Here is a 72,089-nt window from a genome sequence, read left to right on the forward strand (position 1 = left end):
CAGGCGTGGGACATGCTCACCCTAAAGGAACATTGCCTCACCAACGAGGAGAAGGTATCCAACTCTACCTCCCTCCTCGCCGGGAACTCTTCATTGTCATCATCCACCTCCGGCTGTACGGGTGGGTGTCGCCCGACCGGCAGCGGCGGTGGCACCAGCGGCGGCCGCACCGGTGGCAGCAATGGCAAGAAGAAGTGGCAGCAAAAGAAGGGTGGCACCAACTTCCAGGCACCCTTTGAGGGTGGCGGTTCCCACAGCGGCGGGCCCCTACGGCCCACCAGCTTGTAATTCTGCTTCAGTCCGAGGTCTGGCTCCTATGGCGCCCCGAGTTTTCAGTAGGCCGGCGGTCGGGGCAGTGGGGGCTGGCGCGCCGGTGCCCCTGGCCTCCTCGGCCCTCCTCCGCAGGCCCACGCCACCTATGCCCTCATTCAGGCACCCCCTCAGGTGCCGATTTGGGACCAGGTGGGCCTGGTTGCCGCCTTGAACCTGATGGCACTGCAGAACGGCGGCTGGGATGTTGACTCGGGTGCATCCGGTCACATGTCATCCTTAGATGGTATTCTTCTTTCGTGCCTTCCTCCCTCTCCCTCCTCCATTACTATCGGTAACGGTCACACCCTTCCCATCATGTGCCGTGGCAACTCCACCCTCACCACCCCCACCTCCCACTTTTGCTTTAACAATGTCCTTGTTGTCCCTTCTTTAATTCGTAATCTGATTTCTGTTCGTCAGTTTACTAAGGACAATAACTACACCATAGAGTTTGATGCCTTTTATTTTTCTATCAAGGATTTTTCTGACCAGACGTGTGATTCTTCGCTGCAATAGCACCGGTGATCTTTACACCATGCCTCTAGCATCTAGCTTTGTAGCGCCCCACGCCGGCCTCGCCATCTCCTCTAGTTTATGGCATCTTCGTCTTGGTCATCCTGGTGCTGCCGCCATCGCCACACTTAGATAGAATTCCTCCATTGCTTGTTATAAAGCCAGTCACACTCTATGTCATTCATGTCAGTTAGGGAAACATGTGCGGTTACCTTTCTCTCATTCTAGCTCTCGCAGTTCTGCTCCCTTTGAGTTAGTTCACTGTGATGTTTGGACTTCTCCGGTAGCTAGCATTTTTGGTTATCGCTACTACCTAGTTATTTTGGATGACTTCTTGCATTTTTGTTGGACGTTTCCTCTAGTTCACAAGTCTGAAGTCGCCTCATACATCACCGACTTCTGCGCCTATATTCATACACAGTTTAGTCTTCCCGTTCACAGCATCCAGGCTGACAACGGGACCGAGTTTGTCAATAGGACTCTCACATCTTTCTTAACTTCTCAGGGTATCCACCTGCGCCTCTCGTGTCCCTACACTTCTCCCCAGAATGGGAAAGCCGAGCATGTCCTCCGCACACTTAATAATGTCACTCGCACCTTGCTCATTCGTGCCTCCATGGCCGCCCCATACTGGGCCGAGGTGCTCGCCACCGCCACCTATCTTCTGAACTAGCGCCCCTATTCTTCCATTCAGAATGACATCCCCTACCACCTCCTCTACTCCCAGCATCCCGAGTACTCTCACTTGTGTGTCTTTGGTTGTCTTTGCTACCCTAACCTCTCAGCCACGGCACACCACAAGCTTGCTCCTCGCTCTGCAGCCTGTGTCTTCCTCGGTTATCCCTCATCTCACAAGGGGTACCGCTTCCTTGACTTGTCCACTCGTCGAGTCTGTTGGGATACGAGGTAGGCTACGATAGCGCAAAACAAAATTTTTCTACCGCGTAGACGAGGAAAACTATCGTATATGGATAACGGGATTACCAGTTGACGCACTAGTGTGGAAGATGTAGAATTGTGTCGGGGCAGCGAAGTTGATCAGCGTAGTCGATCACGTCGACATCGAGCAGCTCCTCAGCAGCTCGTCCACGTACAGCGAGGTCCTCCTTTGTCGCGGCTTGTCGTTGGCTCGTCGGCGGCTCGTCCAAGCTTTGTAGGCGCAACACCTCCAAAGTATCCACACGTGCAGGGAGGAAGCGTCGCAAGCCGGATTGCTAGGTCTGCGAGTTGCAACAGGGCGAGAGCGTGGGAGGCGCGGCGGCTGTTGGTTTGGCCAAAAGGGATGAAACCCTAGGGCACCCCCACCCCTCTATTTATAGAGGTTCCTAACAGGCCTCTGGGTCCGAGACCCATTAGTACTCCTAAACCTGATTCAATTCGGATCACATCCGAATTGGGCTTCCAACCCTTAAGTGTGTGACCCTATAGGTTTGGATATGTATAGACATGGCCCGAGTACTCCTACTTAGCCCAATAGTCGGTAGCGGCCTCTAGCAAGATGTGCCAACTCCTATACGCACACGAAGATCATATCAGATGAACCATCACAACATCACGTACATGCTATTCCCTTTGCCTCACAATATTTGGTCTAGCTCCAAGCTGACCACTCTCTCTCGATAATGTGATTCGGAATCCCTTTGTAGGTTAACTCTTAACCTTACGTAGCATGGCCATGCATTTCCGGATCCGATCACTCGAGGGGCCCAGAGATATCTCTCTCAATCAGAGAGGGGCAAATCCCATCTTGATTGACCATGCCTCACAACTGCTTCTTGACAAACCCAAAAGCTACCTTTTTAACTACCCTGTTACGGTGTAGCGTTTGATAGTTCCTAAGTAAGTCAATCCACATCTTGAGTACATGCGACAATCTCAGGTCTAAGGACAAAGCGTACATGTTGTGTAAAGAAAGAACTACTTCTCATGTTGGGTCAGTCCTAGCACATGTCTCTACATGCGCCCACATTATTAGTTTGACATCTCCATGTCCATGACTTGTGAAACATAGTCATCAACTAATACATGTGCTAGTCTAATATTCCTGTGTGTCCTCACATGAACTCCAACTAGGGACAACTTTAGAATAACCATACAAGTAAAGAGTTTCACATACAATTCACATAATTGCAAATCAATTCAAGTAGCCTTTAATGGATATTCAAGGAACACAACATAAATCATAGATACAAAATGGAATATCATCATCTCTATGATTGCCTCTAGGGCATACCTCCAACAGTCTCCCACTTGCACTAGAGTCAATCTGGAAGGTATCTAATGCCCATAGCTCTTACATGCGCATCATGCTTAGCCTGCGGGAGTGGTTTTGTCAACGGATCAGAAATATTCAGATCCGTATGTATTTTGCATATCTTGATCTCACCCCGGTTAACGAAGTCTCGAATGAGATGAAATCGCCGCATAACGTGTTTGTTCTTCTGGTGAGTCCTTGGCTCCTTTGCTTGCGCAATTGCCCCATTGTTATCACAATAGAGATTCAATGGGCTGGACGTATTCGGGAACACACCGAGCTCAATAAGGAAATTCCTTATCCAAACACCCTCCTTCGCGGCTTCTGAAGCCGCGATGTACTCGGCTTCTATTGTAGAATCAACCACTGTTTCCTACTTGGAACTCTTCCAACTAATAGCACCACCGTTTAGTGTGAACACAAATCCTGATTGTGACTTTGAATCGTCTCTGTCGGTTTGGAAACTAGCATCGATGTAACCTGTTACAACGAGCTCCTCCTCACCTTCATAGACGAGGAACATATCTTTAGTCCTTCTTAAGTACTTAAGAATATTTTTCACCGTTGTCCAGTGACTCTCACCTGGATCAGACTGGTGTCTGCTTGTCATACTTAGCACATATGAAACACCTGGGCGAGTACTTATCATTGCATACATGATAGATCCAATAGCCGAGGTATATGGCACTCTACTCATACGATCTCACTCATCAAGAGTCGAAGGACACTGAGTCTTGCTAAGGTGTATGCCACGTGACATAGGCAAGAACCCTTTCTTCACCTCTTTCATGTTGAACTGTTTCAACACTTTATCAATATAAGTATCTTGGCTTAATCCTATAAGCCATCTTGATCTATCTCTATAGATTTTGATGCCCAGAATATATGCTGCTTCCCCTAAGTCCTTCATCGAAAAACTATTTTTCAATGAAGTCTTTACAGACTCAAGCATAGGAATGTTGTTTCCAATCAGTAATATGTCATCCACATATAAGATTAGAAATACTAAAGAGCTCCCACTAACCTTCTTGTAAACACAAGCCTCTTCTTCGTTCTTAATGTAGCCAAACCCTTTGACCACTTCATCAAAATGAATGTTCCAACTCCTAGATGCTTGCTTCAACCCATAAATGGATTTATGAAGTTTGCATACCTTTCCAGCATTGTTCGGATCGACAAAACCCTCGGGCTGTATCATATACACGTCCTCAGTTAGGTTTCCATTCAGGAAAGCTGTCTTGACATCCATCTGCCATATCTCATAATCGAAATATGCAGCTATAGCTAGAATAATCCGAATGGACTTAAGCATCACTACGGGCGAGAATGTCTCATCGTAGTCAACTCCTTGAACTTATCGAAAACCTTTTGCGACAAGTCGTGCTTTATAGATGTGAACATTTTCATCCATGTCCCTTTTCTTCTTATAGATCTACTTGCACTCTATGGCTTTAACATCATCAGGTGGGTCAACCAAGTTCCAAACTTGATTGTCTCCCATGGACTCTATTTCGGATTGCATGGCTCTCTGCCATTTTTCAGAGTCTGGGTCCATCATTTCTTCTGCATATGTCACAGGCTCATCATTGTCCAACAATAATATTTCCCGCATTTCGCGGAGCCTTGCCGACCTTCGTGGTTGTGGTGGTGCTTCTCTTACCGCGAGTATCTCAACTTGTTCTGCTACGTTAGCATCACTTGTTGATTCTTGCTCGATTGGCTCATCTCGAACTTCTTCAAGACGCACTGTCTTTCCACTCTGTTCTCCTTTGAGAAACTCTTTTTCTAAGAAAACCCTGTTCCGAGCGACAAACACTTTGCCCTTTGACCTGTTGTAGAAATAATATCCTAAAGTTTCCCTTGGATATCCCACAAAAATGCACTTATCTGACTTGGGTGTAATCTTGTCCGACTGAAGTCGCTTGACAAATACTTCACATCCCCAAATCTTAAGAAAAGACAAACTAGGAGTCTTTCTAGTCCACATCTCATATAGTGTCTTAACTACGGAATTAGACGGTACCCTATTAAGTGTGAAAGCTGCTGTTTCTAGAGCGTATCCCCAAAATGGTAACGGTAGGTCCGACTGGCTCATCATGGATCGAACCATGTCCAACAAAGTTTGATTACATCACTCGGATACACCGTTTCAGGTGTTCCAGGCGACGTAAGCTATGAAACAATTCCACAACTCTTTAGATAATTGCTAAACTCATGGCTCAAATACTCGCCTCCGCGATCAGATCGTAAGGCCTTAATTTTCTTGCCACGCTGATTTTCAACTTCATTCTAAAATTCCTTAAACTTTTCAAAGGTTTCAGACTTGGGCCTCATTAAGTAGACATATCCATATCTACTAAAATCATCAGTAAAAGTTATAAAGTATTGGTACCCTCCTCTGGCTATCATGCTCATTGGTCCGCATACATCGGTATGTACGAGTTCCAACAAGTCTAATGCTCTCTCAGGAAAACCTGTGAAAGGTGCTTTGGTCATCTTGCCTAGTAAGGAAGCCTCACATGTCTCGTATGATTCAAAATCAAACGAAGTTAAAAGTCCATCAGTATGGAGCTTCTTCATGCGTTTCTCACTTATATGACCCAAACGACAATGCCACATATAGGTAGTACTCAAATCATTAGGCCGAGGCCTTTTAGCACTTATGTTACAGACATGTGATCCATCAAGATTTAAAACAAACAATCCATTCATAATGGATGCAAAAGCCATAAACATATCATTCTTAGAGATCACACAACCATTGTTTTCACTCGCAAAAGAATAACCATCCTTCATCAAGCATGAAGGAGACAAAATGTTTTGACTTAAACTAGGAACGAAATAATAATTATTCAATTCCATAATAACTCCTGATGGGAGGTGGAGTTGCATCGTCCCGACGGTCAACACAGCAACTCTTGCATTATTGCCCACGCAGAAATCAACTTGTCTTCTTTCAATGCTTCTACTTCTTATCATTCCCTGCATCAAATTGCAAATATGAGCAACCAATCCGATATCAAATACCCAAGAATTAATAACTGTATCAGCGAGAAATATGTTGTCTATAACTTTAATTACAAGCGTACCTGAGGTGGAAGTACTCTTACTTCCGCCATTCTTCAATGAAGCTAGGTACGGCTTGCAATTTCTCTTCCAGTGACCAGGTTCATGACAATAAAAGCACTATTTATCTGGAGCAGGTCCAGCTTTAACCTTGGGCGCTAGGCTTGGCTTGGACATTCCAGCCTTACCCTTCTTCTTCCAAGAATTGCCCTTCTTCTTAAAGCTAGGCTTGTTCTGTATAGCCATCACATGGCTGCTACTAGTGCTTTTCTTAATGTCAACCTTTGTTGTTTTAAGCATGCCACACAGTTAATTCAGATCCTTCTCCGTCCCATGCATATGGTAGTTCAAGATGAAGTTCGCATAGCTAGGTAGAAGAGACGAAAGAATGAAGTCAGTGGCCAACTCGTTACCACTGGGAAGCCTAGCTTCTTCAATCGCTGAGTGTAACCAACCATCTTGATTACGTGTGGTCCTACTGCTGTGCCTTCTGCTAGCTTGCACTCCAGAAAAGCCTTGGACACATTGAACCTTTCAGTCCTGGCTTATGTCTGGAACATATCCTTGAGCACCACCATCATATCATGCGCCTCATGATTTGTTTCGAATTGCATTTGCAGCTCAGGTTCCATGCAAGCAAGCATAAGGCAGCTTACCTCAAGATTGACATCAAATGCTTTCTTGTAACCAACCTTAATGGCAGAAGATGCATCATTAGCAGGTACTTGTGGTAATGGGGTGTCTAGAACATCTTCCTTTTTATCAATCTTGAGAACAATTCTCAGGTTACGGATCCAATCCAAGTTGTTTGTTCCATTCAACTTGTCCTTCAAGGACTGAATGCAAAGCAAACGGTGTGGTGTTGCTAGGTGTCATTTAATCTACAACAAAAGTAATGTAAAATACACTAAGACAAACGCATCAATGATAGAGTAAATCACATTCAACTATTTAACAGAATCTACTCCCACTAAAATCAATATCCCTCTATTGATACTTAGTGATTCAGGATCCACAACTAACAAGTCTACTAGTGAGCTTTAGCATCACCGCTAGCAAACAAGGTAGATCGGTAAGCAACTCCTTGCTAATCATATCACATATGACTCTTGTTGTTGGGTGGTATCTCCATGTCTTGGCGCCCAACCTTTATGCCCCAAGGTCCTTAACCGTTAAGATGACCTTGTTAAGCAAACCAACCCTTATGCATGTAAGTGTCTGACACAAACCCGTCTAGTCAAGGAAAACTAGTGGCACCCTAATTTCATAGACCTACCACCAATTGTACAAGACATGGGACGGTACAAGTTTTAGTTGGGAGGACATACAAACTTAAACTTTGTGAGGGATCATTCTACTTCTAACATCACATTATGCAGGAAGTAAAATATGAAGAATAGCTGATGAGGACATCACATGCTCGGATACAACCATATTGGCATGTTTTGACTCCGAGGTGAAACAATTCTTTATCATAATTATATGTGATACATTTGATGAATTGATGCTGCACCATGATGTGTATTCGTTGTCAATTTCAGAAATACATACATGGATCAAAAATAGTGTTAAACACACAGGAAGGCATGAAGAACCAAAGAAGTAGATTGGGGGCCAAGTCTAAGTATTCCTAACATCCTCCACCAGGCTACCACATCACTTTTGGCCCAAGGAAAGAAAGAGATCCAATCTAACACGTTTTGGTGCTGGATTCGGACTGCAGCTCTGATACCAAGTGATATGAACCCGCTAGGGTTGATTCCTGATCTTTCGATGAGAGGCGTGGGATAACTCAATTGGTCGATGAAGACGACGTTCACGGCCCTACTACAACCTTCCAAGCTGCGCCTTAGCAACCGATACACCACCTCCAATGGCTGCCGCGATCTTGTGGAGCATGTCACCCGGCCAATAGGGCACTCGTCCTGCAAGCAATCGAAGAACTAGCAAGAACAAGTATAACAAGTACTGAATTTACTAGATGAAGATAAAGGTTTCCAACTCAATCTCAATAAGGTGGGGTTCCGAAGATAGGAAGACGGGCGGCTGATCCAGCACGCGCGCTTACAAGTAAGTAGCGAGAGCTAAACTTGATCTAAACAAAATCCAATCTATTTGTGGTGACTCTAATCCTTATTAATACCTAGGAAGATTACTAGGAGGGTGTTGGGGTCGTTGTCCAACCCTAGGACATGTCCCTAATGGACCCAACATGATACACGGCCCATTGGGCCAAAATAAGGCGACGCAGCACCTCTGAACAGAAAACCTCTCAGTAGTATTTCGGTGATTGTGGCCGACTCAGAACAGATATGGATATGATTCCAGATCTATATGAAAGTAGATTTCATAAGGATTCCAAGGAGTACTTGAACGTCTAAAACGGAGTCCGGATGAGGTCGTGGCGGTCGTTGCAAGTTGGGCCAGAGCTGCAGTCCGAATCCAGCACCAAAATGTGTTGGATTGGATCTCATTCTTTCCTTGGGCCAAAAGTGATGTGGTGGCCTGGTGGAGGACGTTACGAATACTTGAACTTGGCCTCCAATCTACTTCTTTGGTCCTCCATACCTTCCATGTGTGTTTAACACTATTTTTGATCCATGTATGTATTTCTAAAATTGACAACGAATACACATCATGGTACAGCATCAATTCATCAAATGTATCACATATAATTATGATAAAGAATTATTTCACCTCGGAGTCAAAAGATGCCAATATGGTTGTATCCGAGCATGTGATGTCCTCATCATTTTCCCCTGCTTGGCTGCAAGTCGTCCTCGACTTGCTCCAATGACATTCTAAGGTGCATGCTTTGATGTTGGAGCACCGAGCGACGGCCATGCTGCATGGCCACAACCAGTAATACTTCCCTTCTTTGGTCTTACCTTGTTGCATATGGGAAAAACTAGAAAAACTTTGCAAGACATTATTAGTGTTAGTGCAGCCCTCTATTTGATCATGGTATTGTTGCCCAAAAGGAAATTTCAGATTAGAGCAAATATAAACTTTATGCACCAAATATTCTTCTTTGCTGTCGTATTTGCCTATTGGATGAAGCGAACAATGATTAAAGCTTGGCAAACCAAAATCAAATTTAAGTTTCTCTTTTAGACAACTTAGATTACACAGAACATCAAATTCAATATAACCCAAAGTATTTAAAGAGGATAGCAAATTCAGTTCATCTTGTGCACAAGTAATAGGATGAAAAAGCTTATCTTCAGCACATTTGTATAGTTCCAAACTAAAAGTATCACACTTATTCACTACTTGTGGCATAGGATTTAAAGAAGCAACAGCACACAAGTCCACTTTATCGCAAGGAATAGCAAGTAAATCATTTTGTGACAAAGGAAAATCAGCAATGGGTTCCAATTTTTGTTGCTCTTCATTGGCATGCCGAGTGGACAAATTTTGGTTATTATGGGTCACATCATCATTGCAAGTACTCATAGATAATAGAATCTCCTTTTCAACATGGAGAGCAAGACAATACAATTGAGCAATATGTATGCATGATTTGCTAATTAACAAAGTTTGAATTTCAGAATTGAACCTTCTCATGAACCTGCTCATAACATCTTCCATGCATTCATCTAATCCACCATACATGATACAAATTTTAAAATCATGGAAGTATTCTTTTATAGTCCTACTACCTTGTCTCAAGTTGTCTAATTTTGCAAGCAAATAATTAGCATAATATTCAGGTATGAATGCATCTCTAAAAAGAAATTTGAAGTCTTCCCAAGATTCTAGAACTTTCTTGTGCCTACAAATGTGTTTCCATTCTAGCAAAGCAAATCCAGTCAAAACATTAGAGGCAATATAAATCTTTTTTTTCTCGGACAGGTCATGCTCATCAAATTCATAATCTACTTTTAGCTCCCAATCAATGTAAGCTTTAGGATCAAACTTACCATCATATAACGGCAAGTGTTGAATGACATCTTGAATATGAGAGTCTAGTTTTAACAGCTCAAACATCTCCGTATCACCTGCCATGATTAGTAGAAAATAAGAAACACAAAAAATAATATGTATCCTCCTATCAACTACTAGGATGTGTCGGTTGTAATTCTCTCAAACTCAACTTGTAAAAACAAGCCCTTACAAGTTCTTACCAAGCCAAACAGGAGGTGACGGCAACCAACAAGTCTACAACCGTGGAGCGAAGTGTATCGGTGCCGCAGCAACAAATACCTACCAAGCTATAGTCGAATATGTGGAGCTATAGGTGGGCTTAAGCAAGGAAATATACTAGCACCACGTTAGTCATAAAATCAAGTTGAATAATCGTTCAACGGTGGTACTGTGCTGGTCCTAGCCTTGATCATGCTAGAGACGCGAGCCTGGACACAAAGAAAGTCACAACACACCACCGGAAAACAATAGAGAAGCACAACAAATTGCCCTTTTTCTTCTTTTTTTTGTCTTTCTTTCCTTCTATTTTTTTTTCTGTTTTTTCTTCTTTTTTTTCGGGGGGTCCTCAAATCTGATTATATGAACAAAAGGACTTCACAAAAGTCACACACCACACAAATTTTTTCCGAAAGGATAGGGGTATTCCGAAAGGATAGAAATCAGATTCGGACTCAAGATAGCACCAAGGCAGCTATCAATTTGGACCCCGAACCGATTCCAACTCAAACTCAGCACTACGTGGGATTCGATCTTAAACAAAATCGGAGTCCTACTCGGACTTAGAACACAAATATGTATTCGGATTCAGCCAACAGAAGGTTTTATATGGTAGCACACGGCTGTGACTAGAACGTAACAAGAACTCAAAACTCTAAAGGACTAAAACTAAGACCAGCAACTCGACACAACCGATGCAACTAAAACTAAGACAAAGGCTCAAAGGGTTTATAGGATTGCGGGTAAACTAATCTACTAATTTTTTTTGGCTTTTTTTGGACTATGGGAAAGTAAAACAGCGAAGGATTGGAAGTCTCTCACCGATAAACCTTGCTCTGATTACCAACTGATATCAACCCTAGCGGGTTCATATCAATAGCATTCACACAGTTGTGACACAGTATGGCCCGTTTTCTTATGGTGATCTCCATCTCCATAGAACCTGTTCACCATGGTGATCTCCATCTCCATATTCGATGTGCGCCATCCTCCTGGTGATGAGTCCTCCAAGAACTAGAACATACTATTACACCTAATAGCTAGTAATGTAGATTACATAGTTGCTTGGATCATCACAGATTGGTACGCAGACCATTAAATACATTAAGGTGACAACACATATGGATCCAGCCGTGTTGCCGTACACGTGACACGCAGGTCACGAATGAGTTACACACATGCATCACATACACAAGGGGGCCATACCGATCACAAAAGCATAGCATCCTACAAAACAAAGTTAGGCGTTCTAATGTTCCAAACTTCAGAGGCCCAAAACTCCATTTTCCAAGCAGAATTTTGGAAATCTAATTTCGCCAAAAATGGCAAAGCCATTGAATTTTATGTGTAACTTTTTTTTAGATCAATTTTCATATAAAATTTGCCTCGATCCGAGATCATACTGAAAAGTTACGGCTATTTTAACGAAGCACATGCACACGGCAAAATTCCGACCGGGTAGTAGATCCAATCTACTATTGCACATCACATGCGCCTGGCGTATCAACCTGGGTTTCGATTCGATCAATCACATTGATCTTCGCTCGCTGCAACTGGCATTACGTGTATCACTTAACTCCGATGGTGGAAATCCGACCGGTAGGAGTATGTCGTTACACGACCATTGCAGCAAGAACACGAAACCAGGTCATAGATCAATCTGAAAACTCACATATCTCTATATGCACACATCCTGAATCCAAAATAAAATAGCTACGGCTCTGATACCACTGTTGGGATACGAGGTAGGCTATAATAGCGCAAAATAAAAATTTTCTACCGCGTAAACCAGTAAAACGGCCGTATATGGATCACGGGATTACCACTCGACGCACTGGTGCGGAAGATGTAGAATCGCGTTGGGGTAGCGAAGTTGATCAGCGTAATCGATCACATCAACGTCGAGCAGCTCCTCAGCAGCTCGTCCACGTACAACGAGGTCCTCCTCATGCCGCGGCTCATCGGCGGCTCATCCAAGTGCTGCAGGCGCAACACCTCCAAGGTATCCACACGTGCAGGGAGGAAGTGTCACAAGCCGGACTGCTAGGTCCGCGAGTTGCAACAGGTCGAGGGCGTGGGAGGCACGGCGGCTGTTGGTTTGGCCAAAAGGGATGAAACCATTGGGCGCGCCCACCCCTCTATTTATAGAGTTTCCTGACGGGCCTCTGGGTCCAAGGCCCATTAGTACTCCTAAACCTGATCCAATTCGGATCACATCCGAATTGGGTTCCAACCTCTTAAGTGTATGGCCCTATAGGTTCGGATACGTATAGACATGGCCCGAGTAGTCCTACTCAGCCCAATATTCGGTAGCGGCCTCTAGCAAGATGTGCCAACTCCTATACGCACATGAAGATCATATCAGACGAACCGTCACAACATCATGTACATGCTATTTCCTTTGCCTCACGATATTTGGTCTAGCTCCAAGCTGACCACTCTCTCTCGATGTTGTGGTTTGGAATCCCTTTGTAGGTTAACTCTTAACCTTATGTAGCATGGCCATGCATTTCCAGATCCGATCACTCGAGAGGCCTAAAGATATCTCTCTCAATCAGAGAGGGGCAAATCCCATCTTGATTGATCATGCCTCACAGCATGCTTCTTGACAAACCTGAAAGCTACCTTTTTAACTACCCTGTTACGGTGTAGCGTTTGATAGTCCCTAAGTAAGTCGATGCAGCGTACATGTTGTGTAAAGAAAGAACTACTTCTCGTGTTGGGTCAGTCCCAGCACATGTCTCTACATGCGCCCATATTATTAGTTTGACATCTCCATGTCCATGACTTGTGAAACATAGCCATCAACAAATACATGTGCTAGTCTAATATTCATGTGTGTCCTCACATGAACTCCGACTAGGGACAACTTTAGAATAACCATACAAATAAAGAGTTTCACATACAATTCACATAATTGCAAATCAATTCAAATAGCTTTTAATGGATATTCAAGGAACACAATATAAATCATAGATACACAATGGAATATCCTCATCTCTATGATTGCCTCTAGGGCATACCTCCAACAGAGTCATCATCTCTCACCATGTTGTCTTCGACGAGTCCGTCTTTCCCTTCTCCTCCTACCCTGCTCACCCGTTGCAGCTCGACTTCCTTTTGTCGAGCCCCTCCGATGTTCCTGCTTCCACCTCAGTCGCTCCGTCATCAGATGTTGAGCAGCCACGGCCCTCACAAGTTGTTTTGCAGGAACTCACTGACGATGACCCTGCCATCCTGTTACACGGGCCGACCGTGTACCCCGCTCTGTCTGCGGGCAGGTCACCACTCTCCACTGCGCTCCTGGCTGCTCCGATCGCAACCGCAGCGCTTCCGACTGCGACCGTGCCATGCGTGGGTCCAGCCCTGACCACGACCGCAGCGCTCCCGACTGCTTCGATTGCGACTGCACCATGCGTGGGTGCGGCCCCGACTGCACCGGCGCGCTCCGACTGGTCGGGCAAGCGTCCGACCATCCCGGCGAGCGTCCCGACCACGCAGGCGAGCACCCAACCGCACCGGTGCGCGCTCCGACCGGTCGGGCGAGCGCCCTGATCGCACCAATTAGCGCTCCGACCGGTCGGCCGTCGTCGCCACCCGACTCTCCGCGCCCTATCACTCGGTCTATGACTAGGGCAATCCAGCAGGTCCACTACTAGGGCATGACAGCCTCAACTTCTTCTCCACCCTCTCTGATTCCAGCGAACTATCATGGTGCTCTGGCTGACGCCAACTAGCGTGCTGCCATGGTCGATGATTTTCAGGTCCTCCTCGACAACAACACCTGGCACCTCGTCTTGCGGCCACCCGGTGCTAATGTCATGTCGGGTAAGTAGATCTTCCGGCATAAGTTCCATGCTAATGGGTCCCTCGCCCGGCAGAAGGCGCGCTGGGTGGTTCGTGGCTTCTCCCAATGTCACGGCATCGACTACGAGGAGACCTTCAGTCCGGTTGTCAAATCGGCGATGATACGAACCGTCCTTAGCATCGCCACTTCTCGCACCTGGCCGATCCACCGGTTGGACGTGAAGAATGTGTTTCTTCACAAACACCTCGCGGAGACTGTCTACTGCCAGCAGCCTCCCGGCTTCATCGACCCTGCCACCCCCGATCACATCTGTCTCATGCAGAAGTCCTTGTATGGACTGAAGCAAGCCCCGAGGGCATGGTACCAGCAGTTCACCTCCTTCCTTTGACAGCTCGGCTTCATCGCCTCCACCTTCGACACCTGCCTCTTTGTCACGCGTTCATCCCGGGGCCTGTTCCTATCTCAGCGACAATATGCCCTGGATCTTCTTCAGCATGCTGGCATGGCTGAGTGTCACTCTACAGCGACTCCCATTGACACTCATGCCAAGCTTTTGGCACACGATGATGCCAAGCTCCAGGATGGCTCTGAGTATCAGAGTCTTGTTGGGGCACTTCAGTACCTCACTCTGACTCGACCTGACCTGGCGTATGCGGTTCAGCAGGTGTGCCTCTTCATGCATGACCCGCGCGAGCCCCACATGGCCCTGATCAAGCGCATCCTGCGCTATGTGAAGGGCACGCTCTCCTCCGGGCTTCACATCAGCACTGGTCCTATTCAGTCTCTGACTGCCTACTCCGACGCTGACTGGGCTGGCTACTCGGACTCTAGACGCTCCACATCCAGCTTCTGCATCTACCTCAGCAACAATCTGGTGTCTTGGTCCTCCAAGCGCCAGACCATGGTGTTTCGTTCCAGTGCTGAGATGGAGTATCGGGCTGTGGCTCATGCTGTGGTAGAGTGTTGCTGGCTGTGTCAATTTCTTTAGGAGCTTCATGTCCCGCTTGCTTCAGCCACTATTGTCTACTGTGACAACGTGAGTGCTGTCTGCATGACAGCCAACCCAGCGCATCATTGGCGCATGAGGCACATCGAGATTGATATCCACTTCATCCATGAGAAAGTGACCTTAGGTGAGGTTCAGGTACTCCATGTGCCGTCCTCGCACCAGTTCACGGACATGATGATGAAGGGCTTGCCAACTCCTTTGTTTACTGAGTTTAGGTCCAGCCTGTGCATTCATGATCGTCCCACTTCGACTGCGGACGGGTATTAGGCAGTATATGTGTATATTAGGATGTATTTATCCTTTCCTTGTACACTTGATGTAGTCCTTATACTCCAAGCCATATTGGCCATATATATAGAGGTCACCCCCCTCATTTGGGTGTGTGGTGTTTCCCATCTACTTTTCTACAGTTCAGCGTTGTAGCATGCAGTTTGGATCAATCTGAAGTAAATGAAAAATACGGAGATGCACTCATATCTTGTTCTCAAGAGTTTCAAAGAATCTGTGATGCTGGTATGGAGCATATGAATGGATTCAACACGCACGTGTTCCTGAATTGTGATGCAGAAAATTCATCATTTCCAACTCGTGATGCAGAAAATTCATCATCCAGTGCAATTAGTGGTGTCGAACAGGTATCCATTATACTGGGTATTCCTTTTATAATTATGAATGGTGTGGTAATATAATTAGAAATTGTTTTACAATGTACCATTTGATTATTAGTGTAATGCAAGTATTCTTCAGTGCAGGTTCACAGAACTGAGGTTAAACATGCTCTGAAAGCAATCATGGACGAAGTTGTGAAAGTAATGGGATTTGATAAGCCTGTCATCACAGTAGATGGTAACCATCAATCATATAACTACGTGGCAACCGTGATTATAAAAAAGGTGCAAATGAAGCAGTGCTGAAAGGAATTGGGGTAAGTACTTCACACAGAGATTCCCAATACAATGCTATCTACAATGCATTACTTCTATTAGAAATAGAATTCCATGTGGTCATAAAGGATGTGAACTATAGCTATTATTCGATGATGTTTGGTTGCGTGAAGGATATGGAAAATATCTTGACCTTAATTGCTAGTATCTGCAACGATGTTGATGGTGATCTTCGTCAGATAGGTTCTCTCGTTAGCATGAATGAATGTAATAATAGCATGCTTGTTAATCATAGTGAATCTGGAAGTATCTATACTCAGTGGTTTCAGATGGCGAAAACAGCATTGGAGAGAAATCAAGAAATCACGAGAGCAAAGGTTGCTATGGGCATGGAAAATGCTCGTATTGGAACTATCTGGTTTTGACAAGTGACGGTATCTGATGAAAGCAGCATTCTCTACAATCATACGTGGTTTGAAAATATATACGTAGTTTGGATATTGTAATAAATCCGAGTATACTTAAGCCCAATCGTGTAATAAAAATGTGGGCGTCGTGTGTTGTTCGATTTTGTTTTACATTGTTTCATGTTGATTAATTCCATGTGGTAGATGAATTAATTAGTCGTTATGATTTGCCAATTGTTAATATGTGTTGTACCATTATGTAGGCCATAGGAATGAATGAATGTTATTTATCCATTTACTTTGCAAATATGCTACATATATTACAAAATCATAAAATAAGATGTGAATGCAATATAAAAATTCAAGGTCACAATCTCATTAGCTGTAGCATACAAGATCTAATTTTCTCTGAGCTTAGGTAGCTAATGGGCCACACAATTGTTGAGCCTATTTTAGACGCTATCTAGTTGAATACTAAAGTGATTTATATTTGGATCCAGCAAAATCGCAATTCTACACCCAATAAGATACAATGCCATGTTACCCAACGGTACAAAACTACCTGTGAATAAAATCGTCTTTTTCTTCGGCCCAATTAAGGTGGTACTTAGTTTAACAGGCCAAGAAGCTATCCAATCCAAGAGACATATACTCATAACATATTTCAAAATTATCTAATTGTTTACATTGAAGTAAATACGCATGGAATCTAACTACCCCTTCTTGTACATATTTTTATTAGGCATTATTAATCTCTTTATTTCTATGTACTGCATTCTATTTTATGAAAATACTAAAATATCCTACATAAGCGAGCATTGTACAAGATGGCGTCACAATCATACGAGTAGATGAATAATTTTTTTTGTATATCACGACATTACTCTTATTGCCAAATCTAATTTACCATAGTAAAACTTGGCTGATTCACCTGTTATTTACCACGTGTTGTAATACGGGTGAAACATTGTTCTAAGGTGACACACAGTGCGTGGTGACATACGTGTCATTGTTTTTAGAATCGAATTAGACATGCATGGCTAGACGCGTGTCATCATATACAACGAACAAATAAATATATAGCATTCCTGATCCAGCACCGCTAAAAGTAATTGTGTGCAAGGGAAAAGATAAACTTAGTAGAAAATGGAGAGTTCAAGGAAAGCTGAGTCGGAGTTGCTTTTGCTGAGTAGCGTCCAGCATGGCGCCTCCATCAAACCAGGTATCAATGCTCCTCGTGTCTCATTGTCAATTAGGAATCACGTGTTGTGCATATTTTTACTCAATAATGTACTATGCGTGCCAAAAATATTTTCCAATTGTTTACTTAGTAGTAGGAGAAAAATCAGAATCCATTATTGCTTTAGATTCATGTGCAGGTATAAGCGTTCTTTTTTGGTTGACTATTTAATTCGATTGTCAATGCTGATTAAGTTATCTATGATTGAATCGATGGGCGGTTGATTATTTAATTCCATTATCAACGCTGATCAAGTTATCTATGCTTGAATCGGTGAATGCAAATGGTGGAACACATATCTACTACTTTTTTTTATATGTGGATCTATACAATGAGGTTTAAATAGATGTTCCATGTCATGTAGGCTACTCGAGTTGTAAAGATTAGTCATCAATTTTTACTTCATGAGCTTTGCAAGGAGCTGAAACTGGATGCTCCATGTTTTGGAACTGAATCCTCTAGTGGTACCAGTGTTGTTGGTTGGGTTTGGATTACATATCACATCATAGGTCTGATGAAGAAACCACATTATGGCACTACAGAGTTACTGGCTTGGTAGAACCGGATACATCTGCTGCTCTCGAAGCTGTCACTACAAAAGCAATTGAATTTTAAAGAGCAAAATGAGCGTCGACGTAGACGATTTTAACTATCCAAAAATTTAGTTTCTGCTTTTTACCCAGATGGTGACTTTGCGACTCAGGGTATTGCAAAGATAAATGAAGATGTAAAGCAGCAATAGCGTGGTTGGACAGAGACTCTTCGTGAGTTGCATGTCCTCCAGCGCGCCTGTGCCAGTGGATCAATTATCCATGATCAATCAAGTGGAGATTTGTTTCCTACTCTTGCTGTGGGAGGAGTCACAGAGATACAAGCATTGCCAATTCTTGGTCATGTGGCTGAAAAGATATTTCATATCCAGTGCAACTCAGCGAAGAAGCGTCGATCATTTGGTTTATTTGAAGCATAGATGCGCGCATGGAGTGCGTCTATATAAAGTGCTTCAACGTCCTGATGTTTTCCCTTAGCAGTAGCTAGAACCTATAAAATTAGTGCTTGACTTTATGTAGTGGAGTTAGAACGCTGTTATATTACATAGTGTGTGTGAATCAAATGTGGATCACTTAGTAAAAAGTATTTGCAATATGTAAAGCATGCAAATCACTATCTAAGTTCGACCGTTTGAAAAATAGTGTAAAATAGAGTAGTAGAGCAACGCTGGAGTACCGTAAGAAGCAATTTGTAATTTTAATACCTTTTCTGTTATATATATGTATATAAGGAATATTATCAAGTATTTTATTTACATAGTGATGAATCATCATTCAATTGTTTGCTACATTGCTCTATTTCCAGTGATGAAGACTAAGACCTAATTGCAAAATGAAGCATGAATTCGAGTATAATTTGGGGACTTGAGCATGCAAGTACGCACATTAAAATCTAATCTGGTCACATTAATATAAATAATCAAGAACTTGGACTTATAGCTGAATTTAGGCATAAGCCTCAAATAATTTAGAATTAATAGCACTTGAAATTGCACTTGTTCATTCCAGTGTCTTTGATTTTCTAATATACATTATTTATATTGTACCAGTCGTACCTCAAATCAGGAACATGCTAATTCCTGAAATCTAAGTGTGCCATTTCTCACTAATTGTACTGTGGTACTATTGTTCATTGTGACAGGTAGAAGCTTTTGAAGGATCATGGCTAGCGAAGAAGGTCACACAGATTAGTCGAAGGATTTTACTGAATGAAGTGTGCACTAGTTTGAATATCTATTCACCTTTATACAATTCAGGATTAGCTTCTGGTGGCATGTACTTTGGATCGGTTGTCATCTACATTTCCAAGCCTGGAAAACCCAATGGAATACGATCTTGTAGATTGACCTTGGAGCCTGAAAAACTCAGGAGGAAGCGCTAGAAGCTGCAACTGGTCTAGCTATTAAACACATAAAGCATGAGCTTAACATTGAAATTGATGATTTGAGCTATGAAGCAAAAGAAATTCTTGAAGAAAGGCAGAAAGTTTTCAAAACTCAGATGTCAAGGCTTGATGCAACATCAACTGAACTGATAGTGCAGGGAAGGTCAGCAAGAAACATATGGGCAACTACGATCAAAGAGATGAAAGGCGTGGCTAATTTGTGTGCCAATGGTTGCATTGTGCATCAAGGATCAGACGAGAACGCACCACTACACTTTGATGTTGTGGATGGCGGTATTGATCCAAATCACATCAAAATCATCCTTAAGCAGTGTGCATATACTATAATTGAAGCACATGGTCATCTCGAAGCTGACTACAATAATAGTGGGTATGTAAAGAGGAATGACTTAGATTTTCTTTCGATACTACATTGATTAATTCAATGGAATGATATGTTAAAATAATTGCAGATGGCCCTAGTAATGGGAAGGAAACAAGGAGGGATACACTGAAGATGCATACTCTATGAACACCAACGAAGTTCTGTCATATAAATATGAAGTCAGTTTAAATCGCCGTCGTCGTATCTGCATGTACACTACATCCTGTCTCAAATAGTCTATGTAGTTTGGAAGTCTGTGTAATCTAAATAACGTAAACTCCGCAGTGATGTAGCTAGTTTGTTATGTCTATATATTATACAATGTGTGTTGTGTGCACACCTTAGTATTGCTGCATCAGATGCTACTTTTAAAATTTGAATAAATTAGTTTGCACATTCTGATGCCTGCGTAGATTTTATACGATTTTATTATTTATTAATAGGAATTATTAGCACAATCAATTTTAATGTAATATGATTATAATTTAGATTGTTGACGTAAGTATAATTAAATTAGAAACTGTAGCAGAAAAGTGTGCACGCAAAAGTTCAAAGGATGTGCAGAGTGTGAGATTCAAAGTTTGGTAATACAAACTTGGAGCGCTAATTATTAATTAAAAATAATTGTCCAAAATTTGCATTTAATACACATTCATTGACTAAGAAATGAACAATATAGTCTCATTTGTGATTTAATCAGCATCTTCGTCTATCTGCGAATTAAAGCCATGATTCTAAATACTAATCGAGGTGTGTCCTCAGCTGATGTGCCATCCTGATTGTTCACACTCATTAATCCTAAATGACACACTGCAGCAGCGCACCCCAATACAGTATCGTCAGAACTGGAAAAAATAGAGAGAGGGCAACTTAAATCTATGAAACAACGTTTCTATTCTGTACAGAAACTCCAAAGAATCGGATCTGGTTACAGACAACGAAACAAGGTCAACAAAAAATTGGAGTTATGGAACCCTACGTTCAACATTTTTAGCGCTTCAATTACTATCAATCCAACAACCCGATGTCGCAAACCATGTGAAAACCCCTCCAGCATAGCACCTGAGCTTCTTCTTGAAAATTCCAACAATCTGAGTTACCATCAACTTGAAAATGGAAGATAAAGTCTAAAAATGTAGTAGTGATGTTCCTGTTCGAATATGTCAATACACCCTTATAAGGTACTCGAAAAAAAGATGAGGAAAATAGGATATGGATTGGCAGGGAACGGCATACTGTTCGTACAAGTAACTTAAAGTTGAAACATATATTTTCCAAGAAAAACCGAATCAATTCAAAAATACATCACTAATAAAGCGTGGATTTTACAAAGACATCAACTACAAAATAATTACAAAGAGCCAATAAAGGGATAGATCCCATTCCCTTTCCGTTCAAGTTGATACTTTCTTCTTCATGTGGGCATGATTCCTTGTCCCCACCATTTGCAAAAGCATACGAAGATGCAGACTTCCTATGCCACCTCCCGTGGATTGAAATAAAAATGCATATTCTTTAGATTTTCATTATCTAATTCCAAACTTTGCTCGTCTTCAATTTCACCAGAAGCTGCTTAATACGAGTAATATAAAAGATAACAAAGAAATGAAGTTCAAGCAAGTAAAGTAAACGTAGCTCATGATAACCTATCAAACAATTCAAAGGAAATACTCTTGATTTTAGTAAAAAGACATAGAAGCTAGAGGACAATTATGCAAACCTATATAAGCATCTAAACTGAAACTGCTAGTGCAATAAAAAAAATAGAGAATGGAATCGAAAGCTGAATTATTGTAGATCGGTAACGGTGACACCATAAAGTGAATTGGAGTAAGTAAAGCGCACACAACTCATGATAACCTACCAAACAATCCAAAGGTAGTACTTTTGGTCCTACTTCAAAGGTGCAGAACCCAGAGCACAACTATATGAACCTATGTAAGCATTTAGATCCAAACTGTTGGTACAATAACAAACTAAAAGATAAAACTGGAGGCTGAATCATTACATACCATTAGTGGTGCCACCACGAAGTGGAGTATCCATAGGGAGTATAGTACCATCACTATTAAGTACACCAAGTGAGAATAATTTTGTCACTTTAGGCCTTGGTGTCGAGCGACCACTTTCTTAAAATCCAGGGTGTTCATCATTAGAATCACTCATAGTTGGATCTGGTAAGTAATCGCCATCATCCGACGAGTCTGATGAATCATGCCAATCATGAACCTCAAGAACCTTAATAGCAACTTGATATTGCAGCCCACGCTATTCATGTTGTATAATGTCCTTTGGTTGCAAATACAACTCTACACCAGCATTCGGATCATCTGGCTCTGGTATAAAAGTATCAATCTCGTTAGGCAATTTGTCAAGATCAACACACCAGGTAACACCTCTAAAAATCGTCAAGTCAGCTTTTGATAATGTGCTTGGAGTTGGCTTGAAACCATTGCATGATCCACCAAGAATGCGCTCCACAACGGGTAAAGACCGAGCATGTGATGGAATCCCCTTCAACTCTAAAAGTGTTCGATATAGCAAACGGTGCTCAGTCGCCACGGATTGACGGTTCCAACGTTTGAATTTGAATACCAAGTTTACTACTGCCAAAGGAGGTGCATGGAGGACACGCTATAATGTCTGACCCTCAGAAAATATAATCAAGAAATTTTGGTCATAGTAAAGATGCAGAGTGTAGTCATTCTCTGTGAGTGCATACCTCTCCTGGAAAAGTGTATGTACTTCGGCAACTATAAATGACGAATAGTCTCCAATAGCAATGATAATAAGAGCATTTTGCAGCGATTGCTCCTCTGCAATAATCTGTGGCATTCTAGGAACAACACAAACTTCCAATGCTGGATGTCGTGATGGATGTCCCCTTGGAAGAGGTTCTAGAGACGGTGACCTCTCCCAAGAGTGTCGAGAAAGAAATCCCTTGTCATCTAATTGTGCTCTCATCAACGCACCAACCGAAGATATCAGCTCAGGGTGTGGAGTATCAGAGGGTAAAGTCCGCTGAGCAACTACTTTTGATTCCATCAAGCTTAACCTATAAATAATATCATCCAGAGGCCGTGTTGGAACCTTCGTCTCCAAAAGCGCAATGGTCCTCTTCATTGCATCGATCTCCTCCTACTGCCTTGAACACAGCTCTCTAAGGAGCTTTATCTTGTCCCTATCACCGATTACTTTGTTTTGTGCCATAGTTTTACACCAATTCCAAAGACCAACAAATTTACAACCGAATCAGTTGCATCCAACACGTGAAGTGAGGCTACAAATAAGAGCATAAAAAATAAGAACATGATATCAGAGAAGGAATGAATCAACTAAAACTAAAATAGATCTACCCACAGAAACAAGGGAGAATGAAATGACGCGATGCATTAGACGAAGCGGTAACCACAACGGCACCAAATCAAATAAGATAAAGCACTGTAGTAATGCAACATTCAGGGAAAACCAACGATAAGGCAACATGGAAACACAATATCGATGGAAGAAAATAAAGAAGATAGGATTTCAATCGCATACATCTCTTATCACCCACCAAGAAGGTATGGAAGAAGAGCGGAGCCGGTGACCAAGCTTGCACCGATGGGACAATTTGCAAATGGCGAAAGAAGCTCGATCAAAGACGACGACAATATCGTTGAAAATCAGCGGCGGAGAAAGGAAGGAGCGAGACGATAATGGAGAAAAATAAACAAAGAAAGGGGAATGGTGTCTCGCAATGCCCCTACTATTGACGCGACGGGGGACTCTTTAGAAAATTATCAAGATTCTTATCCTTTTGGTATTAAGATGTATTGGACTACAAAGCGTTAAATGTAAAAGAAACAAACGCATCCATTGTTCGCAAGGATTTCGTGGAATTTCAAATAGAATACAACAAACCAATGAGGTTTGTTTCGTAAAATGTCACGCCTATGGGCCGTGCAGCCTCCACACGGTTGAATTGAAAGGAGCGTCGATGGTCTAGATAATCACTTATATGGTCCGTAAACTTACACAGACTGTCCATGTGGACCAGTTCAATTCTTCATTTGTCGCCTCTTGTTGTAATATCGTCGCCTTCCTTTTGCTCTTCCATTATTTGTTTCTGCTTCTACTTTCCCCTCTTCGCAATCTTCTCCGATCTGTTTCTAGTTGTCACTGGTGTTCGTGAATAAGCTTCTTAGCTACCAAATTTGATCCCCTTTTTTATCTTTCCACTCTTTCCGATCTAATTCACAGCTGCTTTTTATATAATATAATGTATATAATGTAAATAAAATTATTAATTATAACTATAGTCGGTTTCTATATATATTTTTTATCTTTCCACTCTATCCACTCTTTCTCCAGATAACTCTTTCCAATACATGTCAATAATAATATACAATTCCTTAACTAATTTCCAAAGTTTATACATGTCTAGCTTCTTTTCTGGTTTTTAGGGCTTGACCTCTTGCTTATGTCCAGACACAATTTGGCTCAATTTTCCAGTCTCTTCCTAGTAGTTGAAGTGACACGTTCCACCATGCGGCCCCGTGTGGAATCATCCGCCTCCTCAAACGACACGCTAATTAACTCCTCTCACCTGCATTTCTACCTCCCCCCATGGTTTTTTTTCACTGCTTCTCCTCTCCACTTCGTCTGACATTCTCTAGAGAAGTTGAAGAACTCTAGAAAAAACTGCAAAGGTTGGAGGATTCTAGGTATATTTGATTGCATTGTTAATTTTTCACTACTGCTTCTCTTCCTCTTCTATGCGCCTGACAAATCTTTTATCCGATGTATCAAAACAACTCGACAAGGAACCGCACAGTTTGGAAAATTCGAGGTATGTTTCCTTTTAATTTGGATCCTTCTAGTTTGATTCTTATGTTCTAATAACATTTGTGGGAAATTAGTTTCTTTACTTGGTCCCTTTCATTCTTGTTTTAGAATTGAACCAATCTAGGATATTTGTATGCACTCAACCTCTTATATTTTCCTATTTCTCTTTCTTTCATATATTTCTCTATTCTTTTTTAAATAAAGATGGTAGTCCCTTTAAGCTCTTTTTTATTTAGGTCAAGTTCATGTGTTTTATTCATTATTCATACCAATCTAATCTACTATATTTGTTTAAATTTCAGGTAGATAGATTTGCAAGATGCTTTCCATGGTAATCTCTCTCTTTATATACCATTTCTGTTATATAATTTTTATAGTCTCAATATATGTTGTCTACAGTGGTTTAGAAGATGTGAAAATTTCATTTTGTACTATAAATAAAGATATACTTTAGTATGGTTTCTAGTCTACTTGTGTATACTACATAATTTACAGGCAAAAGGTACTAAAGTAATTTGTTTTTTGGATGATTACATAAAAGATTATTATATATTGTTTAAGTTCGCATTAGAGGCACCGGTGGCTGTTACAAAGTTGTATACCTTGATGACCTGTTTCTCTGGGTACATATGTAGGCTTTGTTTTAATCTAATGGGTTTCACCACCCACAAATTATTTATTATTTGGCTACCTATAGAAAAATATTTGCTAGATGTTTAATTTGTTTTATGCTATCCTATGATTTTGGATGTTTACTGCTATTGAATATAATCCCTTTTTTCTTTTTTGTTGTAATTGAAGCTTTGGTTTGATAGGCTTCTGTCCGTCCTGATAAGTAATTTCCCAGCCATGTTAAGTCATAGTTGATTTCTTCAACAGCTAATCAGTTTATTCACACATTGATTTTCAAGCTAATGTAATTGTTGATTATTGAACTAACGTTCATCAGAGGTATTAGTAAACTGTAGGACAATTAAATACTTTAGTGGCCTCTTATTCCTATAATTGTTATGCTAAACCACTTACATGAATTCAGTCGCTAAGTCATAGTGATGGAATTAATGCAAATTTCATAACTATGTTCTGTAATTTTTAATCTGGGTACATTCGAAGGATGTTTTTCATATGAGGGGTTTCCACTATCCCAAAAATATTTGCTATTTGGCTACCTATAGAAAAATATTTGTGCAATTGCTTAATTTGGTGCTCCCTATTGTTATTATATACATATAATTATATCGTTCTTTTGTGCTTGCTGAATTTTTTACATTTGATTGTTTTTATTTTCAATTTGATACATACTTGTCACAATCCTGATTCTAATTGTTCTCGAATTTTTTTGCAGAACCGTGTTCTTGGCGAAAGCTCTTTTGCTAGGAAAGACGTTCTGATGACTTGTGACAACATGTGCTACCTTGGCATACATGATGGTCCTCAAGACTGTCTGGTCTTAGCTTGGTCCCAAACTAATGGGAACAACAATAGGTAGATGATCACAGCCTGTGCTTTAGAAAGTTTGGTTGGCCAGAAGAGACTTTCGTCATTCAAGGTTCCAGTTGATCTAGCTCATAGGTTTGGTTTCATTCTCTGCCCAGATAATCAGACCGCAAAATTATCCGTGCTCTGTATGTTGAAGTTGGGCTAGAGAAGATCTTCTTTGACTTGGTGAGGAGTATCAAGTATTTTCCTTTTTACAATGATCCCAATCAGCACCACAAGGTTTTGAGGTGGATCTGAACAAGTCTTCTCAGCACCTAATCAAGCATCATCCAGACATGTTCAGTTCAAGAATCTGAATTATCCAATTACTATATGTAGTTCTTTCAGATGCCTGCCGTCTAAAATCTAATATATGATGAAATCTGAACCATATTCATATGGAGTTATCCAGATGCAGCTTCAGCTTCCTTTTGTTTTGTGTAATATGCGAGTAGCAAATGTTGCATCTATATATCTATAATGCTAAAATGTTTGGAATGCTGAACATATGTAAACAACTTATACTATTGTAACATCAATGGTGGTTAATATGTTAGAATGCTGCCTTTTAGATTTGCATTCTTCAAAAAAAAATTATTCACTGAAATATGTCTAAAGCAGACGTCTGGTCAGCAATCATTTTTCATTTGACAAAAAATGCAGCAGCAACATTGATTTTCCAGTGCAGTTTCTAATCGTCTGACATCTCCTCGGCAGTCCAAGAGCATGCATTTGTATTCGCTTCTCCACGTTCACTGCATCAAAACAAGATGAATCTATATCTCGCTTCTCTGCCGATTCTCATTGCTTTCTCTAATCATTAATTGCCGACGCAAGATTTAAGCAAAAGGAAACTATTCAATGTTTTAAGGTTGCATCGGTTGATTGGCAAATCCTGAAGCATATATTGAACCATCTCACAGACTCCCAAAATATCATAGGGAAGATCTCCATTCTGATTTTATTTCTCCTATAATAAGTAGCCATTTCCAATCAAATTTAATTTTGCTCCTTTGCAGCAGCCCTAAGCAAGTAAACCGTCGAACTCCGACACTAAATATGGTAATTATAAAAAGGTTAAAATAAAATTTTCAGTAATTTCAACTAAATTTCTGATAAATGACATGGAAAAAATATGCGTTGTATAAGGTACATACAGGTTATATGATACTACCATTTGTAGTATGACAATACATAACCATTAGTTGCTGCAGAAGTGCAATATGCTACTAATTTGTACATGGCACAACACTGAACTAACAATCAACCTTCCGTACAGAACTACTAAACCAAAGGTTCGCATATTTTACAACTTATATTACCACTAAAATAAAGTTTCGCATATTTGATAACTTTTATTAACGAAGCATAGGATGTATATCCCGACATAGAAGTTGAAGGCATTACTCCATATATCTCGAGGCTGGAAATAGCACTCTGATTACTTTCCTGTACAAATACATATAAATCCACAATATAAGAATAACAAATCATGTATTGAATTGTTAAATTAAAGTCATAGATTTATACCACGAACATGATAATAAGTACTATAAATATTTGTACATGCATTTAATCAGAACAGACAACATAGAAGCACATATATATATATACGTATAAGATGGCGTTCCTGTTATCATTCAGCAGAAATAGTAGCAGGATCCGTGTAATTAGCGCCAATACTGATTCTTGTAGTTGCAAGCCGAATATCGTCATTTAGATGAATCTTGGATAAAGCAGCGAAACATTTTGGCAAAATTTTAGTATTCAGGATCTTCGGTATTTTTTGCATGTTCTTGCACCATGCCATACACCAATAATCTTCAGATGTTTCATCAAGTATTGCGGCATAATCCATAGTCTCCAGGTAACAAAAGCGACCAAGCATAAATCTAATCACTGTCTCAGTACACATATGTGGAGGAATATGTTTAAGATGGATCTTAATACAGTCATCAAAACTTTCTATGTAAGATCCAAATGCAGGTGTCCAAGGTCCTAATACAAACTCACTCCGCACATTCAGAAGGTTGGCATGAATACTAAAAATATCAGGCCCAGAAGGTAACTGTACAATATATTTGTTGTTGCCAATGCACTACACATTTAACTGACATCTAGAATGAACTTCGAAAGCTGCAATAAATTCTGTGTCGATAAGAAATTTCTGACCGACAGGATGGGTACAAATAAGAGCTTCAGAATACTTGTATCGAAGCCAACTGCTATAGAAAGATACTGAAATATAGCAATCTGCTTCGTGCTTAACTGCAATTGGTCCAAAACTTGATATTTGTAGGATCTTCATATTGAACATGTAAAGAAACACCAGGTTTAAACTTTCTTACTTGAAGATTGATCTGGAAAACAAACACTCTTTTGTAGCATCGTTCACCATCAACAGCATAATGCAATGAACTACCAACGGGAACATAAAGCTTAATAACTAATGGTACTGAAATTTCCTTCTGGGACCAGGCTGCATCTATAAGATATCAAATTCTGACGTGATTTAGTCGAATCATCGACAAATTCAAGTGCACAATATGGACTAAGTATATATTCTATGGCATCATGATTCCATAAAAATAGTGGCAGTCCCTCGATGGTCACAAGAATATGCTCGTCGGCCAAGTCTATGCCAAATTCATCAAGTGGATGCCACTACCTGTACTTAAGAAGCGCTCCACATGGAGCAATATTTATAAAAGATTCCTGTATCGCAGCATATGCAGGCTTTGCATCATCATCATCTGTAAAAGAAAAGATACACTCCTAACGACTAATGACACCATGAACATCAATAGCACCTTTCTTGCAAAACATAGTTTGAATTTCATATAAAGCCTTAGGAATAGTGGTCCATGAGTGTCAGGTGTCATAGAAACTACCATTGGAAATCGTATGGATTCACAGCTTCTAAATTGCAATTGCAATTGCAATTAAGATATGAAGCATCTCGCATCCATTGTTAACTGAATAAGAACCACCATAGCTTTAGACTTTATATGATAAACATATATAACAATAGAGAAAGTATTTGAAAAAAATATCAACAGCTAATGCACCATACAATGCGAAATTAGAAAATCTGTGATTAAATTTCTTGTAAGCAATAAATAATAAAACATATATTCTCAGGGTATAGGGATGTTATATTCACAATTTCAACATAGTAAAAGGTAATAAGAATAATTACGATACTGCATTCAAGAAAAATGATACAAGTAACCACAAAATATAGTGACGACAAACAAAACGTGAATAACTACCATGAAAAATAAAGTAAATTACAAAGATACTTTAAAACTGATTCTAGAAGTTATATCTATATCAGAGGAATAAATATGCCTATAATACATGAAATTTTCTATGATCCAATCGAAGACGAATTGGAAAAATGTTGAAGATTAGTAAAAAAATAATGATATAATGAAAATATAAACATCTAAAGTACCAACGAGTAAGCAAAGATGGAGGATACCAGTGAGTAAGCAAAGATGGAGGTAATCCAAGGATCCCAAATGGAAGCAGAATAGCATGTTGTGAACAACTATAAATAGTAACCAAATTTAAATAGTAGATGAGTAAGAGCTCTAGCACTGCACGTACAAGAAAGATACCTGGACAACAATCAATCCAGAACGTCATATGACGTGGCATATTAAGACACATCACTTGCATACGTCGTGTCATAGTAGTAAATTTGCACGATACTCATAAACAATTCATATACAGACAAATCATACAAATGGGCCAAGAAACTTGATATTCAATACACACATACGGCCCAAGAAAGCATTGGAGCTAAAGGCTATACTAATCACATTGTTTGAAACTGAAACAATAGGTTCACGTAAATTTAAATTCTACTGATTGTAAGATGACTACATTTTAGAAGCAAACGAAGCCCACCTCTGTTACAAGGACACCCCTCACAATTCTTGGCCTTGGGTTGGAAAACAGAACGAACGAATAGAACTATTTTTTTGCTAGGGTAAATAAAACAGGATGAGCCCTTTATTCGACCAACATGGTAAATCTGGTGGGCCACGTCCAATGACCAATCCGTAATAAATTTTTAGGAACACAACCAATTAAGTCCAACTCACAATGATGGACCTAAACATAGCAGCACATAAGGTTGCTCAATGCAGCCCACTCATTCCCATACCTGTAACCTCTTCTCATATTGAAAGAATATTTCTAAATTTATAATGAGCTTGTCATTTCTCAACCAAATATGGCATGGTTCAGTGTTCAACATCTACAGATAGGCTGTGAATATCATCATAAAGAGAAAGGGATAGGATAATGTCACTCTGTCAAAGCATGACACATATCGGGTTGAATATTCGATCAGAAGTATTATAATAACCAATTCCCTCAACATCAGACATGTTATATCATTAGAATAACCAAATAAAGTATAACGAAATGTGGTTTAAAAATATCCATCAAGAACACAAGGAAGAACCGATGAAGATCCAACCTATATACATTTTTTTAAAATTATAAAGTTAATTCATTCTTGAATGTAATTGGAAGATGGCCATATAATCAATGCCATATGATCCTTCAAATCAAATTCAAGGCAAGTGGAATGTGTCACCTACAAACCACATTCATATGCCTACGAATCATATTAAGTATCATACATAAATGATATCCAATAACATATTTCAACAATACAGGTACAATAAAATATTAAGTTCATGATTACATGTTCCATAAACAACAGTTAATACATGTAAGTAATTCTACTCGACGTCCACACCAATTTTCAATCTTACTACCACCAAGTAGGCCAAGCACTGAGACAGCATCAAATTTACGTTACCGAAAGATAAATCTCTCATCCGCGAGTCCTCATAACCTTTGGAAGATCGACCAGGAGATTACGCAGTGTCGACTTCACTTGGACCTCCACCATCCTCACTCGAGTCGTCCACACAACGGAGCTTGCTAGATGGTCCGCTGTCACCGTCTTCACCGTCGTCGTTGTCATCATCTTCGCCATCATCGCTGTCATCGTTGTCGCCGTTGGTGTCATTGTCAACACCTTCATTGATGTCTTCGCCACTTTCAATGCCGTAGAATTCGTCGGTCGAGGACCCTTGCTCACCATCAGATGATACTGCGATAGAGTCCTTCTCCTCCTCGTTATATGAGACAACCTGAGCAAGCTTGCGAGGCCACAACCTTGAAGGATCAATCGGGGAATCTGGCGGGGTGGACATCGTTGTCGTATGTGTGAGTCTCTACTCCTCCTACACTGTGAAGAATGATGCAGTTCAAGAATGGGACTATCGAAGATGAAACGCCGCGATTAGGCATCGGCACAATAGTGCGATGTCATATTTATTAATGGTGAAACAACGCGACCAACCTAGAGAAGTGGCGTCATTTCGTTCCAACGATTTGCCAATACTCAGTGGTCCTTTCGTGGCTTCTGGCAACTGTACAATACGGTTCCTTTCCCTGGTACACTAGCCTTATACACCTTTTCTTTTAATACATACATCAAACTACTTAAAACAAATTAAATTATCATGACACGTCTGAAGTGGCAATCGAAACTTAAGGATAGTATCATCCTCAATTTTAACCCAATCACACCATATTACTCAAGGGCTATTGCATTCTTGCACCAACTCTGAACCCGTAATATCACTTTACCCTCATTTTTTTCCACATTCAGATCTTGCCTGTTCTTTTTGAAATCCAAGAAAAAATTATTCCCCAATACAATTACCACCACATAACGGTATCAAAAAAGGTGACATATGATAATTTCGCACTTATCAAAATGCCCTTCTCATTATTTTAGAGAACAGTGATTTCACCCCTATCGAACATCAAATATATATACTCTTTTCACATTAGAATATTCCATAATATCCAAAACTCCATCACAAAGTTAACCCAAATATTAAAGTGGCAACTTTCTATTACCGCTGCTTCTTGCTGGTCACCATGATAATAGTGGGTAAATAGAGCAGGTCGTCACTGCATTTCCCAATAATTGCAACTATCGACCTTTTATACGCACTTCACAATGTTTTAATACCTGATTCCGGCTACTGAAACATGTCAAAGTGTTGGTCCTTTTAAACATTCCATCATAAATTTCTATAACAGATGCGTGTGACATGTGCCTAGCCACAAAATCTCATTGTCAAATGCAACTGAATGCTAAGATGTTTTTCTAGTAAGGTACAAAATCAAACTCGACAAACACGACACAATGGTTTCCATAAAATAGATAAACTTCTTCTACGAAGTTAGAAAATAGAACCACGTAATTTGGACAACAAATGAGAAATCTATACATGTTTAAAGTTTTCATTATGAATCAAAATACAAAATAAGAAGATCCATGAAGAATTGATGAAGAATCTACCAAGATCCAAGCGCCGATAGGTGGGACCCGTATGTCAACCGCACAGACGAAAGCGCAAACAACGAATGCGCCTCCTCGGTTCCTGTTCCCGTGTACGCTCACTGAAAAATGATTGCCACCCCAAAAATGCGCCACCGCCTTAACTTCCCGGCGGTCCGCAGCAGTTCCAAGAGAGGTTTCAAGAACTCCGCCTCGTCCTCGTCGCCAGTTCCCACGCCAGCCATAGAGGGGATTTCAAGAACTACTCTTGTTGTCCTCGCCATTTCACTGATAGGTAGGACCCGCATATCAACCGCACATACAAAAACGCAAACGAAGAATGCGCCTGCTCGGTTCATGTTCCCACGCACGCTTACCGAGAAGACGGCTACCATCACTGAAAAATGGCACCGCCTTGACTTACTGGCGGTCAGTGGTAGTTCCAAGAGAGGTTTCAAGAACTCCTCCTCGTCCCCGTCGTTAGTTTCCACGACAGCCGCAGAGGGGATTTCAAGTACTCCTCCTACCGTCATCCTCGCCAGCTCCCAAAAGAGAGGTTTTCATGAACTCCTATTCTAGCCCCCGCTCAGCCCCTCCACCGCCCGCTCTTTGATTACCGTACATCGCACCGCTCCGCCTCTCCAGCGCTCTAGCTTGCCGCCGTCCATGCGCCATAGCTCCATCCATGCCACAGTGTGAACCCTCATCGCACTCTGCGTCACGCGACATCGATGTTGGCAATCATGGCGGCGAGGCGGCACCTCCCGTCACTGGCAGTGCTCCCTACCGAGGTGGCCATTGAGATCGCCGGCCACCTCACTGCGACCTCGGAGCGGCCCATGGACGACCTTCGCATCCTACGGGTGACCTACTCGTTCATGCGCTGTGTGTGCAGCGACCGTGCCGTCAACCGATGCGTGGTACTAGCCCGTTTCAGATGCGAGATGTCATAGAACAAGCCCGCCAGGTACGCTGCCCTCCTTACTCACCTAACCCTAATCGGCAACCTGAATGCCTGCTTCCTCATTGGGATACGAGAGTTCTTCGAGGAACACCGCAGCCCCAGCCATCCCTCTATGAGCTCACCCGAACCGCCACGGGTGGGCACAATGTGGTGGCCTATTTGGTTCCCTTCCTCCTCTACAAGAACAATAGCGGCGCCAGCGACGATGACATTGTGAGGTGGTACGTCATACGGGTCAAGGGCGAGGAAGATTCGGCGGCGAGCGGCGGCGACAGACCAAGGATGCTGAGAAACAAGGAGTGTTAGTTGTGCCGTGAGCAGGCCACGCAGGTGATTGGCCAAACGACACGGCGCAAGGTGGGAAAACCGCTGCCGCCAACACCGGTGCGCGGCGACCTTTCGTGCGCTGGCGGCGGCTACAGCGACACTTTTGGATGGCCACAGAAGACACTATTTTGCAACGAGGACTGTGGGATTCGCTGAGAAATTGTTTTGTTCCAAAGGGCACTTGGAATAGATAACTAATTCACTCTTTACATGCAATTGTGAATTAGTGTAACTTTTGCCTTTCTGCTGCTTTTGCTTGATGAGGTCCAGGACTGGTTGGCTGACTTTGTAGTCAATATGACTTGACCAAAGTACCAACAAATATCCCAACAACAACATATTCCTGACCAAGCAAATGAATCGCTTTAGCGTCAAACTCATTTGCACGATTTTCCCATAAAACAAGCTTCATCTCAAGACCACTTCAAACATGCAATAAAAACAAATCACCAATGCTACATACAAATATAAATAACCATGTATAAAAACCAATAGAATTTAACTCCAACAAGCAAGCAACATACCTCAAATCCTTGAGACCAAGGACTCTTCTAGGTGTATCAATTGAATTACTCCGTACCCATATATGAGTAACATCAAACACACCAACTATCATTGCTATAACATCTGAAAGTACACAATCATTGTAAGGGGGAAATAAATTTTAAAAGAATAATCAATATCGCATCACTAACCTGCAAAATATGCCTGACTTCCTACATGCAAAGAAAGATCAGAAAGTGGCGACAAGTGAAACACAAATCGAGGAAACGATTCAACGACAGATTCAACACGATCCATCTTCGTCCATGGGGTGAGTTTGATCATATACTTCGCACAAAAAGGCTTGTAGGAAGGCTTCATATTGACCGCAAGGAACTTACTAAACAAATACACACCACCTTCTTCGACGGCACTCCTAACCTTATCAACATCACGCCCACCAGTTTCTGCATACATAACGTCTCCCTACACACCCAACAGTCCGATCAACATACATACACATAAATACAACTACAATCCGAATGAAAAGCACGCACCTTTTCGTCTACAAGGACCAAATAAAGATGCAAAGCAGGGTGTCCATCTCGAACACCGCAATAATCTCACATGCGAGCGATACGAGCACGCACACACAAGTTCTTGCTCGCTGGCGAAACATCACATAGCCTAGACCACACCATAATCGCAGTGGGTAATCCAAACCAAGAGAAACTCTGGAATTCCAAACATCAATACATTAAAGCGAAAAGCTTATATATAGACAGAATCCAAAACAAAAAAGCACTACATATCAACACGTTGGTGGCCACATGTGCGTACCAAAGAACATATCAACATTGCGCTGATGTACACATATACACCACCGCTGCCACCTATAACAATTTTATATATTTAATATAAACAAACACAAAGCAATCAAGCGTATCCTTATCCTTGAGGCTTCCAACCAGGACTCCCAACCAGTGGGACAAAGACACGTAGCCCAGCACCTCGGAATGGAGCAGCGCCCCCTGGACCCGAAATCGATAAGCTGAAAACTTGTGGGTTTTTTCGCACAACTACGCGTTCCGGTGGCAGCCCTGGACGGCTGAGTCGGCCACGATCAGGCAGCTGCGAATTCGAGGCGATGTGGCCAGGCCTGGGGGCCACAGCAAGACCTCTCATTAACAGGCATGAAGCAATCAAGGAGGCGATGTGGCCAGGCCTAGGGGGCGCGACAGGACCCCTCATTAATAGGCACGAAGTAATCAACAAGCGCATCCTTATCCTTAAGGCTTCCAACCAGTGGGACGAAGACACATAGCCTAGCACCTCGGGACAGAGCATCTCGGGCCGCGGGCACGCGTCGAGGGCGAGCGGCGGCGGGGGGCTCCTTGCAAAATGCCAGGTGGGTGTCTTTCTGCAAAATCGGCACGATTTTTGAATTTTTTTCTTCTTAGTGTAGAAATATTTTGGACACAAGGAGCGCCACGTAAGAAAAACAAACGTGTTTACCGTAGACGGGGGCCTTCCTTGGACCCAGAATCGATAAGCCGAAAATTTAAGGAACTTTTCGTAAAACTGCGTGCTCCCGTAGCAACCCCGGGATGGTCGGATCGCCCACGATCGGACGTCCACGAAAAGCCCGGGTGACGCGATAGCACCCCGGAATAAGGGTAGTTGATAGCGTGTTTGATTTAATCCGGACGAGATTCACATAAACAAACCATAATCCAAACATATAGATTCAAATCGACAAAGCGAGATCCTTTTGGCTGCGGTTGCTGTACACATTTAATGAGCCGTAGTTTGACCTCCCACGCCCATTGACGCTTCCTGGCAGAGAAGGCGGGCGCGAGAGTCTGTGTACTGGCCGGCCACGCGTTTAATTTTTTTTTCCAAGACTGACTCGACTCGACCGTACCGGGCCCGGCCCAGCGTGTTCCTCCCTCTAGCACGCCTCGCGCCGCGCCGTGCGCGTATAAAATCTGCCGCGGGCTCTCGCTCCCGGCGCGGCGGCACAGACCGAACGGGATTCCTTCCTCCGAATCTCGACACAAAATTCCCCCAACCGCACGGTGCCCGCCCGTCCCACCCGGCGGCGGAGATGACGCAGGACCTGGAGATGGCGGCGCGCCACGGGGGCAACGGCGCGGCCGACGGGCGGTACTACCCCCAGCCGCGGGCCGGCGCCGGCGGCGAGGAGCTTGACGACGACGGCAGGAAGAAGCGCACAGGTAAGCTAACAACTAGAGCCCAGTCCCGCCGCCGCCTTCTCGTCTAGTACTATCTTCCCCCTTCTCTCATCTCCTGCGTCCTGCCTCGGAGGAAGGCAAACCAATCGGAGGAAAGCAAACCAAAAAGAAAAGAAAAGAAAAATCTAGGGGCAGTCCGGCCTCCGGCGTGCATACAACTGCCCGGTGCTAGCCGTGGTTCCTCGCATCGAAAATCCTCCATCGATGATCGAAGGCAGTTGTAGCAGTAAAAAAGATAGCAGGGCGCCTTGCGGACTTTGAGGTGGTGCCCGTTGTAGGCTGGGGGTAGTTGGTGTTCCCACGATGGAGTTCGGGTGAAGATTTGCTTCCTCTTTCAGGGGAAGTACGGCGAGGCGCCGAGGCCCACTCTTCTCTCTCTCTCTCTCTCTCTCTCTCTCCCTCCCTCCCTCCCTCTTTCTCTTGATTTGCAAGCTCTCCTCAAAGTGTATATCATCATATCATCTATTACGATTATTATTATCATCATAATCGATTTAGGAAGAATGGCTCAAAACTTTCGGTGATATCGATGGGAGCAGCACCAGCTGCTGAATTTTGTCTCGGCGCTGCACAACGGGACGAGTCAGTCATCCATCCGTCCCTGACGTGCACGGCCCAACAAGATCCTGTCTCGTGGCAGCTGGATGTTGCTGCATCGTTGCCAGATTGGACCTGCCAGATTATACTAGCTCGTCTTTGTTTTGCGTGCCTGGAGGAGGAGAGGAGGACTGGAGGAGGAGGACGACGCGCTTGCGGGCTTGGGGCAGCTGGGACTGCCCAGTGCCCAGCATGGGTCGCGTGCTGGTGCTGGTCCAACGCAGACCCAGGTCAAATGACACGGCGCAGCCGCGCAGGGGAGCGGCCTGCATTACGTCATTACATCTCATTATTAATTTATTTGGATTTTTAAATATATCTTTAGTACAGAGCTAGCAGAAATGCTGTGCGTTGCTATGGATCCTTACTTGCTCTTACGTTCTTATTCGCTTGTTTCTAATATGTTGGCTTCGCTTCACAATATGTTGGTACATTATCTCTAGTAGTTCTCTCCTTGCAAGTATAGTAGTAGAAGATATTTGTGCGTGGTTTGATGTCATCTGTTTATTTTGTGGGACCCACATATGGAAAAAAAATCACCGCTTAACTTCCGCTCTATCCATTCATTGGATTTCCCCTGTACTCATCGTCATCTAGCCAGTTGCTGCCTCTTCGTCCATCGGCGCCACCCGCATCTTGCCCCTATCCTCGCCGTCGTCCAGGCGCTGTGCATCTTACCATCCTCGCTGTCGCCCAGGCAAGCACTCGTCCTCCCTGTGCCTAGCCTCATTCCCGCTTCGAGCACTAGGCCACAGCGCCTCTGGCCGCCATGAGCAGAAGTGCGTTCTTCTCTTCTTCTCGTTTTCATCCACCTCCCTTCTATAATCCACTCCAAATCGTTCCAATCAAGTGCAAAATTGAGCCCCCAATTGCTAGATGTGGAGGTCTTAGTTCCGGATCTGAAGGGAATGGACGTCATTGACGGGGAGGGGGGGTGAGGTCCCAGGCGAGCGGCAGTAGTGCGTGGTGAGCGTGGGGAAGGTTGGCCACACGAGCGATGGAGCGGTGGCGCGCGTCCCATGCCGCCGCCGGCAAGCACGTTGTATGGGCGGGACAAAAGAACAGGAGCAAAGGTTGGACCTCGGATCAATTGCAGTAAAGTTTAGGGATGTTTTTGCAAAATCGTCATGACATATTCCAAGGACTGCGGGTTGATTACGAAAAAGGTAAGGGATTTTTTTTTGCAAAACAACCACGACGGTTGGAAGAAACAACCGCTCTTTAATATTAGGTAGAGATATTAGCCATGACTTCCATAACATCGAATACTTTTCATCGGAGGACCAATTTCCTATTGATTTTACTTTCCAAACAATTTCCTATTGATTTTACTGGAGTAATTCTTTTGGCATTAGACCATTTTGGAATGCAAAATACAGTCAGTAGGGACAATAATTACAAAAGGGCAGCATCATTATTTCATCATTTGTTAATGCAGGAGATATTGAGACACTAGTGAGAGGCAAAATAGAAAAATCTCTTCTAACTCAGAGATTTGCTACTTCTAAGAGGCCATTAGATGTTAATCATCTGATTGTTCGGAGAATTTTAGTGAAAGATATCACTATTTTATATTTTATATTGAAGTAAAGTTGCTTGTTTTTTGTTCTCCCTTGTGTACTATCCAATGTGCATATTGGAATTGTGTTAGGTTAAAGGCAAACTTGTTCCGCAGAGCTTAGATGCCAATTGACCTGGTACATATTTCTACTGCGTGCTTCTGCCCTAGTGTGAATAGGGAACTACTCGCATGCAACTTTCTGATTCAGCTTGTACTTTATAGATAGAATCCTTCTTCTGCACGTGTTGGACAAAAGTTACAGTTCTTTTTGACCGGCAATGTTTAGCACTTGCTTTTACACGCCACCGGTGTCTTCGACTGCGAGTGTTAATCAGCCTGCGTTTCCATGTCAGGGGCCCTACCTTGGGGCCTTAATCTTCAACAATCAACATACCTTTTGGCTGGTCTTCCTGGTGGTTTTCTCTTTGTGCAGAATCTGTCCTTGACGCAAAACCAAAAACATTTGGATGACAGAATCCTTGCTTTCTGTTTCTCTCCTTCACTTGGATACTCTCGCTGAATATCAAACATTCGCGGAAAATATGGTCAGCAGAGTTACTCTGACCAGGAGTCTAAACATCACATAGGTGGATTCTTTGGGTGGGAGGTTGGAGCAGTACTCTAAAAGAATACAGGCATGACCTGCTTCAGTGTGAGGGCTAATCAGCTGCATCTTTTGACCTGATAGATCAAGCTAGTCGGCGAGGAGATATGACAAGCAACAGTCAGCAGCAATGAGCTTATCAATGCAAGCATACATACACCGTAGGCCGCCGTCTCTGACCTTTTGGCACACACCCCTATGAACACCATTGCTCCCTCTCTTTTCCGCTGGACAAATACATATCAATATTTCCCCTTGATTTCTCTTATTTCATCTCATTAAAGGAGGTTGCAGATGATATATGAGATCATTTCATCTCACTATTGCCCCCCTAATGTTAGCAATACACGCGTTCTTGTCTGAAAGGATGAGGAAATTAAAAAGGGGCAATGCGTGGTATTTTTTTTCCTGTCCTTTAGTCCATTGCTAGGACGACAATTACATCCTATGCAGATAGGAATATAGGATAGCATTTTTATGCCAGCAATCCCCAAGCAATCAGCCAGGGCAGTCACATATTTTATATAGCACCCTGGACCAAACGGAAATCAAGGGGCCTTTGTTTGTTGAGTGTTGACCAAGGGGCGTGCGAGAGGCCTTTTTGTTATTGACTTTCTGTGAGGGGACATGAGGCCTTTTTGTTATTGACTTTCTGTGAGGGGACATGAGGCCTTTTTGTTATTGACTTTCTGTGAGGAGACATTGTGTCTCCGGCGTTCAATGATTCATTTGGACTTGTCTGTGCCTCTCTGACCATGTGAGACAGGGACACAGGTCTTCTTCTCTGAATTCGGGCATGTGTCAGATTTTTGTTTTAGGTTAGGGCAACTGATCGAATTATTGCTTGTTAATTAGTAGGTGATGATATATAAGGAGCATTATGTGTTTGTGTACTCCAAATCTCCAATGGGAGACTCTGGTCAACAACTCGTAGAAATACAATTATTTTCTTTCTAAACAAAAAATAACTTTGCATTTCAATGTGGTTAAAGGTTCTTGTCATTACTCAGGCACTGATCGTATTCGTGCTATAAACATTCAAAGATTCAGAACGGTTTACTGCAACTTACAGCTCATTCAGTTTCTTGATCTATTTCAGGAACGGTATGGACAGCGAGCGCACACATCATCACGGCGGTCATCGGCTCTGGCGTGCTGTCCCTTGCCTGGTCGACAGCACAGCTTGGCTGGGTTGTTGGACCGGTGACCCTGATGATCTTTGCCTTCATCACGTACTACACCTCCAGCCTCCTCGCCGACTGCTACAGGAGCGGCAACCAGGCCACCGGGAAGAGGAACTACACCTACATGGATGCCGTCGCTGCATATCTGGGTACATAGCTGCTTCATGTTTTCACCTGAAGTAGACCAATGAATCATTTTCTGAATTTTCACATGGAAGATGATGTATATTGCGTACTGTGTATGAATTATGATGCAGGTCGATGGCAAGTCTGGTCCTGCGGTATTTTCCAGTATGTCAACTTAGTTGGAACTGCCGTTGGGTACACCATTACAGCGTCCATCAGTGCGGCGTAAGCAATTCTTGCAATAGGCTCATTCATTCATAGATTCTGATGATCCTCCAATCTCATCGTCGACTGAGATCTCTTTTGGTTGAATTGACGATGAGCAGGGCTGTGCACAAGGCCAACTGTTTTCACAAGAAGGGCCACGCGGCAGACTGCAGCCAATACGACACCGTGTACATGGTTGTCTTTGGGATTGTGCAGATCTTCTTCTCCCAGGTCCCAAACTTCAGCGACTTATCATGGCTGTCCATCCTCGCCGCTATCATGTCCTTCTCCTACTCGTCCATTGCTGTCGGCCTCTCGTTGGCGCGGACCATTTCAGGTGAACTAGCTACAAGCCTGTAAATTTCATCAAGAAGGTATTTCACAATGATATATAGACTTTCTGATCATCTTCTGACACATTGTGTGCCGTGATGTGTTCTCACAGGCAGTACTGGTAAGACTACTCTGACTGGCACTGAGGTCGGAGTAGACGTTGATTCAGCCCAGAAGATCTGGATGGCACTCCAAGCTCTCGGCAACATTGCGTTCGCGTACTCCTACTCTATGATTCTCATAGAAATCCAGGTAAGCACGAGCACTTAATAAAAATGTTCAGAGTTTAGCAATACGAACTCCAGTCAGTCACTAACTCTTAGAACATAAATTGAAACTTCAGGACACAGTGAAGTCCCCTCCGGCCGAGAACAAGACAATGAAGAAAGCGACTCTGCTGGGCGTGTCGACCACCACGGCGTTCTACATGCTCGCAGGCTGCCTTGGCTATGCTGCATTTGGGAACGCCGCACCGGGCAACATCATGACTGGGTTCGGCTTCTACGAGCCCTACTGGCTGATTGACTTCGCCAACGTCTGCATCGTGGTGCACCTGGTGGGCGCCTACCAGGTGTTCTCCCAGCCCATCTTTGCTGCTGTCGAGACGGAGCTCGCCGCGCGCTGGCCAAACTCCAAGTTCGTCACCGGCGAGCACCCCCTCGTGGCCGGCAGGTTTAACGTCAACATGCTCAGGCTGACGTGGCGGACGGTGTTCGTGGTGGTGAGCACGGTGCTCGCCATCGTGATGCCCTTCTTCAACGACATCCTGGGCTTCCTCGGCGCCATCGGGTTCTGGCCGCTCACCGTGTACTACCCGGTGGAGATGTACATCCGGCAGCGGCGGATACAGAAGTTCAGCACCAGGTGGCTGGCGCTGGAGACGCTCAGCTTCCTGTGCTTCCTGGTGTCGCTCGCCTCGGCGGTCGCCTCCATCGAGGGCGTCACCGAGTCGCTCAAGCACTACGTCCCCTTCAAGACCAAATCATGATGCATGATTGAGCTTCTCTGTGTCACTAAAGGGTTAGAAATTGTGTAGGACCATGCGATGCTCGCTCAAAGCATCCCTAGGGCCTAGATGTGTTCCGGGGAGAGTTATCTTCCGTTCTGTGGCTCAAAAATCCGGGGAGAGGTTTCGATGGCGTCTTGGAATTGTTCATTGTACAAAAGCCTGGGTTGATATAAGAATTTAAGAGGTAGCCAGCCTTGTTCAACCTGAAAAGAATCAAAAGGCAATGCAATCAATGCGAATTGTCCAGCCGTGCAATTAGGTGCCGGGCAGTTATATACTCGCTTTGGTTGCAAAAAAAATGCATGCGGTTTTATATTTGTGCGCCACGATTAAGAAAGTACTCACTGTCAAATTGTATCATCGCCAATTCATTATACTAGTCCATCAACGTGCAGGAGCACAACCTAATATTTTTAAAAGCTATTGAATTTGAAAATTATTAGAAATTAAACTCCTACCTAATAATTAAAATTGTTAACCTATTACTCTCTCATTTTTTCAATACTCCAACACAATACTCATATAGATATTTTAAATATTGTTGAAAATTTAAGGGGTTATTTTAAATATTGTTTATAATGGCATGAGTGGGTAATTTTGATGAAGGTTAGGGGTTACTTTAGTTAATTTTATATAATGGCAAAGGTGGGTAATTTATATATAGATTTAGGGGGTTACTTTAGGATATTTTTATAATGACATAGGTGGGTAATTTTTTAGAAAATATAATAGATCCAATAGCTATGATGATTTGAGTTTACCGATTAATGGCCAGATGCTTTGCTTTTTTGTGAGAATTTCTAGAATTTCTCTCTTTTTCTAGAGTATCCATCTAGGAATCCTAGGTGACTTCACCTGGAAGCTTCAAAAGGAGTCTCCAATTAGTAATAGTAAGATTGGTGAAGATGGCTCATTTATTTGTGAGAGGGCTAACAAATAATCAAGTGAAAAGGGAGGGAAATAGAAAAAATTTAGTATGATTAGAAATTTTAGTATGACTTACATTCATTAGAAAATCTAAAATAGGCTAATTAACTAGGGAGAGTAGCTAATTGACACGTTTGAAATGTGGTATGATCAGTAAAATCAAGAATTATTCTGCAAGAGATATTAATGCATATTTTTATGGACTAAAAGATTTAAACCAAATTTACTAATATCGAGGTAAAATGTTTTGCTAGAATCTGAAGCGATATTTTAGGCACAAGATACAAAAAGGTAAATGCCACCTAGGTGTTTTAGAGGGCTCGCAAAATAGATTATGTAATACTTTTTTTTTCATTTTCTCGGATAGAAAATTATAGTTAAAAAGGAGAACCTATAATCCAATATCACAAAGTCTCAAATGGATAATCTACAATGACTATGCACCTTGTAACTTATATGTTGTAGACTATTTTCTTGAACAACCATATACTAGAAATAGTACTCCACGCAACCAGCACTACTCCACGGCTACATGGGATGTTTTGTAGAGGCTAGCTTCGTATGACTGTGTTATTGGGTCATCACAACGATTGGCATGTGCGGCCAAGGATTTTTGTAACCAGGCACATAGATAGCGGTCTATTTAAAGATTAATTGCCATTAGCGTGTTTGTTGGATCATGTTAATCCCACTATCTAGAGGTCAGTGTTTTCAAAACTTCGTATCAACTGGTTGCACTGTTCTTAAAAATCAAAACAAAGCTTCCTTTCTTCGAAAAAAACGTGCATCTCATTTGCTCTGGCTCTCTGCCTCCCCCCTCACGGCTGCGCACGCATGGCTTTCTTCTCTATCTCCGGTAGCTCTGCGACCGCGAAAGACGGGGAAAGGAAGCATAACATGCGTCAACCTGTGGTCGCTCCACGCCCAAGCTTTACCTGCCCACCCGTGCCGCGTTCATTTCCATCGGTAGCGTGGCGCTCTCTCCCTCGCTCGCCGGCGCCCCTATGCCTATATATAGCTTCCCCTATTCCCTCTCCCGTCCAATGGCCGGCCGGCGCCGCACGCGGAGCACACACGTCTTGCTGCCCTGCATGCCACCGGAGGAAGGCGAGGGAACCAATTAAGCACAGTATTCTCTGCTGTGGGCACGCCGGGGTCTGTAGTGGAAGAAGGGAATGAGCGGCGGAGCCATGGACATCGACATGCGAGCCCACGGCGAGGTTGACGACGACGGCAAGGAGAAGAGGACAGGTAAATGAATCTCTGACCTCGCTAATGTTGAATCTGGGCTTCTTCTGGATGTTTGATGAACAGACATGGGCAACTGAACATGCATGCCTCATGCAAATTAACATAAGCGGCCGGGGGGCAATGATCTAGACCAATGTGTCATACTACGGATTATATCGTGAAATGTGGAGATTGGGAGACTATTTTTTCAATAGTATGGATATGCATCAAGTGTTTAGGACATAATATATCACAGTAAAAAGAGATGCATAGGAACTAACATTTGTCTTTTTAGTTTTTTTTCAAGAATTTTCATTTTAACTTTAAAGAACTTTATGGTAATAGAAATAACTAATAATCGTTTTTTAACTCGATTCCTACGTCCTTCTCAAGAGATTACGAAGAAATCTCTTGGACATCCATCTTCCAGTATTATTTCAAGCTTATTTTTATCTTAGTAGCACGCCTTAGTGAAAGTTAGCTCATATCAGCTTGTTAGGTGCTGACAATGGTAGTGGGCAGGGAAGCAAAGAGGATAAAATAGCAATGTGGTGGCAGAGGACAACAACCACGGTAGGGAGGGACTTTGCAATTGCAGTTGCGATGATGGTAATTTTGGTGTGAATAATTGTGCTAAGGTACGGTGGGGGGTGGGGGGTGTGGGGGGGGGGGGGGGCTCAAGCCCCCTACCTCCCCCAAACAATGGATACCCTCTCTGAGGGGAAAGAAAGAAGAAGAAGAAAATGAAAAAAAGCGTACCTATTCTTCAAGGCTAGATCCACCATTGAGGGTATTGTGTCCTGTGGGAATCGGCCGGTGTGTCAATGTGCTAAATGAATTGGAATAGATGTGCTAAATGATTCCCAACCCTCACAAGACCCTCTAGAAGACCCTCTAGAATTTGTGGCGACATACATACACACCCTCTAGAAGATGAATTGGAATAAATGTGATAAATGATTTAACTATTCCTGTATTGAAGAATATGTTGAGATAATTTTTTCAAGTTCAATAAATTCAAAAGTAGTACAACAAAGTAATACTACTTGCATTGGTTTCGTATCCATGCTTGCACAGGTACGGTATGGACGGCGGCGGCGCACATCATCACGGCGGTGATCGGTTCCGGTGTGCTGTCGCTGGCGTGGGCGATGGCCCAGCTGGGCTGGGTGGCCGGGCCGGTGATCCTCCTCCTCTTCGCGGCCATCACCTACTACACCTGCTGCCTTCTCTCCGACTGCTACCGCGTCGGCGACCCTGCCACCGGCAAGCGCAACTACACCTACACCGAGGCCGTCGAGTCCTACCTAGGTACTCGAACCAAACACTTGCAAATTCAAGAAGACCAAACAGAGGCTTCGTGCAAATCAGCAAATGTTAACTTCACATGCAGAGATGGATGTAACTGACTCTGCAAGAACTCTACTCTTCCTCTCTTCTTTGTGCAGGCGGGTGGTATGTCTTTTTCTGCGGCGTCTGCCAGTATGCCAACATGTTCGGCACCGGCATCGGCTACACCATCACAGCGGCCGCCAGTGCGGCGTAGGTCCCTGGATTTGTACTGATTGATGAATGATGATCAACCTAACCAAACGATGTCTACTTGATCTACTGACTGATCAATCGGTTGTTGGTTTGGGGTTTTGGATGGCAGGGCTATCCTCAAGTCGAACTGCTTCCACTGGCACGGGCACGACGCTGACTGCACCCAGAACACGAGCGCCTACATCGTCACCTTCGGAGTGGTGCAGGTCATCTTCAGCCAGCTCCCCAACTTCCACGAGCTCTGGTGGCTCTCCGTCATCGCTGCCGTCATGTCCTTCTCCTACGCCACCATCGCCGTCGGCCTCGCCCTCGGCCAGACCATCTCAGGTAGCATATACATGGTGTGCACCAGCAAATAGTTCACATACTCCGTACTTGATAAATATATCTCTGTGTGTTCAATCTGCCAGGTCCCACGGGGAAGACGACGCTGTATGGCACGCAGGTCGGAGTGGATGTTGCTGACACAACGCAGAAGATATGGTTGACGTTCCAGGCTCTCGGCAACATCGCGTTTGCCTACTCCTACACCATAATCCTCATTGAAATCCAGGTGAGCGAAGATACTACTCCTGCTCTAATGGCCGCCGCAAGAAATTACTTGTGACGAGCTGGCGATGACGGCGGGTCGGGTACGACGGTGCAGGACACGCTGCGATCCCCACCGGCCGAGAACAAGACGATGCGGCAGGCGTCGATCCTGGGCGTGGCGACGACGACGGCGTTCTACATGATGTGCGGGTGCCTGGGCTACTCGGCGTTCGGCAACGGCGCGCCGGGGAACATCCTCTCCGGCTTCTACGAGCCCTACTGGCTGGTGGACTTCGCCAACGTCTGCATCGTGCTCCACCTCGTCGGCGGGTTCCAGGTGTTCCTGCAGCCGCTGTTCGCCGCGGTGGAGGCCGCCGTGGCGGACCGATGGCCGTGCTCCAGGCGGGAGCACGGCGGCGTCAACGTGTTCCGCCTGGTGTGGCGCACGCTATTCGTGGCCCTCATCACCCTCGGCGCCGTGCTCCTGCCATTCTTCAACAGCATCCTGGGAATCCTGGGAAGCGTCGCCTTCTGGCCGCTCACCGTCTTCTTCCCCGTAGAGATGTACATCCGGCAGCGGGAGATCCCGCGGTTCAGCGGCGTGTGGCTGGCGCTCGAGACGCTCAGCTTCTTCTGTTTCATCATCACCATCGCCGCCGGCGCCGCGTCGGTGCAGGGCGTGCGCGACTCGCTCAAGACCTACGTGCCCTTCCAGACCAGGTCGTGATGGAGTATACGTACGCCGCCGTGCTCGTCAGAGGGAGCCGGCCGGTGCTGGTCTAGTCTGTGCGCTTGTAAAGAAGATCCTCACGTGCTGGTCGAGCATGGGGTGTGTAGGAAGCTGCTCAAGCTCCTTGATTCTGAAACAGGGGGTCTGCGATTGTGGGTTGGATGGCATGGCGCCGTTTTGGGCCGGGATGAGCATAGGAGAGCAGATCCTTGTGGGCGTTATGAAATCCTTCTCTATTCTTGTGGCTAACTTGCAGAATTTATATAGCAGCAGATAGGAACTGTAAAATTTAACCAATAACAACCAGCAGCTAACAGTACTCAGTTTGCTAAGCAGTATACTACTGGTTTCAGTTATAATTGAACTTCTCCACTAGAGTATGCAAGCGCATAAATATTTCCATTTCACGACACGTGTAATCTAAACGGAGAGGTCAATCGATTTAGACTTAAATCGAGAGCTCCTGTATTACGTCTTGAGCAAACCAATAACAACAAGCAAAAAGTAATTCTCTCCAATTAACTCCCACCCCTATAACTTGAAGAAGCTCACCGGCACTGTTGGGATTCGAGGTTTTGGGTTGGGTGGATGGTCTCTGGACTGTGGAACTAGAGGGATGGCTGGAGGCAGCGTCGGTGGGGTGTGAGCCGTGAGGCCACCAGCCAGGTGGTGGAGGACATCTGGTGACCGGTGCATGCAATGGGGGCAAGGAAGAGGAGTGGTTTGGAAGGGTGGGGGACGGGGCGGCGGTGGGAGGCAGGCGAAATAGCACGGTGGCGAGGTCACCACCAGGCGCAGGGCGGTGGTGGAGGTCAGCGGTCTTGAGGTCGGGATCGGATCATCACAAACGGAGACGAAGAGGATGACAAGGATGGCAGCAAAATCTCCTCACATTCGGATGGAGGAGGAGTAGAGTGAAAAAGGAGGGAATGGGAGGATGGAAGGTGGTGCTTGATTGCGTCAAAGGCGACGCTGGCGAGGAGGATGGTAGCGTGGGCGGATTGGGCGGAAGACTGTAGGGGGAGGGCAAAGGGAGGTGGAGGTGAGCATTTCTTCTATCTTTCCTTTCTTTTTTAGGACCACTAGTGGATGGAGATGGGCTGACGGGCTAGGAGAGCTCTCGATTGATTGATATTAGGAGACCCATCTCCTGCTAGCAGCCTCCTTACAATAATATCACAAATTCAAAAGCAGCACCACTACTATTAGAAAAACACTACAGTGGTTTCTTGCTAGTAGTCCTAGATTACTAGGGTATTGGTGAGATCTCACTAAATTAGGCTTGAATGTGCACAAAGAGTTAATCAGGTTGAAGATGATAGGTGGATCCCACAAGGAAATGAGAAGAAGAGAGGGAAAGAGAGATGGGTTGGGTAGAGCAGAGGTTTGGAGAGGTTTTGGCTAAAAAATCCTTTAAACATTTTGTAGTTTAGAATTTAAGGTTATTTTTTTGTTGACGCAACATCTGGACCTCAGGCTTCTACGTTGAACAATACGGAGGACCTAGGAGATCTGTTTAACTCCAGTATAGGCTCCAAATCGGCTCGTGAGTGGTGCAAGGTGTGCCAGTCAATTTGACCTGAAAATTGACAAGGTAAACATTAAATTCCTGAGCCGATCGGCGGCGAAGCCTTTTGAACTCATGGGCAGGCGTTCTTGGAATAAATACCATGACTAATAGATATTTAATATAAGCATGTGGTGTAAATAAAAACATTAATTGCATGTGCCATCGGCTATGTCAGCCGATGGGCTAAGATAAAACATTATAACACAACAGCCATAAAAGAGAGCCCTTGTTAACTATGTGCTTATTAGATAAGCTAATGGATCTAGCCAATGTCTTGATAAATGTATTAAACTCAGACAAGGTAACACGAATGAGAGGGCATTGGCATCAATCTACTAACTTAAAAGATTAGAACGTAACAGCAAGGATAGCCAATGCTGACCATACACAAGGAAGATACATTAACAGATCTTAATCAATGTCTTGATAAGTGTATTGAACTTAGACAAGGCAACATGAATGAGAGGGTATTAACTTCAATCTATCAACATAAAAGACTAGAGCATAATCACCAAAGGTCTCTTGCCTACCGCTTACAAGCCGATTAAGGTAACAAAATCTAATCAATGTCATGACCGTGAATTGAACTTAGACAACATAACATGGTGAGAGGGCATTAACTTCGACCCATTAGTCTTAACAGACAAGCTCGCGGCAGCAAGGCCTCATAAGCGCCACTATCAGCTCAATGACATCATCACACTTCTGCGAGATACGGATAAGATCCAACCAAGGCTTTGGCTCTCAATAGTAGAACACTGACGTTAGAGGTCAGACGGTTAGCAATACAAGGGGTAGGGGTAAAGATCTATCGGACTTAGCTTGTGTAAAATAGTAAAAGCATGCAAGATCTACTTGCCGATACGATCTGATAACTATGAACATTTAAACAAATCAAGGGAGCCGATGAAGACAACCTAACCAAATCTAAGCCGTTTGATAACTTGAGCAACGTCGAAAACAAGCAGAATATTGGACAAAGCCTAGAAAGTTCTACTTGCAATCTAAGATAACTCGATAACTAGCCACACGACAATATTAGAATATAAGACTTAACATAGAAAGTTCTAATAGAGGTCGTAATGACCGGGTGACGGTACTTATAAGCTTGCCCGAGATCGAAGCCAATGCAGCCTTGCATGCTAGAAGGAACTAATCTACTCTACTTTTACTCCTAGGGTTTTGGTGGTGTGGCGCTGAAAGGTTGTATTGATTGATTGTCGTCCTTACAAGGATCATGGGTTTATATTTATACCTTGGAGCAAGCTAAAATCTTAGTTAGATATGACATGAATTATTACAACTATTCCTAAAAACTATGAAAGACAAACATCCATGCTTTCCCTTATTTGGTGTAGTCGATTTCACTTTGGACTGGGCCCGCTTGGTCTTCCATCAGCTTCTGGAACCCTGGTCAACAGTGGCCAGTCTTGGTCAACACGACGTCATCAACAAACCCTGTTCTCTCTCCTTCATCGGCTATCAGAACCTTATCCACAACGGTTGACTCTAGTCAAAAACCGGTGTCAACACATGCCCCCCAATTTTGTAATATAATATTATGTTCCAAAATTCTCTTCTCTTATCAACATCTTCACAGGCCCGAGCCGATATCATTCCAAAATCAAAAGAGTTGTTGCCGCAATCATGATCCTCTTTCTAGTCTTCGCGATGGCACCGCCCTTGATTTTTGAGATTCACCTAATCAATAGTACTGTTATATAACCACTTCGTGCCTTCTTCTTCCACCTCAAGTCAAATAACCTTTTGCGCCGCTGCAAAATGAAAACCAGATCTCCACTTTCAAAACCATCTTCAAGTGCAACATTTGCAGAAGCACTTTGATGGTCTTAATAGCTACAACCACTGCCATCCCTGAGGTACTGTGATTCGGAATCTCTTTGTAGGTTAACTCTTAACCGTACGTAGCATGACCATGCATTTTTGGATCCGATCACTCGAGGGACCCAGAGATATCACTCTCAATCAGAGAGGGGCAAAACCCATCTTGATTGACCATACCTCACAGCATGCTTCTTGACAAACCCGAAAGCTACCTTTTTAACTACCCTAGTATGGTGTACCATTTGATAGTCCCTAAGTAAGTCGATCCACATCTTGAGTACATGCGACAATCTCAGGTCTAAGGACACAGCGTACATATTGTGTAAAGAAAGAACTACTTCTCGTGTTGGGTCAGTCCCAGCACATGTCTCTACATGCGCCCACATTATTAGTTTGACATCTCCATGTCCATGACTTGTGAAACATAGTCATCAAGTAATACATGTGCTAGTCTAATATTCATGTGTGCCCCCTCATGAACTCCGACTAGGGACAACTTTTAGAATAACCATACAAGTAAAGAGTTTCACATACAATTCACATAATTGCAAATCAATTCAAGTAGCCTTTAAAGGATATTCAAGGAACACAATATAAATTATGGATACAATATAAATCCCAGTTCGGCCGACCCATGGTTGGCTCCCCTCGTGCCGCCTTTCATCCGGGACACTGCCAGGTGGGTCCCAAGTGGGTACAGGGTGATTGGCGGTAACTTTAGGCGGTTTAACCCCTAATGTGGGCCCTCCAATCCGTGTGCTTTCTCCTGATTGGTTGAGAGTGTGTTTCCTTGCTGTTTGAGGTCTGTTTTCTCCCTTAATGGACCTGCATACAAATATTCACCAACACTTGTGGAATTCATTAGTAATAACTCCTACCACTACTGTTGATGCTCATCTTTTATGTGTTTATGTAGGAGTTGATGACCTATATTTGGTACTTAAGAGCCGTCAACAACCCTATAGTTTAGCTGCCGTATGGTCTCCAGGACGCTACCCAGCTCTTCCAGCTGGACCTTGAGCACCGGCTTTGCCCCACCCCTGCGAACACCATGTTCGTGGGAGCAACAGAGTATGCGCCGGCATCCTTCCACGATCTGATGGAGGCTCACTCTATGAGTAGTTCATCATTAGAGTTAGAAGTGGTGCACCGCAACAACTTGTCATGTGAGTGCTTTATGGTGGAGCTCACCGCCCAGACCCCGCTTGGGGATTAGCACCCCCAGCCGTACCAGCCCACCGCTGAGCAGCGGGAGGCCGACCTCGTGAGAAGGTAGAATGCCTTGCTGCGGAGGCAGCGGAGCTGGATGACTGCCATGCGCAGTTGGAGCGTGATCACGCCGAGCTGAGCAAGCAGCGAGGTGAGCAAACGGGTGGCGCGGCTCGCGACTGCTCACGTCGCATGCATGAGCAAATCATGCGCGATGGGGACGGTGTCCACCACTTCACGTGGGCCAGTCAGAACATGGTGGCCGTGATGATGATCTTGCGCTCAATCCCTGAGCCACAAGAACCCGAGGGCTTGCATATTCATCATGAGCTCAAGGGGTTGCTCGAGATTATAGCGGTCCAGCAGGCGGAGAGTTCCCTCCAGCGGAGCCAAGAGGCGAGCAGCAGCCATCGAACATGAAGCACGGGTGGCCCCCAGGAGGAGGGAGCGAGGGCGCCACAGCGACCCGCTGCCTCGATGCACAGTCGCCTAGGCAGCGCCCATGACATGCGAACTTAGATGAGCATGCTTGCCTAAAGATTTTTGTTCACAAGCATCAAGATGATAAGCATGGAATAAAACATATGCAAGCCAACCATAGGAAACATGTAGAGCAGGTGGAGCATCCTGATTCATTTTATTTTGAGATTGATTTTGGTATATCAGATCACTCTTGAAGAAGATGGGGATCGAGGTGGAGCAGTGGTGATTCGGCCAAACCATGGGGTGGCCAACTCATTCTGGTGCTCTCGCCTTGCCCCTTGTCATGTCCGCGCAGTCGATGTTGTGCGACACCTTTGTAGGAGATCTCGAGTGCGTATGTTGATGATGAGCTTTAAAGATCTCCCCCACACTTATGCTTGTACATGTTGCTTTATTCAAATAAGAAGATGGAAACAAAAGAGGGACTCTGTTGGTTCGAAAACTAGGGAGCCTTACTTTATTTGAACTCAAATATTTTTTGGATTTTTTTTAATTTTTTTCACCATGAGACCTAACTCAAATAAGGTTGAATTAAAAGTGCATCAATATAAGCAAAAGAGGATATACTTACGGTGGACCCTTGAGGGGTGCTATGTACCTCCTTTTTATGTTGTGGAACATGAATCCGATGCCTTGGTCTATCTTCCCATTTGAATCAAGCTTAACGACTTACCCATTTGGATTTGAAGACTTTCCTGCAGGGGTTAATCCACATATACAACCAAGATCTATAAAATTATCAACTGTAAGGTTCATCAATCAAACTCGACACCATGTCTATTTTAATTGAAGAAGACATTTTAATCTAAGCACCATGCGTAATTTAAAAAGCCTATGAATGCACATCCGGAGACATACATTCAAACCATAGCATACGAGCATAGAATAAGGAAGCATGAAAGCATGATCAAGCTATTTTCAAAGGGAGATAAACATGAGTATATGATGGTGAACCTCGGGCAACCTCCCGGAAGGGCTTTGTTTAAAGTCAAAAGTAGGACATACCTAAAGGCACTTACCATGGTGTCTGGATGATGAAGAATTCTGAAGAATCGCCGTGGTAACTCCTCACTTCTCTTTTTTTCATTTTTTAGAGGGTAAGATGCAAGAACCAACACCATATCCAAACCAAGATAAGATTTGGCATCAGAGGAACTTACTCGGGTTACTCACTTACCTCCCCCACACTTGGAGTTTGCCTTGCTGGGCAACACAACTCAAGTGTGTGCAGTTCAAGCTTCCTTTAGTAATCATTCCCTCATCAAGACTTACCAAGGTGTTGTAGTCGGTGTAGGTCCCATGCTCTTAGGCGTCACCTGTCTGTAGTTCTTTCGTCACACCCAAAATTTTTTGAATTTCAAGATGTGATTAAAAGGAATAATTAAACAATGATTTTCTCATAATTTTAAAATTTTTACCAACATTTATTTTTCGTTACAGGAAATTTAGTATAGGAAAAATTATTCTTTGTTTTTCTAAATAAAATAAGGTTGTTCTGAGTGTTACATTTATGCCGATGCATCTTGGTGTTTCATGAGAGCAAAAGTTTCAAAAATGCGTTTAGACGACGCCCAGACCCTTCTGAGAAATTTCCAGCATTTTCTGGAATTTATTCTCATTTTCCTAGAGCTAAATCCATTTTTGGAAGGTTGAGTCCAAATATTTTATTTGGACTCCTCGTGTCCCAAACTATCTCTAGGATTTTTTCTGAAATTTTTGGGATTTTTAGAGTATTTTTTCTTGGCTTAATTGGTTTGTCTAGATTTTTCTAGATTTATCGTTACACGGGAAATAATTTCTGGAAAATAAACCCTATCCTTTCCCTTTGGGCCGAGCCTTGGGCCCGACCAGCTTAGGCCCTGCAGCCGGCCTGCTAGGCCCATCGGGGCCCGTGCCTCCCAGGTCGAGCATGGCCGGCGCCGCCACTGGCCTCCCTCGGCGTGCGCGCCGCTAGGGTTCCGTGCAACCCTATAAAGGGTGAGCACCCGTCTTGCGCCGCCTGCTACTCCTCGCACCAGCTGTTCGCACCGCCACCTTGCAAGCGCAGCGCCACCGTTTGTCCGCCGGTTGAGCCGAGCGTCGCCACCGATTCTCCCGACATGGACATCGCTGACGAAGTCCGTCACCAAGACGAGCTCCACGTCGCCAGGCCGCACGCCCGCCACCTCTTCCAGCCATCCAAACGACGCCGGAGCACCGCCGCCGGGGGGGAGGGGACCCGAGCCAGTCGTCTGCCACCGCCACCGGGCCGATTTTCAGACATCTCCGACCGCTCGCCACTGGTGAGCCGCCCCTGCAGACTCCCCTCGACCCCCTCTCCCTCTTGCGCCACCCGCCGTCGACTCCAGCTCGCCAGAGCGCCGGCAGCCGACCGGCCAGAGCTCCCAGCCGAGAGGAAGAATATGGCCCAACAATTTTGCGGTTTAGCCCCTAAGAACCTCGGTAACTTCATCGAAAATCGTTGTGTCTTGTGCGTCTTACAGAAAGCCCCCTTGAAGGTTTAGATGCCTACAACCTAGTCCTACCCGAGACCTTTTGCAGATCCAACCCTGAAGATTTACCTATTCATGGTGACTATTCACTGAGTCTAAGGAATCTTCCTTGCTAGCCCCTGTCATCTATGGTTAATGATGTTTAGACCCTTGCAACCTTGTTTAGCTCATAGATTCTACGTTTTAGCTCCGTTTAACCACGTTGAAGTTGCGTTAGATTCATAACAACATAAATTACATGTTAGTAGTGATGTTTGCATTCATGCATGTCTTTAAAAATAAATTTAATATTAATTTGATTAATGCCTGATAAACATGCGTCTTCTCTAAATAAAATCTACTCAGAGTCATACACCGCTTTTCATAATAAACATCAATTTGATTAATGCTTACTTCATATCCTTTTGTAAATAAAAGACAATTAGGTTATATATCGGTTTTTCCTAAACTAAAGTTAATTTGATTAACGCTTATCTAAATAATTCTTCCAATTAAAAACTAACTAGAGATATATCTTGGCTTTTCATAAATTAAATTCAATTTGATTAATGTTTATTCAATTTACTTTCCGAATAAAAGCTACATAGGTCATATCTCAAGTTTCATAATTAAATGTTAATTTGGTTAATATAAAAATAAATATGTTTTGAATTATAATTTGGTTAGTTCAACTCGAACCATAAAGCTATGCACTTAGATGTTCATATAAGCTTCATTTCCAAATTAAATGTTTAATTTGCATAACTTGTACATAAATATTTGTAAATAAAATTTGCCTAAGTTTTACACCGTGTTTTCATAGACAAATGTAACATGATTAATTCTAACTAAGGATACTTCTCTGAAATATCTTTACATTATTTTTCTCAACTAAAATAAATGAAGCATGTAGCTCTTGTCTTTTCTTTTATAATTCAAATCTCTCGATAGTTTTATCTCTTCAACCATAGCTTCATTCTAAGTGTTTCTTGCATTTGCGTAATCCTAGAATCGAGCCCTATCCTTTAGTACACTCTTTTAAAGCTCTTCTCTTGATTGGTGCATTGTTCTTTGTTGTACTTGTTTGTTTGCTTGTATGTTAGTGCCGATGATTGCTTCGAGTAGAAGGATCGCAATTCGGAAGATTTGAAAAGTAAGAGTTTCAAGAGAGCAAGAGTTGAAGAGCAGTAAGAGTAGCTTTCCGTTGGAGAAAGGCAAGTGTGTCCTTGTGCTTTTGTCCCAATAACTTTACTTAATTGCTATTGTATATGCTTGCATTTAATTTGATGGGTCCTATTAAGGTTCGCCTAGTTTTTATGATCATTCCTTGTCAACCTGGGTTTATCTTTCTGTTGGGTAGCTATACTTAGCTGCTATACTTGGGTTATGGTGGTTTTAATGAACTCAAATATTAATCTTGATTTACTTACGCTATACCTACCACTAATACAAGATCACAATGTTTAATTGGAACATGGAGCGACCACCCAGGAAAAACAGTGCAACCACAAGACTAAATGGCTCTGGTCTTGGCTAATTAATTAGAGACTCTTGTGGGTGGTAGTCAAACAAAAGGGCAAGAGGGGGTCTTGTGATGGGGTATAGCTCGCTCCTTTGAGTGGTATTTTCTTTGTAGATATTCACCTTAGGGGAGGGTTATGCACATGCAACTGTCGAAACCTTAGCGGACTCCTACCTACAGGGGAATCTTTATAAAGGCCTCGTAGCGTCCCTATGCAATCACACCTCGAAAGTGTGGTATGGTGCCTAGCTAGCACCGCATGGTTGGTTCCAAAGTTCTTTGAACTTTTACGCGACTTGTGGGTGAAGATGTGCAACCCCTGCAGAGTGTAAAATTGATCGATCAGAAGTGCTCACGGTTAAGAGCAGCTTGGACCCTCACATGATTAATATACTCGAAGATGGACTTAAATCGTGGTTATGGTTGTGCCATATGCTTATGGCTTATGTTTATGTTAAATGTGGGTTGGTATATACTTATACCTTAGTAATAAGGTGCTAATAAAATTTGACCAACTAAAAATGCTTAATGCAGTCAACCAGTCAGTCTTTCCTTGTTTAAGCCTTGCATTCATATTTTCCTCCACACTTGCTAAGTACGACATGTGCTCACCCTTGCTATACCCAATGTTGCTAAGAAGAAAAAGCTGCTATAAAGTTGTTGTGAAGATGATGCTGAGTTCTACGCGTACGTAACCCCCCATCGTTTGCCTATGAAGTTTGGAGCCTCCGTTTCCAGGGTTTAAGCTATGTATCTCTGATAGTCTCGTAAGTCTTATTTGTATCTTTTTACATGATACTGTTGCTATTATTCACTTATGATGTCAATATATGTATGAAACTAGATCCTGGCATACATATAGGTAGCACTTGGCTTTCTTTTAATATCGGGTGTGACATCTTTTTAATCTCCACCTGAAATGGTTAGAGACCAAAAATACCCAAAGGAGAGTTTATCCTAAAGACATGCTCTTGCTTTTATTGAAGAGAAATTCTATGATAATCTGGGCTATCTCTCGGTAGTGCTTTGTTTATGGTCACAAGCTTGACCATGGGAACTTCCTCTTGCAGCTATCATTGGCGATGTCGTTCCCTTCTTACCACCAATTGTTGTTGTGTCATTGAAGTTTTAGCTGCAAGGTTAGCGCCACAGTGCATCCACGAAATTTGCAATGTTTATGATAAACATAAGCATCTAGAACCAACCTTCTAAACTTTTTTGCAAGAGAGGACCATAAGGTGGTTGTAGTCCTCGTGCGTGCTCGAGGCACAAAGCATGGATGACTCTGGAGAGTCATGAGACGAGCATGGTCCTTGTGGTATTTCAAGAATGAAGCTCCCATGCTCATCTATGGAATCCTTTCCTTCAGACTCCAGAGTTGGCGCCTAACAAAATTCCATGGCCCAAGGATTCTCCATCTTAAGAGATTCATCATGGAAGATCAATGTTGATTCTTGATAATGGTCAAAAACAAAATGATACGGGTCAGCAGGAAGAGGCTCAAACTTGATCGAGGGTGATGATGATTGTTACTCTTCACAAAGGTGAACGGTCTCTTCCGAGTCGTACTCTTCGGGAGTGGCTGATTTTGTGACTTCAAAGATAATGGGCTTAGGTGATACGAATAGAGATACATGCATCATTTTTTCTAGCGGGTTTTGCTTGGGAAGAGGCTTCACCATAGGATTTTCTAAATAAGAGATAGTTGTGGTGGAAGCGGCTTCCCTAAGATTTTCATCTAGGCTCCCTAGAGATGCATCAAGAAGTTTTTCTAGCCGGTAGCCTAGGAGGAGATCAAAATCGATGATATCATAGATGTGGAAATCTAAGCGCACCTCGATTTTGTCTATGATGATCGGCACGTCCCTTGAGATCCCCCGACATTCAAAGAAGAGTCCCAAGGGACTTCTGATGTATTTGTCAATCGGGGTTAGAGGCTTGTTACCCACAAGAGTGTCCATGAGATACTCGGATATGATACAAGCCTTGGCAGTAGGCTCATGATGGGCTTCTATGGCATTTACCCTCATAGAACAAGGGATGGTCGTGGAAGTTGAGCTAATTCGAATTTCTTCGGAAGTATGTTTTACCTCCTTCGACCAATCCACTATGGTTGCATGGTGGAAAACTTCATCGAGAGCCTTGTATGGGCATAACGACATCGTAGGCTTCTCGTGCCTAAGATGATTTGAGGTATATCTAATGTTTCTAGAAGGATCATTCTCGAATCGGGGAGAGAAATCCGAAGGTTGAATTTCTTCTTCCTTCAATGTTCATGGTTCGGGAGAGGGCTCAACTGACAAATCTTGGGATGTGGAAGGTATAGGCTCAGATTTGGCTGTTGAGGGATTCCCATGGCTCGACTCGGATTCCTCTCGGTAGGGTTCATTTTGGTCGGTAGGGAAAGAAGAGGTTTCTCAGAGGCAATCTAGGATCTCTCTTCCTTCTGTCAGAGTTTCGCGGGCAAACGAACCTCCGATGGTGATGTTGAGGTCTAGGGTAGATTTCATGTCTAAACACAAGCAAAAGATGTACAATGATACATCGTTGGGTATAGACATGTCTAGGCTAGATGCCAAAAGGCGTAAGAACCTAGCCCATGCTGCACCTATGGACTCCTTCTCTAATTGCTTGAAGCCGAGGGGATGTCAATCGGAAGGGAGTGTATGCGTTCTGTAGGGGAGAACGAGTAATAAAATTCAACTCAAAGTTCTTCCCAATTATCGCTCACATTCCTACCGTTCGGGTGTACCATTGCTCCACCCTCTCTGTGAGAGAGAAAGAAAACAACTTCCACCTCAAGGTTTCCTATGTCATGCCTGGGATTACCAAGAATGAACACAATTCCTCAAACTCTTCTAAATGATCGAAGGGATCATCATTCATTGCTCCAGGGAAGAGTCGATTCCGAACCATGGCTATAAAGTTGGGACGGAGTTCATAGCTAGATGAAGAAGATGATGGTGGCTCATAGAACTTGCCCTTTGGGGTAGAGAGGCTTTGACAGGAAGGCTTCTCCATGGGTAGCGGGGGTAAAGGTAGAAGGAAAGAAAAGCAGAAGATACAAGGATGACTAGGTACGAAGAATAGATAAAGCAACCGTTCCCCGGCAACGGCGCTAGAAAGCTTGTTGGTATATTTAACGAATGCAAATAATTCCGCAAACACATGGATACCGTTGTCGCTTTCACCTCAAAGTATTCCAAAGGTATCGAATCCAAGGGAGCGTGTGTGCACTAACTCCTAGTTTAGTCAATCAAGGGACACACCAAGATAGGTGGCGAGGGTAGAGAGGATTCCTAAGGATAGCTCTATAGGTGAGTTAAAGGTCAATCTCTCGAGTCAGAATACTCGCTTCAGGCATCGGCTTACCTGAATGAGTTAGGCGCCTTCAGCCAACGGCTCTACACTATATCCGAACGTGGAGGATTACGAAGGACCCATAGGACTGTCACCACCTACAACCTACCTCTGTGGCTCGTGGGATATAAGGCAAATGAAGGATGACACTTAGCCTAGACACCACGTCTATGCTACTGATTACTACTGCAGTCTAACTACGTCTAACGTCCTGTAGCAAACGTGCAACACTCCATAGTAATATGGACTGACAAACCCACGAGTAAGAGAACTGATCGCACTCAACTATAAGAACTATATAAGAAAGGAATCACGAATACGAACTTGCAAAATTGGAGAAGGGCACCGACAGAACCGACACTTCCCCGAACTACCCCTCACTCTCTCCCTACTCTAAGTAGTAGCTAAGAAACACCCCACCTTTGTAATGAAGCTCTACACTCTTCTCAAGAGGTGTCTGTGGTGTGTCCTCAAGTGAGACCCCTCCCCTTCTATTTATAGGCACTTGGGAGATTGGAGATGCTCCAAGCATCTCAAGAAAATATTCTCCTCCAACTCCTCTCCTTATGCCACCTGGCACTGTCCGAGGCGGCGGAGCTGGACGACCGCCACGCACGGTTGGAGCGCGATCATGCTGAGCTGAGCATGCAGCGTGGTGAGGAAACGGGTGGCGCGGCACGCGACCGCTCACGTCGTGTGTATGAGCAAATCATGCGCGACGGGGATGGTGTCCACCACTTCATGTGGGCTAGTCATAACATGGCTGTTGTGACAATGATCTTGCGCTCGATCCCCGAGCCACAAGAACTCAAGGGCTTGCGTATTCATCGTGAGCTCAAGGGGTTACTCGAGATTATAGTGGTCTATGACATCTCAAGTAATTAGAGCCAAATCAAGGGAATGAAGAAACAAATCAAAGAATATCAATTTGATTAAGTGATTGAGCATCCTAGTAATAATGCAATTGGGCAGCAAATAAAAACAAATTTTATACAAGAACTCAATTTTTGGCCAATATAAAAGTGGTAGATCTCTTCAAATTGAGCAACTTTCATAATTAGCACTTTTTCTAATTTTGAGCGGAAGGTGTTCAAAAACTAAATAGAAGTTTGGCCAAAAATCAAATCATTTTCAAAATCAGTTTGACCACTGTTCTACCAAAGTTTGCTCGAATTTATCTCCAAATATGTCAAGAGTTTCACCTGTTGGCCTTTATAGAAGTTGGAGCCTCTAGTTTGAGCACAAACTTTTGTATTTGGAGATTTCACTATGCAGTTCAAACTTTGGGAGAAAATTTGCACAGAAGATCAGCCCCTCGCGCACCACGCACGTGCACGCCACGCCCCTGGGCGCGGTCACCGCATCGTGGCACGCTCGCCGATGCCACACGGCACCACTTGCCTGCCACCGCCACGCTGCCCAACCGCCGACAGCAAAGCAACAGCTCAATCGTAGTAGCTGGCCACCTAGCGCGCGCTTATCCCTCCCCCTGCACGGCGGATCCTTGCCGCCCAACTGCCAGCCAACCCACTGCCGCGCGACGTCGCATGCCGGTGCAAGCCACACCACCGCCGGCCACTCACGCGCGCCCGCCCACTACCACCACCGCCCAGCCACTGCCTACCTGGCCAATGCGTGAAGACCCTCGCCTCAGCATCTCAACCCCGTCCCTCCCCTTTTCTGGCTATAAACCACCCCTACCCATGCCGCCGACTGTCGCTTCCAACACCACCGCCCGCCATTGACGCCACCCATGGAGCACCCACCTCCGGCCCTCACCATCACCACCCGAGCACCGCAGAGCCTTCCCCGACCCTTACTCCACCTCCCCAACCCCACTCCTGGCCACCGCTGCCGCCGCCCTCGCCGGAGACAGAGCCAAAGCGGTCGCGCCACCGCTGTCTCGTCGAGAGCTGCCGCCGGCCACCCTTCAACTCCAAGCCCTACACCAAACAAGTCACTGGTGAGTCACTCCCCACTCCTGTGCCCTTAGCCCGCTCCCCTGCGGTGCCCCCTCGTCGGAATCTCGTCGCCCGTGCCGCCGGCCGGCCCAAGGGCCACATTGCAACATGCGTTTCTATTTTAAGGGCCTTAGTGCAAATACTCAGGGACTTCGCTGTGAGATTTTGAAAAGTGAGGGGCGCTCTGTAAAAGTGAAAACTCAAATTTGAATAAAATGCACAGAAAATGGCTAAAACTTGGAAAATGACTAGAAAATTGTAGAAAAATGATAAAAAAATGTGTATCTTATTTTGTTGAGTCCCTGATGATGTCTAGTTTATTTCAAAAATATTTATGTGCATGTTACTATTGCATATCTGATGCTATAATATATGTTGTTCTAGACTTGTTAAATGCTTTCTAAATCATGCGGTGGTTCAAAAATTGTGAAACCAATTTTGTTAGGTTCCATTTAACATGTATGTTCCAGATCTGCAACTTGTGTTAGTAGAATCTATGGTGTTCATACTATTTTAAATTTAAATGCTTGATTGTTGTTTTAATACTATTATTTGCATGATAATTAGTGAAAATTTGATAAAAATGCCAAATAAATTTTGGTAGTTTCCTGATGCTCAAATCTGACTAGTAAAAATATTTATCCTTGTGAAATATTTATTTTTATTTTCTTAACAAAATGCATGTTGTTTAATCTCCTTATTATGGAATAAATAGATCTCATGCTTATAAAATCCTGATAAATTCACAATAGCATATGTTAGTGTTGAAAACCCTTTTGTAAAATTTGTGGAACTCAACTGATTAAAGAACTCTAGTTAAGAATCATTCTTCATAATCTGCAATATAACCATATTTGATTTTTAGTAAATTTCTATGGTTGTCAAATCCGTCTCAAATTTTTACAGTAGATATCTTGTGTAGGGGGAAAGCTCCTAAAAATCATTCATTTTCATATATTAGCAGATGCTTCCTGAAACATTTATTCATGTTAAAAGCTAATTTATTTAATAAAGATAATTGCTACTAGGAATTGTAGGTTCACAAATGATTATTATGCTCTTCATGAGTAGCACGATCATTCCTAAAAAGTTGGCTAAACAATACCAAAACACCACCACCTATTGTCTTTTTTAATAATAAGTTTCTAAGAATTTTATATGTGTACACAATCACCATCAAAATAAAAGCTATATTTCCTTTCCAACCAACCTTGTTTTGTGAAGAAAAGAAATGTTATGAACTTATCTAGGTGAATGTGGTCAAAAGAAAAGAAATCTTATGCATATGCATCTCGTGTAGAATCTAACCTCGCCGATGGAACTTATGAGCTCATCCCGAAGCCTGAAGAAGGACACCCTCCTGTTGAGCTGAGCTTGATTGAGGTGAATCAAGACCCGAACCAAAGTTTGGAAGAACCCCAGGCTACTTCAGGGCAAGAAGGCATGCCCCGGAGCATAACCCTGGTTTCTAAATTTATGCAATACTCTTGTTACTTATGTTTGTGCATTAAGTTCATAGGAGTTGTATTGAAACCCTAGTTGCATGCTCCCTAGTACCCATGTTCTGAATCCTAGCAGGTTAAGTCGCGTAGTTGCTATGCTAAATAGGGACACGGTAAAAGTCAGGTGATTTCCTGTCACTTGCTAGCTATAGGAGTTGCCTATTTACTTATGTTGGAATCATAAGGATGACGGGAGGGGCTTTGGGCGATGTTCGTGAAATGGTTGATGCCCCGTGTGTGTAGAGGAAAACTGCTAAGGTCAAACCGTGTCGGTGTTCATGGTCAATTCTTTGAACATACTAGACAAATGCTGAGAGTATGGGTAATTAGTAAGCCTAGTACCTGATTGAATTGGTGTGGACCTTTAACCCACTCTCTCTGGAACTAGGTTCCCTTGGTGCATCATGTGGATACAAGTGCGGCCACTGCACGGCATCATTCCAGGGACCGGTGGGGCCTTGTATCCAAGGGAAGTGGGCTCTGGACAAGCACCAGAGATCGATGAGAACAATTGATAATGTGTGAACTTGTCGCGGTACGCACATGTTGTGTGTTTAGGTCCACCTTGCAAGGTTAAGAAATTTGATTCGAATCGTCTATTTCTCGCAGATATTGAGACTGCTTGACCGCGATGCTGCACTGAGTAAGAACATGAACAATGATGATGCTTAACATTGAGGCTTGATTAAATTGCTTGATCTACCATGCTTGCTTAGAATAGGTGCTTACCTAGAATGGTTAATCAACTAGAACTTGAGGCTAAAACTTGAAAGTAAGGACCCACTTTAGAAGCTTTTGGCAAAAACAAACCCCTCAGCCAAAAAGCCTTGCATGTCTAGTAGTCGGTGGAAGATACCACCTGACGGGTAAGTCTTGAAGAGTATTAGTATACTCAGCCTTGCTTGTGGCTATGTTTTCATGTAATGATGTTGATGATGTGATTGCTAGTGTGACTGGGCCGTACTAGCTCCCTCCGGAATCGATGGTTGAGTGGGACCCATCCTCGGTGGGCGAGGACCGTGGTGAGTGATGTTATAGATGGCTTCACCATGATATCATGTATCATCATTAGACTATGTTTCTTTCCACTGCATTTGAACTCTGAACTAGTTTATGAATTGAACTCAATTTGTAATAAATAATTCGGGACCTCTGTAATGTTTTCATCTAGATTGTTGTAATCTCTGGGCTCGTCTTCGTACGAGTATTGGATGCTTGTTTTGATCGCAAATACGTGGTTGTATCGGGTGAAACTCGATAGACTACCATCTTGATCCGATTAAATTGTTTGTTCGCATTTGAGGCAATGTTTAGCATACTTTAGCCGGGTTAATTTGGGTGGTTCTGCCACACGGTACAGCGGGCAGAGAGTTCCCTCCAGCAGAGGTAGGAGGCGAGCAGCAGCCACCGAACACGAAGCATGGGTGGCCCCCAGGAGGAGGGAGCGAGGGTGCCACGGCGACCTGCCACCTCAGTGCACAGTCGCCTAGGTGGCGCTCATGACATGCGGCACCGCGAACGAGCATAGTCCGACCGAAAGCGTCACCATGTTCGCGAGGACCACTGCGGCCACTGCAACTGCTATTACGAGCACTCGCGCTCCCCGACCCTAGATGGCCTGGGCCTGAAGGCGTTTGGGGGAAGGATACGCTCTGCGCCTTTCTCGAGCACTTCCGCACCCCAACCAATATCAGCAAGTACGCTGGGGACACAAATCCTACCATCTGGCTAGAGGACTACTGGCTCGCCTACCGAGCCAACGATGATGACTTCATCATCCAGTACCTGCTGATCTTCCTCGCTGATTTGGCTTAGGCATGGCTGGAATATCTCCAGCCGAACTGTATCCACAACTGGTTCGACCTCGGGCGGATCTTCATCGGCAACTTCTGGGGTACGTACACCCAACCCGAAAACTCTTGGGATCTCAAGAGCTGCAAGCAGAAGTCGAGGGAAATGCTCCGAGAGTACATCCACCATTTCTCCCGGAAGTGCAACGAGCTACCCAACGTGATCGCGACGTTTATCTCAGACACTACCTGCGAGACCCTCGTTCACAAGCTGGGTGCGCCAAGCCCCGCTCCACCAAGGAGCTGCTGGACATCGCCACCAACTACGCCTCTGGAGAGGAGGCGGTGGTTGCAATCTTCGACAAGGGGAAGGGCACCGTCAGGAGCAATGGCGAGGGAGGAAGCCGCCCCTCCCTCCACGATGGCAAGGAAAAGAAGAACAAGAAATGCCACGAGGGCGACCTCATGGTGGCCACGACCGCCCCGGCAAGCAGCAAAAAGGGGGGAAGCCCATCCCCGACCACTTCGAGAAGATGCTCGAGGGACCATGCTCGAGTCACGGCTACCCTGCGAAGCACCTCTACAAGGACTGCAACTTCATGAAGCGCTACCTGAGGGCCAACCTCAAGGTCGGCGCCAAAGGGAAGCAACAACTAGATGCCAATGTCAATGCCAGGGAAGAGGACACCTTCCCCAAGCCCCAGGATTGCCTCATGATCTTCGGCGACTCGAACTTCTACGGGAGCCACAAAAGGAAGAACATGACCATCTTTGACAGGATGGATCACCCCCAATAGCATCGAGGCGCCTAGAAGGCTTCCTTTGGTGGCCCCGATCATCACCAACTCCCGCCTATCTAATGTCCTCATGGACGGGGGCTCTAGCCTCAATATCATGTACATCTCCACCCTAGATGGCATGAAGATCCCAACGTCGGAGCTCTGACCAACTAGGGCCCCCTTCCATGGGGTTATCCTGGGGAAGTCGGCGGCCCCACTAAGGTAGATTGACCTGTCCATCACGTTTGAAACCCGCGCCAATTTTCGCACCGAGATCCTCACCTTTGAGGTGGTAGACTTTGAGGGGTCCTACCTGTTGGAGGTATGCCCTAGAGGCAATCATAGAGATGATGATATTCCATTTGTATCCATGATTTATGTTGTGTTCCTTGAATATCCATTAAAGGCTACTTGAATTGATTTGCAATTATGTGAATTGTGTGTGAAAACTCTTTACTTGTATGGTTATTCTAAAGTTGTCCCTAGTCGGTGTTCATGTGAGGACACACATGAATATTAGACTAGCACATGTATTAGTTGATGACTATGTTTCACAAGTCATGGACATGGAGATGTTGAACTAATAATGTGGGCACATGTGGAGACATGTGCTAGGACTGACCCAACACGAGAAGTAGTTCTCTCTTTAAACAACATATACGCTTTGTCCTTAGACCTGAGATTGTCGCATGTATTCAAGATGTGGATCGACCTACTTAGGGGCTATCAAACGCTACGCCGTAACAGGGTAGTTATAAAGGTAGCTTTCGGGTTTGTCAAGAAGCATGCTATGAGACATGGTCAATCAAGATGGGATTTGCCCCTCTCTGATTGAGAGTGATATCTCTGGGCCCCTCGAGTGATCGAATCCGAAAATGCATGGCCATGCTACGTACGGTTAAGAGTTAACCTACAAAGGGATTCCGAATCACAGGATCGAGAAAGAGCGGTCGGCTTGAAGCTAGACCAAATATCGTGAGGCAAAGGGAATAGCATGTATATAATGTTGTGATGGTTCGTCTGATATGATCTTCGTGTGCGTATAGGAGTTGGCACGTCTTGCTAGAGGCTGCTACCGACTATTGGGCCGAGTATGAGTACTCAGGCCATGTCTATACGTATCCGAACCCATAGGGTCGCACATTTAAGGGGCTAGAAGCCCAATTCGGATGTGATCCGAGTTGGATTAGGTTTAGAAGTACTAATGGGCCTCGGACCCAGAGGCCCGTTAGGAACCTCTATAAATAGAGGGGTGGGGGCGCCCTAGGGTTTACACCTTTTTGGCGAAACTCATCTGCCGCGCCTCCCACGCCCTCGCTTGTTGCAACTCACGGATCTAGCAGTCCGGCTTGCGATGCTTCCTCCCTGCACGTGTGGATACATTGGAGGTGTTGCGCCTGTAGCACTTGGACGAGTCGCCGACGAGCCGCCGACGAGCCGCCGACGAGCCTCCGACGAGCCGCGGCAAGAGGGAGATCTTGCTACACGTGGACGAGCTGCTGAAGAGCTGCTGGACGTCGACGTGATTGACTACGTACGACTACGTTGATCGACTTTGCTGCATCGACGCGAATCTACATCTTCCGCACCAGTAGTGCGTCGAGTGGTAATCCGGTGATCCTTATACGATAGTTTTCCTGGTTTACGCGGTAGAAAATTTTGATTTGCGCTAGTGTAGCCTACCTCGTATCCCAACACTACCACGCGATCTTCGGGAGGCCATGCTACGCCAAGTTTATGGTGATCCTGAACTACACCTACCTCAAGTTCAAGATTCCCATACCCCGTGGTGTGATCACGGTTAGCGCCAACTATGAGTTTGCACTTCTCTACAATGTGGAGAACTGTGACCTAATGACGCAGACCATCCGATCCCTCAAGTTCTTCGAGATCCAGTAGATCACATAGGAAGTCGCCCCAGACTCCAACAAGGCCTCGACCTCAGGGGCCTTGAAGCTGACAGAGGATGCCAAGACAGTCTAGATTGACCCCGAGGACTCCAACAAGATGGCACGGATGAGCACCGCAGTGTCTGCCAAATAGGAAGGTGAGCTTGTTGACTTCCTGCATGAGAATCGGGACATCTTCGCATGGAAGCCCTTTGACATGCTGGGGATCCCGAGGGAAGTCGCTGAGCATGCCCTCAACATGAGGCCGGATGCTCGGCCTGTGAAGCAATGCCTACATTGCTTCAACGACGAGAAGCGAAAGGCCATTGGCAAAGAAATCGCCCAGCTCCTAGCAGCTGGGTTGATCAAGGAGGTCTTCCACCCCGAGTGGCTGGCCAACCCCATGCTGATGAAGAAAAATAATGGCTGCTGGCGCATGTGTGTGGACTACACAAGCCTGAACAAGGCATGCCCCAAGGTGCCATACCCATTGCCTCACATCGACCAGGTGGTCAACTTGATCACGGGGTGCGAGGTCCTATGCTTCCTCGACGCCTACTCGGGCTACCACCAGATCACGATAAAGGAGTCCAACCAGCTCGCGACCTCCTACGCCGCTCCGGTCAGTGCGTACTTCTACATCACAATGCCGTTCGGGCTCAAGAACGCAGGCTCCACATACCAGAGGTGCATGCACCGCTGCCTCGACCACCTAGTCAGGGACATAGAAGAGGTCTACATTGGAGACATAGTCATCAAATCCCGCAACACGGACCTACTCATCGACAACCTAAGGGACATGTTTGAGTGTCTTCGCCACTACAACATCAAACTCAACCCGGAGAAGTGTGTCTTCAGGGTGCCCAAGCGCAAACTCTTGGGCTTCATCGTCTGCGAACGTGGCATCAAAGTCAACCCAGAGAAGATCACGGCCATCAGGAACTTGGGCCGATCACCAACCTCAAGGGCGCTCAGAAGCTAATGGGGTGCCTGGCCTCCCTAAGCAACTTCATCTCACGGCTTAAGGAGCACGACATGCCCCTATATAGGCTCCTGAAGAAATCCGACAAGTTCCACTCAAACGAGAAGGCGCAGGAGGCCTTTGACAAGCTCAAGAAACTCCTCCCCTCGCCCCCGACCTTTGTCCCACCAGCCCTAGAGGAGCCACTGCTGCTCTACATTGCCGCGACCACTTAGGTGGTCAGCGTGGCACTTGTCGTAGAGCATGAGGAGCCCGGGCACGCCCTCAAAGTACAGAAGCCAGTGTACTTCGTTAGCGAAGTTCTGTCCAACACCAAGGTACGCTACCCCTAAATCCAAAAGGTGATTTATACCATCCTGATCTCAAAGTGCAAGCTTGTTCACTACGTAGAGAGCCACCCGATCATGGTGGTGACATCGGCGCCGCTCAGGGAGATCATCCAAAACTGTGATGCCTCTAGTCGCATAGCCAAATGGGCAATGAAGCTCATGGGCTACCAGATCAGCTATGTGCTAAGGACGACAATCAAGTCATAGGTCCTCGCCGACTACATCACGAAGTGGACTAAGATCCAGACTCCCCCGCCCCCGACCAATCACGAGTACTGAACCATGTACTTTGACAGGTCGTCCATGGCGGCAGGTGCGGGGGCTGGCGTCATGCTCACCTTCCCAAAGGGGGATCATCTTGACTATGTGATCCGTCTCTATTTCCCTGCCACGAACAATGTGGCAGAATACAAGGCCCTAATCCATGGCCTCAAGATAGCCTCCGAGCTGGGCACCCACAGCCTGTAAGTTAGGGGTGATTCGGAGCTAGTCGTTGACCAGGTCATGAAAGAGGCCTCGTGCCATGATGAGAAGATGGTAACATATTGCAATGAGATGCGGAAGCTTGAAGAAAAGTTCGACGGCCTCGAGCTCCACCACGTCCTCTAGCGTGACAACCTCGCCGCTGATTTCTTGGCGAAGCTCGTGTCAAGCCGAGAGCACGCCCTGCCGTAAAACACAACATCAGGGCCACCCACGGTGGCCAAACAGAGCGCCCCTGACCTTGAGGTCGTGGCACTCGAGCTGAACTAGACCATGCCTTTCCTCGACTACCTCCTGTAGGACACCTTCCCTACCAACGCCACTGAGGTGTGCCGCCTCACCAGATGCATGAAGGCCTTCGTGGTCGTCACAGAGGATCTCTACAAGCGCAACCCGTCGAGCATCCTCCAAAAGTGCATTCCCACCGACTAGGGGCAGGAGTTGCTCCTAGAGATCCACACCGGCATCTGCGGCCACCACATGGCCCCAAGGTCGCTGGTCGGCAAGGTGTTCCGATAAAGTTTCTACTAGCCCACGACGGTCGCAGACGCCCAACATACCATTCGCTCTTGTGAGGGGTGGTAGTACTACGCACGGCAGACGCATGTGCCAGCTCAAGAGTTGTAGACCATCCCGATCACATGGTCCTTTGCAGTGTGCGGTCTTGACCTCATCGGGCCCTTCAAAAGAGCGCCCGAGGGCTCACCCACCTTCTCATGGTGGTGGATAATTTCAATGGATCGAGGCAAAGCCTATCACCAAGGTCACCTCCGCAAAAGCCGTCGAGTTCTTCCTTGACATTGTCTATAGGTTCAATGTCTCGAACTCCATCATCACTGACAATGGCACGCAGTTCATAGGGAAAAAAATTCCTGCACTTCGCGATGACTACCACATCTGGGTCGACTGGGCCTCCGTGGCCCACGCACGCACCAATGGGCAGGTTGAGCAGGCCAACGGCATGGTCCTGCCAGGCCTCAAGCCTCGCATCTTTGACAGGCTCAAGAAGTTTGCGGGGTGATGGGCAGGCGAGGTGCCTGTAGTGCTCTGGAGCTTAAGGACCACCCCAAACTAGTCCACAGGCTTTACACCCTTCTTCATGGTGTATGATGCCGAGGCCGTCCTGCCCACCGGCGGTGCCAAGGCCATCCTACCCACCGACCTTGACTACAGGGCGCTCCGGGTCAAGGCATACGACCAGCTCGACGAGGTGTGAGACATGGCGCTCCTCCGATCCGCCAAGTACCAACAAGCCCTCCAGCGCTACCACAGCAAGCAGGTCAAAGACCTGGTCCAACGAAGGGTCCAGATGACCAAAGGCACGCACAAGCTCACGCCACCATGGGAGGGACCCTACACCGTAGCCGAGATCCTATGCCCAAGGGCTTACCGCATTAAGGACAAGGACAGTGACATCCTCACCAACTCTTGGAACATTGAGCAGCTACATCACTTTTACCCTTAGACCTTTCTCAAGTTTGTACAAACATTTTGCACCATGGCAATCAAAAAGAGCAACATGCTCAGTTAAGTTTGATTTCTTAAGGCTTTCCTAGCCAAGCAGGCAGCACTGATCCACGAGTGCAACCAGAGCGTCCTACTCGTGGGGGCTGCTTGCATTCCTCGGTTGCACCTGTGTACGCCTATTACAATCCCAACCTGTGTCACTCGACCGACCAGGGCCAAACAAAGTCCCCCGCAGGCCAGTCCCCGCACTTCATTGTGCAAGGAAAATGACAAAGGCAAAAAACATGTGCAAAAGAGGAACCAAACTTAAAAACAAACATGCAACAAAAGGCTGCAGTGAAAGCATTCAAGTTCATTACATGGTCCAGGGCTTAATGCGGCAAAGACAACAATTTAAAAATCTACTCCACAGGGGCTTCATGAGGGACATCGCTGCAAATCGCGGATGGAGAAATCTACTCGACCGACGCCTACGCGCCAGGAGCCACCATCTCCCCGAGCTGCGTCAGCTCGTCGGAGGTGCAGTTCCTCGCGTAGCCACTCCCAACGACGCCGAAGTTCACACCATCATAGTGCGTGTCCACCAAGGTGAAAGCGGTGTAGGTGCCATGGTAGAACACCTCCGTGATCAGGTCATCCACCTGATCATGCGCCGCTTCGAGACACTCCATGAGTGGACCCTCGGGAGCCACTCCCACAAACATGTGGGCCAAGAGCGCCTTTGACGTGCCCTAAAGTGACTCGAGCTCCCCGACCACCTCCTGCAGGTGAGTGCTTGCCATGGTCCGCTTCTCGATCACAATAGCCAGCTCAGTGGGCAAGCCTGCAACAACAACCACTCAAGTCAAATCGAACACTGAATAAGCAAATTCATGGAAGAAAATAGCTAACTATTACAGGACTCCCGAAAAATCCGAGCCTCCACGTCAATGGCCTGGCACACCTGCTCTGCCGTGTGTCGCCATCTCTTCAGCCTGGCGGACGCGCTTGGCTGCTAGCTCCACCTCCCAGGAGGCACGCTCTTGGGCCTCCTTCTTCACACCCTCAGCCGCCAGTGCCATCTCGGTGGCAACAAGGAGGGTGCGCTGCTCCAAATCCTGTGCCGACTCTACCTCCGAGCTGGCCACTGCTAGGACCTCCTGCAGTCGCTCTACTTCGAACCAAGCTCCCCCCGACGCGACCGGTTCCTC

The 72,089-nt window shown here is 44.6% G+C and overlaps 3 protein-coding genes across 3 annotated transcripts; 2 read left to right on the forward strand and 1 right to left on the reverse strand.

Moving 5' to 3' along the window:
- Window positions 1-31,160: 31,160 nt before the first annotated feature.
- LOC105914228 (ribosomal L1 domain-containing protein CG13096-like) lies at window positions 31,161-31,502 on the reverse strand. Its single transcript, XM_012845279.1, has one exon. The coding sequence runs from the start codon at window positions 31,500-31,502 to the stop codon at window positions 31,161-31,163; it is 342 nt and encodes a 113-aa protein (XP_012700733.1).
- Window positions 31,503-36,419: 4,917 nt separating this feature from the next.
- On the forward strand, window positions 36,420-42,567 carry LOC101764592 (amino acid permease 6). The gene is made up of 6 exons (XM_004965548.3): window positions 36,420-36,655; window positions 40,535-40,768; window positions 40,877-40,970; window positions 41,072-41,289; window positions 41,398-41,537; window positions 41,629-42,567. The coding sequence occupies exons 1-6, from the start codon at window positions 36,526-36,528 to the stop codon at window positions 42,271-42,273; spliced, it is 1,461 nt and encodes a 486-aa protein (XP_004965605.1). The 5' UTR covers window positions 36,420-36,525; the 3' UTR covers window positions 42,274-42,567.
- Window positions 42,568-44,411: 1,844 nt separating this feature from the next.
- LOC101765008 (amino acid permease 1) lies at window positions 44,412-47,559 on the forward strand. Its single transcript, XM_004965549.3, has 6 exons — window positions 44,412-44,472; window positions 45,529-45,762; window positions 45,900-45,993; window positions 46,106-46,323; window positions 46,407-46,549; window positions 46,643-47,559. Exons 1-6 carry the CDS (start codon window positions 44,412-44,414, stop codon window positions 47,252-47,254), a joined length of 1,362 nt encoding a protein of 453 aa, XP_004965606.1. The 3' UTR covers window positions 47,255-47,559.
- Window positions 47,560-72,089: the final 24,530 nt, after the last annotated feature.

This window comes from Setaria italica, chromosome IV (assembly GCF_000263155.2).
Source record: "Setaria italica strain Yugu1 chromosome IV, Setaria_italica_v2.0, whole genome shotgun sequence".
Lineage (NCBI taxonomy): Eukaryota > Viridiplantae > Streptophyta > Magnoliopsida > Poales > Poaceae > Setaria > Setaria italica.

Bases quoted from the DNA above. Each gene is read 5' to 3' on its own strand.
- LOC105914228 (XM_012845279.1), bottom strand. From the start codon at position 31,502: ATGTCCACCCCGCCAGATTCCCCGATTGATCCTTCAAGGTTGTGGCCT.
- LOC101764592 (XM_004965548.3), top strand. From the start codon at position 36,526: ATGACGCAGGACCTGGAGATGGCGGCGCGCCACGGGGGCAACGGCGCG. The intron at 41,290-41,397 runs GTGAACTAGCTA...GTGTTCTCACAG, and splicing joins GTTGGCGCGGACCATTTCAG to GCAGTACTGGTAAGACTACT. The intron at 41,538-41,628 runs GTAAGCACGAGC...TTGAAACTTCAG, and splicing joins TGATTCTCATAGAAATCCAG to GACACAGTGAAGTCCCCTCC.
- LOC101765008 (XM_004965549.3), top strand. From the start codon at position 44,412: ATGGACATCGACATGCGAGCCCACGGCGAGGTTGACGACGACGGCAAG. The intron at 45,994-46,105 runs GTAGGTCCCTGG...TTTGGATGGCAG, and splicing joins ACAGCGGCCGCCAGTGCGGC to GGCTATCCTCAAGTCGAACT. The intron at 46,324-46,406 runs GTAGCATATACA...TCAATCTGCCAG, and splicing joins CCTCGGCCAGACCATCTCAG to GTCCCACGGGGAAGACGACG.